Below are 72,089 nucleotides of genomic sequence, written 5' to 3' on the forward strand. Positions count from 1 at the left end.
TATTCCCATGATATTTTTTTAAAGTATATAACTATTTGTTAACATTAGATAAATATAAATTTCTGGTAACTGAATAACTAATTAATGTAAGCTATAAATTGAAGCAACATATAAAGAGATATAAACTGTATGGTCTTTCTTTAAAAAAAAACTAGAAAACAATTTTATTTTATTTTGAGATTATAATCAGAACATTTCTCCTTTTCTTTTCATCTTTCCAAACCCTCCCATATACCACTTCAAACTCCCCCTCAAATTCATGGCATTTTTTCACTCATTATTATTGCATGCATATATGTGCATGTATTTACATAAAAATTCTTTTTTTTGAATTTTTCCTTTTATTTAAAATGGACTTTTTCTCACATAATATATCCTGATTATGGTTTCCTTTTCCTCTATTCCTCATTGCTCCTTCCCACCTTCCCTCCCATCCAGATCCACTTCCTCTCTGTCTCTCATTAGAAAACAAACAGGCTTCTAAGAGATAATAATAAAACAATATAAAACAAAATTAACACATCAGTATTGGACAGGACAAACAAACAGAAGGAAAAGAGCCCACGAGAAGGCACAAGAAACAGAGACCCAGTCATTCTTTTTTTTTTTTTTTATGGGATTTATAAGGTTTATTTACATAATATGCTCTGGGTAGTAAACAGTGGCTGGCTGCTCCACACCCAAACCCCAAGAATCAGTAGTTCCTAGGTAGTTCCAATCTGGCACTGAAGGCTAGAGATCCCTAGAGAGCTGCTGGTTTTCATTCTGTGTTGGGAGTCAGATGAACCTGGTTCCAATATCGGTAGTGGAGTGGATGAACTTGCCAGCAGGGTGAACGTAAGCAAGCAAAAAGCAGTTTTCTTCTTCCATATATTTTTTACCACATTCGGCATGTCTTCCCACATCAAATAATTGAATCAAAAAGTCACTCACGGGGGGGGTGCGGGGGTGAGACCCAGTCATTCTTATACTTGGTAATTCCATGAAAACACTGAACTGGAAGCCATGTATATTCCCGAGGACCTGGTGCAGGCCGGTGCTAGCTGCTTCAGTCTCTGTGAGCTGATATGTACTTTGATCATACTGACTTAGAGGGGCTTGCTGTCTTGGTGTCTCCCATGCCTCTGGCTCTTGTGTTCTTTCTGCCTCTTGTTCCACTGGATTACTTGAGCACTGAGGGGAGGGAAGAGTTTTCGGAAGTCTCTCACTCTCTGCATAAAATCTGGCTGTGAGTCTCTGTATTTGTTTGCGTCTGCTGAAGAGGGAATTTCTTTGATGATGGCTGATCAAGGCACTGATCCAAGTAGAGCAGAATGTCATTAGGAGTCATCTTATTGCTACACTTTTGTTGTTTTTATTATTGTTTTAAGAACATTAGTATTTAGTTCTATCCTAGGTCCTTGAACTATCTAGTCCCAGGTTCTTGGTTACTCAAGCATGGAGGGGGGGAGCTTAAATCAAATCAGATATTGGGAGATATCTCCCACAAGCTAATGTGAGTGATAGTGTGTGGCTTGGGCAGTCTGTGGGGCCTGGCAGTGGGACCAGGATTTATTCCTAGTGCTTGAACCAGTTTTCTGGAGCCAATTCTCTTTGGAGGGATACCTTGCTCAGTCTAGATATATGTGGATGGGCCTTGGTCCTGTCTCAAACAATTTGCTAGGCTTTGTTGATTCCCCAAGCCATATTCTCTTTCAGGAGTGGATGGAAACTGGAGTGTGGAAAAGGTGGGGAGAGCAGTAGGAGGGGGTAGGAGAGGGAACTGGGATTGGTATGTATAATGAGAAAAGATTGTTTTAAATAAAAAAAAAAGATTTAAGAAAAAATAGCTCTGGATGTCCTAGAACTTGCTTTGTAGACCAAGCTGGCCAAAAAGCTCACAGAGATCAGCCTGCCTCTGTCTCCCAAGTGGGGAGATTAAATGTATGCACAACCACAGTCTGGCAAGCTCCAGTGTATCTTGAAGGCAGTACATTACTGTAGATGAAATCATTTGTGGCTGTCTTACTGTTTATGCTTCTCTTTTGGTGGCATGAAGAGAACCTTCCTGTACCAAAGATGCTAGCACATAGGGGTAAAAGCTCTCTGTAGTTTCCAGCTTGACTTCTCCATGTTTAATGAGTTGTGTGGGTGTTGTCTTTAACAATGGGGCCTTGTCATCAGTTTGGAGAAAGTGATCTATGTATATAGCAACAACCTGCTTCATGTTTCTGTGATCTTCATGCCCTTATAGCACCAGTGGTCATGACCTACCAGGTCAATTGTTATTGGGCTCAAATCATATTCAGCAGGGTAAGACAGATGATGAATTTTCTCTGGTAGCATTTATAGCATCTTCGAGCACTATGAAACCTAGCCAGTGGGTGGGAAACTTCCACATCAATGCCAGCAAGCACTGTGTTCTGTGAGCCAGAAATAGGAGACCCTGAAAGATAAAAGTCACACTTTTTCTCTCAACCATGGATGTTAGCTTCATATCTTTGGATATATTTCATTTGAAATAATCATGGAGATCAGAAAATTGATAAAGTATCAGAGGTCTTGGACTTTCAAGAAAAGGAGATAGAAAGCAGTGGTATAAAGGCTTAAAGAAGGATTAATGGAACAGAAGAGGTTAAATTGGGATGAGGAATGGGAAGGTAAAGTAGAGGAAGGAATACAGTGAGGGATAATAACTTTAAAGACTTTATGAAAAGTCATATGGAAACCTGTTGACTACAGTAGGAGCTTACACACAGGCGCGCGCACACACGCGCACACACACACACACACACACACACACAGAGAGAGAGAGAGAGAGAGAGAGAGAGAGAGAGAGAGAGAGAGAATGTTAAAATGTAGTTACCTAACAATGGAACAACAATGTCCCTCCTAGACACCCCAGACTAAAAAATAAATGTCTGAGTGATAGCAATGTGTTTTCTTTTATGGATGTGTTGGCTAATGAATATTCAAACAACCTCAAACATTACAGGCAATTGTGTTCTCTCCCGAACTTGGTGGAAATGTCATTCTTATTTTCTAATACAGATACTTAGTACTATTGATTTCCCCCTAAGTCCTGGTTTGACTGCAACACATTTTGAAGTATGTATTCATTTCTAGTTGTTTCAGAGAAATTTCTAATTTTCTTTAAGCCACAATTTATTTTGAATTGTGCTTTAGTTTCTAAATTCTTCAGTTTTCATGGATTTTTGTTGGGCTTTTTCTTGGGCTTTTCATCATTATTACATTTATTTCTTGTTAAGTTTGTGTACACATGTGTGCATGTGAAAGTCAGAGGATAACTTGCAGGAATCGTTCTCTTATATGAACCCTGGGGATTGACCTCTGGTCATCAAACTTGATATCAAGTGTCTTTGCTTAAAGAGCCATCTCACTGCCCCCTCCCCAGTTTATGTTTGTTTGTTTGTTGAGAAAGGGTTTTGATGTTTTTCCTAATCTGGCCTTGAATTTACTATAATCCTCCTGCCCCAGTCTAAAACGTGCTAGAAAAATAAGTATGTGTCCACTATGTAGCTTCATTTCATTGTGATCAGAGGATATACTTCATGGGATTTAAATTACTTTACTGAGGTTTATTCTATGGCTCAAAATGAGCATACCTAATAACTTTCCATGTTCACTTGTAAAGAATTGCATTCTGATATCGCCGAAGGAATTATTCCATAAGTACTGATTAAAGCACGCTGGCTGACAGTGTTCTTTAAGACGACTATATCCTTACCAATGTTCTGATTGTTTTTTATTAAACATTACTCATTTATAATCTCTGACTGTAACTATTTCTTCTTTCAGTTTCTGTCAGTTCATATGATACTTAGAATTGTACTGTCCTATTGATAGATTGATCCTGTCTGGGCTTGGCCAAGAAATTGGACTAGGATTTAAGGTTGGGGCCATCATAATACTTCATTTACCTTCCTTATTATTCAAACAGTGAAAACTATTGTGGAATTTTCCATTCTTTTGGGATACTTGTTGTCAAAAGTTAAGAGCTAATCTAATAATCCATGTTACTCCACCTTTCCAGAAATCCTGAAGGCAGTGATTGAGCAGAGACAGAAAGGAGAAGAAAGAATAATATCCAAAAATGGCATATCAGAGACAGGCAACTGAGAAAAGAAAGCCCCTGGCTCACAAGGAGGCTAAGGTGGATAGAGCAAAGATAATAGCAAAAATAGCAAGAGATGAAAGCAGGGATATTTAGTCCCTGTTAGACCTGTGGCTTATTTTGAAAAGGACAGTGGACACTAACAATGGCATTAAATAGAGGAGTGACATGCCCACACTCCTGTTTTAGTGTGGATGGAGATGGGGGCCAGAACTGCCAGCACTTAGGTTTGTTAGCGTAAAAGCAACAGAATCTATATCCCCAAAGGGCTCTCCCTTCACTATCATCTCAGAATAGAGAACCCAGCCTGACAAGTAGTTAACCCCAGGTTCCAGAATGCTGAGTTATGGAAGTCAAAGGTAAGTGAACCAGACTTACAGAAGGCATGTTCTGAACCCAGCTGGTATGTACCTGAACCAACTTGCCTTTGGCTTCCGAGACCCCAAAGGGTTAGACTTTGCTTCAAATGAACTCCAGCTGACATCCTTGAGTAGCTTGCAGGAGAAATAAGAGTGAAGCTTGATAAGTCAATTTGTATTTAGATAGAACAATATTTAAAGGTTGCAAAATATTAAATCATACCAGACCATAGTAAGGAAACATCTCCCTGTCATTTCGACTAATCTGACCCACTTAACACTGTTCATCTGACTGAACCCTATGAGGTGGGGAAACAGGGGAAGGAAGTAGACATCCAGAAATCTACGGTCCATTAGAGACTACTGAATATCTGGCTATTATTTGAAGAGAAAAAGTATCATATTTCTATGTAGAAAGCCACAGAAGAATCTCTGATGTAAAAATTTGATGGGTAAGCTTTCATGGAGAGGATGAGGTGGTAATAATCACAACCAGCCATGAAGGAGCTTTCATGGGGCAGAGTTAAAACATATGAAATATTAGGGAAGCAGGGTAAGTTACCCCATATACGCCTGCCCCAGTGAATCAGTATAGACCAAGTGAAGGAGAAAGATAAAGTCTTTGTATCCTAAATTCAAGGATATGCTCCAAGCTGGGACCCACAAATAAGTGCTTCTGGTCTGAGGATTCTCTGCTTTTGGGAGAGAGTTTTCATCATTATCATAACCATTACAAGTGGCATAAAAATCACTGGCATAATAGGCATCTTTAATCATGGATTCATTAGCTAAAAGAGCCAGAAGTATAATCTACTTTGAAGCAAAACAACAATAAGCCAGGCTTTGTTTTGTTTTGTTTTTTTAAAATAATAATTGATGTCCTAAAATGAAGAATAATCCCAAGTGCACTGTCTATCTTATGGCTTTCTAGCTCTCAAAACAAAACTGATAACAGTACTTTTCATGATAATGATATTATTGCTAAAATAGAGGAAATACAAATACTTAATAAAACAAAGTAGCACTTTTAAATTTTTACTTAAAATTGCAATTTCTGTATTACTTAACTATATTTTTGTTTTAGACACTTTAAAATTTTAGGCTTAAGACAATACTGAAGAAAATGTCAGACATTCACAAACACAATTCTATATAGCTAATAAAAGGGCAAGGCAGGTTTTCAAAATCTGTCAGATTTCACTTAATCACTTAATCACTGTGCACGGAATTAATTTTGATTCTTTAGACAAAACCCAAAAATCAGTAAGACTCCTATAACACATCTGTAGTCAAGTCTTTCAGTTGGAGCAGATTCAGGAAGCAGATGTGTGCATGGTTCTGGTGGACATCTAGGTTGAAAAACTACTCCTACTGGAGGAAAGGCCCACCATTTCCCTCCATGTGGATCCCTCCCTTTCAAGGCAGGTCCACCCCAGACATGAGCAAATGTCATATTTATCATCTTACAAGTATCAGTCTCCCTACGCCAGGGCTTCTGCAGCTACAAGTGTCACTTGAACAAAACTGGGGATGTAAGGTGGGGCAGTTGGATTAGGGAGCACAAGGAATCCCTGAGACATTAGTCACCCTATCATAGTTACATAAAATAATTACTCTGAGTCTTGCAATTATCTTTCTAAATTCATGACCTAGTGATCCTCTTCTAAGACATGATTCACAAAGGAAGAAATTCTCATTGAGGCAAAAATAAGACAGTGAAGACGAGCTTTGCACGCATCCCACTTTATCATACTTCTTAGAGTCTATGTATTCAGAGGTGACTTAAACTGAACAGTCAGAGCAGGTTCCAGCACTTAGCTTAGTTAGTGCCAGAGAGAAGGCATGAGCAAGTGGGTGGATTACTTTATTTATACTAGATTAAAAAAACATAATTAATTTCTTAAAGGGAACATTGTCATACCTGACAGTAATAACCAATATTAATATGATTGTTTTTACATACAAACCCAGTACCAAATGCTTACAAATTGTTCCAAAATCACATTCATTATTAAAAGGCCATGTGACATTTTTAAAAATGCAATGTTTGGAATGCTCCAACATTTCAGCACATATGATTTCCAATGACTTCACATTAACTGTAGTGGTTCTGGGTGGTTTAAACAAACAACAAAAGTCAACAGCTTTACTTAATAGCAATTCCTTTCAACATGGCAAAATAAAGCTCCTAGCTCACCTAGTGAATTCTAGAGTGTCAGCACTAATTTGAGTCTTTTTCCTTCAATCAGGTTTGACTTTCAGTAAGTTTCCAAATCTGTCTTGAAGCAATTTATCTCCATGCTGCTTCCACAGGTTAACAGTTTTGTTGCTTCAAGGACCTTCAGAACTTCTGAGACCTAGCCTGGAGATGTGCAGCTCTGTCAGCTTCTGTGAGCACCTGAAGGTTCCAGATGGGACATATGAGTTACATCTATCTGAACTAAGCAAGTTATGGAGCCCATGAGGTGTTCCTGAAGTCTAGGTGTGTTGGTGGGCTTCTCCACTAGCTTCTATTGCTACATAGAACTCCAGACATCTGTCATCATGTGGATAAGTAAAAGAAGGATGTAGGAGTAAAAGGAATTCTCAGATAACATATCCAAAGTCTAAATGCTGATGACTGATTTTACCTAGAGAGACCAGAAGAAGAGAATAAAGTTAAGAATCATCTCTAGGAACTATCAACTCTACTCATTTGTAAGATTAAACTTGACAGGAAGAAGAAAAAATATACTGAATTCCTGTTTTTTGGTAAGCATGATCTGAGTGCCAAATCAAGTTCTCAAAATTGGATAATTATCCCCACTTCCCAAGTGTGTAAACAAACTCAGATTTGGAAATATTCCCAAATTTTACTGGTTGTATATGTGGAGATCCAATACAAAAGTGATCTGTGTGTCTTCATGTAAAAATCAATGATATCCCCCACAAGTCTATCATTCTAAGCTGCAAGAACAGATCTTTAAACTGCTCCTAGAGAAGAGACAATTAAACCATGCTAATAGATCTGGAAGAAGTCTTAGGGGCAGCTCTCAGCTGAATTCATTAAGTATTCCAGGAATAAAAACTCATGAGAATCACAGCCAGTGGAAATGTTTGGTTCTCATGATAAAGTACTTCTCACGTGGGTCATATTGCAGGATATTAATTTGAATATGACAACATAACAGAAAAAATTACTTTAATTTTAATAAGGCCACCTATAAGGTAGGATTATATTTGAGAACAAATGAATCAGACATTCAATAGAACTAAAAGTTGGGATTCCCACACATGAAGTTAAACTTTGTTTTAATAATATAAGGTGTGCATGCAGTGGCCAATAGCACATGAGCATGACCAAATGGCCCATGACAATGCAGACCAGGGTGGATGTGGTTGGGTAAACAGAGGGTAATGAGAGAACCTGAAGGAAGGAGGCCCATGTACAGGGGAATAGCATACCAGAGAGTGCCCTGCTTGGTGCCCCAGGCTTCTGCTCCCTCAGACTATAACCTTTTGAAGTTAGGTAGGTAGAAATCTCTGTAGATATCATCATGGCAACCTTTACGTCCTAAAATACCAAAAATTTTGTTCCTTGTTGAAGAACTTAGGTCCCTCTTAGGTAGGGACAATACTTGTTCCAGATTGCTGCTCTAAACTCTTGACATATCTACTTGTGCTCACATAATAATAACATTTGGTGGTTATCAAAAAAGGAAACCGAAGCAATGGGAAGTTCATGGAGACTTCCCAAGGGTACTGACTCTGTAGGAGCCATTATTTATTTCACAGCCTAGCACAACTATGACCCACTAAGTTGTATATTTTTGAAGTCCAATTTTTATGGTATATGGAATATATCTAAATAGATATATTATTTTTTTAAAAGTTGCAAATTACCTTCTGGACAATGCTTTTGACAAAGGCATAGTATTTCTGACTTTTGGGGGCCTATTATTGACCTCTACTTTGGATGGCATGAAACGCTTAACACAAATTAACTTGTTAGCCAGGTCACGTGTCTCCTCCATCAGTGAGCAAGTGCTTTGATTCTGATTCTTTAAATTGGGAAGCAGAAGTCAAGAGAAGTTAGTTATTCAAGGAACACAACTAGTGAGAGGCAGATATAAAAGTTAAACTCAATTCTTTCTGACTACAAGGATTATATTTTTATCCATTATGCTAAGCAAGTAAAAAAAACAAAGAAACAAAACAAAACAAAAAGACTGAGCACCAAGAGTACCAAAAATAAATAAATAAATAAATAAATAAATAAAATGAATTGGCAAAATTCTGAGATTCAGCAGGCTGTAGAAGTTTCCAAGTTCCAAATGAATGTTGGAATTTAGTGCAAGGCTAGCTTTATACATGGTATGGGTCTGAGGCCTTCACATCTTCCTGAAATTTCCACTTTCACAAAAAGAAACACAATTTCAAAAGAGTCATACAACTGAAAAGGACTATAACAGCCATCGGAAAAACTTTTCTGCAGTTGTATTAGTTCAGGAGTCCCTTTGCCAAAACCATTAGCATGTCTATGAACAGATATTCATTCTACATGATTGCCAAGCTCTTGGGACTGTCTGAATGACAGCTGACCCCAAAGCAGTAACCAGACAGGAGATGACAGTCCCGAGATGTGTGGTGAATCTGCAATAGGCCAGACTTCAGCATCCAGTAGAATGAGTTACTTTTAATCACATTTACAATTTTTCTTTATACTTTCATTTCATGATTTGTAAGGGAGGAGGCAATATGTATTGACCTTATAAGTTTACCTGAGAAATAAAAAAGAGTAGTTAAAACTGAAGACAGTAATTGCTACTGTTATTGCCTGGTAGTGAGTACAGAAGAGGTAAAGAGGTAATTTATGATGCCTAATTCAGTTTTCTGATTATTTTGCTATCCTTAAACACACATGAGATACATTATGTACATGGACTTTCCCAAGAGACTAGGCCTAACCTAAAATGACAGATTACCAGTGAATAGTAGAACACTGGAAGAAAGTCCTACTCTGAATTCATCTTCAACACTTCTGAAAACATTACTTTTATTCATGGACCCTATACTTGGATAGCCAAAGAGCTTACCCAGGATCAGAAAATATTTATTCTTTTCATAGCTTGCAGCATCCCATACATTAGTCTTTTATATTATTTATGTTTTAGTAGACCTGGAACCCTTAAAATGGTGTATATATGGTATAAGTCTCAGATTCATTTTTGCATAATGGTTATATATAAGAATAAACTAACATATATAGTAAGGGTAAGCAACAGCACTACAATAAGAGTCATATGTTCAAATCTTGGTTCTTCCATCATATAGCTATGACTTTGAATGCTTTTCAAACTATGTCTTCATTTGTAATGTTGGAAAAACATACACATACAAATGTTATGAGACATAATAAGAGAGACATATTCAACACAGTATCTGAATACAGTAATTTCTCAAAAAATGGCAGCATAGTATTGTTGTAAAAGCAATGAATTGGATAAGCTTAGTGGCTGGATTCATTTGCAATTTAAAAAACTTCACTGTACATTTGCCAAGTATCTTATACTCTGCTATTTTCTTTGAATACTATATAAAGAAAACCAATTGCACAAACAAATCCTCTCCAACAAAGTCTCTGCCTTTCACTGTGTATGACCCCACAGGAGAGTGTCCCAGAGCTTGTCTCTATTGTGGAAGGTTGGGCCATTACCACCCTTTCTGCAATCATCTTATAGGCGAGAATGTGAAGAAGGAAGATAAACATGCTAGGGGTGGAGTTAAATTTGATTAGAAATGAATCAGCCCATCCTACAGAAAACAGCGCCCAAGTGAGAAGCTTATATAAGGATCACTGTCACAATCTATCAACACCCTGCAAGCTGCATCAGGCCTTATCCTACTTGTTCCTTTGGTGAACCAGGTGAGAGAAATTTAAATCTATGGTATTTGATGCTCTTGTGCCAGATACTGTGAGCTGAGTCTGAGCTAGAGCATAAAGAATACCATATTTTGCTACTTTTCCTTTTGTTGTTGTTTCTTTTAGTTTGGGTTTGCTATTTGGTTTGGTTAATTTAGTTTATTCTTGAGTCTTTAGAAATCAATATGCTTTTAATAAGGAGAATAAATCCAGTAGAATTCTGTCTTCATCTAGAACACAGATTCTCAATCTGTGGGTCTCCACCACTTCGTGTGTTGAACAACTTTTACACAGGGTCTCATATCAGATATCCTGCATATCAGATATTTACATTATGATCCACAATAGTAGCAAAATTACAGTTATGGAGTAGCAATGAAAATAATTTTATGGTGCAGTTACCATAATATGAGGAACTATATTAAAGGGTCACAGCATTATGAATATTGAGAACCACTGTTCTAGGTCATCTCATATTCTCCCTAGTTTTTTCCACATGCCATCTTTCCTAGGCATGTGAAAGAGACAAGTAGTATAGTGTAGTTTCTTTGTGGTTCTGTGATAGTTTGGAGAGCTTTGAGATTTAATTCTCCATTTTCAAGGGTTTGTCTGAATTGCTAACATTTAGAAGGAATGGTGTTTAATCAAGGGTTGATAATGTGACAGGTTCTGAACTAGGATAAGTGCTATCCTACCTCTAGGTTTATAGTACCAAGGTATTATTGACACACTTACCCACTTTTTATTTTCCATAGTGTTTTTGGGAATAGTTTGATTTCTGATGAACAATAAAGATTTAGATGTTAAGGTATCTGTCACTTTTGTCTCAGCTGGGAATGGTGGAGCATTCATCTAATCCTGCCATTGGGGAGGTAGAAGCAAGAGAGATTAGGAGTCACTTGCCAAACTTAGCTCCAAAGCAACTTTTTGAGGCTAACCTGAGCTATGTGAGATCCTGTCTGAAAAATAAAAAGAAAAGAAAAAACAGAAGGAAGGGAAAAGAAAAGAGAAAAGAGCCTGAGCAAACAACTTAATAGGTAAAATGACTGCCATACAAGCATAAGGACCTGAGTTCAGTTGCATAGCACCCATGTAAAAGCTGGGTGTGGTAGCATGTGTTTGTAACCCAGTGTTGAGTTAGGGACAGAAATAGGTGACTCTTTAGAGCCCATTAGCTAGCCAATCTAGCCAAATCCATGAGTGTCATGTTCATTGAGAGATCTTGTCTCAAATATAATGTGGAAGGCTAGGGAAATAGCTCAGTGTCTAATGAACTTACAATACAAGTGTAGGTACCCAAGTTTAAATGCCTAGAACCCACATAAAGCTGGCCATAGTAGTACACATCTGAAATCCCCATGCTCCTATAGTTTGTCTGACAACACAGTGATGAACAACACACATAAAGGAACCATGACTCAAATAATGTGGACAATGTCAAGCAACACCCGAGGTTGTCCTCTGATCTCTACACATGCACTGTGGCACACATGTGCCTGTTCTCATGAACAAATACAAACAGACACACACCCCCTCACATATCACACACTCACACACACATATGTGCACGCGCGCACACATAATTCACTCACATATAAAGGCAATGTGAAAAATGATTTGGTTTCCACACACATTCCTGTATATAGGCATCTGTTCCCAAACACAAACATGCATACACACCCACACAAACAGATACATATGTCACACTCATGCAAGGAAAGAAACAAAAAGGAAAGAGAGGAAAAGAAAATAATAGGCAAGGAGAGGCATAGAGAGGAAGAGAAAAGGATAGGAGAGAACAGGAGAAATGACATAGACTAGGGCCATGGAATCTAGGTAGTACTGGAAACTTTAGAAACACAGAGTAACACCCAGGATACCAAAATACTCAAAGAGATAGTATATAAAGAATACATTCATCTAACAAATAATATGGAGACTTGATATCATCCCAGTTAGTTCAGGAACATGCCCAAGTTTTCCATTGTGTTGACTCATCAACAAAAATTCTGCACCATAATTATATGTTGACATTGATGAGGTCTTAGAAGTTATTTTATCAGCAGTTCTCAACTTATAGGTTAATACTCCTTTGAGAGGGGTCTAAAAACCCTTGCATAGGGGTCACAGATCAATTATCCTACATATATTCACATTATGATTCATAACTAGCAAAATTACAGTTATGAAGTAGCAATGAAAATAATTATATTTGAGGGTTACCACAACATGAAGAACTATATTAAAGGGTGTCAGCATTAGGAAGGGTGAGAACCACTGGATTATATTAAAATAAGACCTGTTGGTAAGTTAAAAGAAAAGAAAATGAGTCCTCTTTGTGTCTCTTTCTTTCTCTATCTCTGTTTCTTTCTCTTTCTAGGTTCATTTAATCTTGGGGGTAAAGATGACAGACCTCTTAAGAAGTGTTGTCACCGTCATTGATATATTTTACAAATACACCAAGCAAGATGGAGAATGTGGCACACTGAGCAAGGATGAGCTAAAGGAACTTCTGGAGAAAGAGTTTCGTCCAATTCTGAAGGTATGTGTCAAGTCTGGAGGCTGTTGGGGGTTTGTACATGTTCTAAGACCAAGATTAGTGGAAAGTGCACAGTCCCATCCAATTTTGAGAAAACCCAAGTAATAGTCTTTTGAGCTAGTGACTCATAAATCTATTAAATCAGCACATATTTTAAACACATGTTTCTTCCATACATTCCTGTGCCCTTCTACCTTGTAAACTACAACTTTCTCATTCACTCAAGCTTCCCATTCCAAGTAAATCAATATGTTCTAAGAAATTAACAGATTGATTGATTGATTGATTATTTTAACAAATGGGGAACAATATTGTGGAGGTTCTTCTTCCACAGATCACAACAGTCTTTATTTTCTATTAACCTTTCATATATGGTAGGTTCTATTAATCTAAAGTAATACTCAAATAAATTAAAATCACATAACACAATATAAACTAGGTGCTTCTAGATTATTTTACTTGAGAATGAGGCTGGGCTGACCAAGTCTTCCTTGGTGTGTCTCTCATATACAGAATCCAGATGATCCAGACACAGTAGATGTCATCATGCATATGCTGGATCGAGATCATGATCGAAGACTAGACTTTACTGAGTTTCTTCTGATGGTATTCAAACTGGCTATGGCCTGCAACAAGGTTCTTGGAAAAGAATACTGTAAAGCTTCAGGGTCAAAGAAGCGTAGGCATGGTCATCATCATCAAAAGGAAGAAAGTGAAACAGAAGAAGAGACACCAAGACAGAAATTAGGTTTCAGACATTCAAGTTGGAGTGAGGGAGAGGAACATGGACATAGTTCTGGGAGCTCATTGGGAACTGCAAAACATAGACATAGGTCCAACTCTAGGAGATTAGAAAGGCAAGGTGAATTATCCAGCTCAGAGGGACCTAAGAAAAGACACCATGGCTCTAGCTCTGTTCACTCTTGGAGCAGTAATGAAGAGAGACGTGGTTCCAGCTCTGAAGAGCTAGAAGAAAAAAGAAACAAGCTACATGCTAGGGACTCTAGAGAATCTGGGGAAGAAAGTGAATCTGGATCTAGGTTAGATAGTCAGGGAAGGAAAAGTCATAGTGGATCATCACATGGACTGGAGAAGAACAAACATGAATCAAATTCTACTCAGTCAAGAAAGAGCGGAGAACAAAAGCTTGGACCTAGCTCTGAAAGTTCAGGAAACAGTAAGATACAAAGTCATGCATGTGGTCACAGCAATTCTAGTGAATGTTGCAGACCACAAAATGCTTCAAGTTCTTGTCAGGCAAGTAGATCTGGGAGGCAAGGAAATCAATCTTGTTGTACCCAGTCAAGATGTCAATCAGGAACTAGTGGAGGACAAGGTTATGGGTGTGTTTCAGGAGGTCAGTCTTCTAGATGTTTTCAACCTGAACCTAGATCCTGTAGCCAGTCTTGTAGTCAAAGGGGGTATGGATCTCAAAAATGTAGTCAGCCACAGAACTGTGGGAGACAGCAGAAAATGGGTTCAAATCATTCACCATGCTGTGGATCTGGAGCAACTCAATCTTCTGGTAACAGTCAACATGGAACCAGTTCCTGTGGACAATCTTCAAGCTCTCATCAAATGGGGTGTAGTTCGAATGAATTTTCCAAATGTGGTCAGCATGGGTCTGGCTTAGGACAGCCATCCTGCTGTGAACAACATGGAACAAACTCAAGACAGTCCTCTGGCTTACAACAACATGGACATGGATCAGGTCAGTCTTGCTGTGGTCAACATGGTACTGCATCAGGTCAATCCTCTGGTTGTGGTAAACATGGGTCAAACAGAGGTCAGTCTGGGCTTGGGCAGCATGAGTCTGGATCTGGTCAGTCATCTGGGTTTGGGCAGCATGGGACTAGTTCAGGTCAGTCATCTGGGTTTGGGCAACATGGGTCTCACTCCGGACAGGCATCTGGGTTTGGGCAGCATGAGTCTGGATCTGGTCAGTCATCAGGATTTGGGCAGCATGGGACTGGTTCAGGTCAGTCATCTGGGTTTGGGCAGCATGGGTCTCACTCAGGACAGGCATCTGGGTTTGGGCAACATGAGTCTGGATCTGGTCAGACATCTGGGTATGGGCAGCATGGGACTAGTTCAGGTCAGTCATCTGGGTTTGGGCAACATGGGTCTCACTCCGGACAGGCATCTGGGTTTGGGCAGCATGAGTCTGGATCTGGTCAGTCATCAGGATTTGGGCAGCATGGGACTGGTTCAGGTCAGTCATCTGGGTTTGGGCAGCATGAGTCTGGATCTGGTCAGTCATCTGGGTTTGGGCAGCATGGGACTAGTTCAGGTCAGTCATCTGGGTTTGGGCAACATGGGTCTCACTCCGGACAAGCATCTGGGTTTGGGCAGCATGAGTCTGGATATAGTCAGCCATCTGGATTTGGGCAGAGTGGAACTGGTTTAGGTCAGTCATCTAGCTCTGGAAAGCATGAGTCTCAAACAGGACACTCATCTGGGTTTGGAAAGCATGGGTCTAGATCTGGTCACTCATTTAGCTCAGGGAAAGGGAAGTCTGAAAAGAAGGAATATCACCATGGAGAGTCAGAAACCAAAGGTCATAGCAGACAGGGAAGTTCGAAGAGGCAATCCAGGGACAGCAGTAGACAGCTACATGGTGGACTTGAGCATTCTCCACAGTCAGGTTCAGAAAGAAGTCCCAGAGGGAGCCCCGTTCACCCAGAGTCTAGTGAGAGTGAACATCACTCGGTAGTGTCTCCCAGACACTCTCAATCGTCTCAGGGACTTGGTGGATCTCAACATGGAGAGTCAGAGTCACATGATCATGGCAGACAGGGAAGACCTCAGAGGCAATCCAGGGACAGCAGTACACAGCCTCAGGCCAGACATGGTCAGTCCCCACAGTCAGGGTCTGGGAGAAGTCCCCGAGGAAGCCCCATTCACCCTGAGTCCAGTGAGGGAGAGCAACACTCAGGATTATCTCACAGACACTCTCAATCCTCTCATGGTGGATCTCAACATGGAGAGTCAGGGTTATCAGGTCATGGAAGACAGGGAAGATCTCAGAGGCAATCCAGGGACAGCAGTAGACAGCCTCAGGCTGGACATGGTCAGTCCCCACAGTCAGGGTCTGGGAGAAGTCCTAGAGGGAGCCCTGTTCGCCCTGAGTCTAGTGAGGGAGAGGAACACTCAGTAGTATCTCATAGACACTCTGAATCCTCTCATGGTGGATCTCAACATGGAGAATCTGGATCATTAAGTCATGGCAGACAGGGAAGACCTCAGAGGCAATCCAGGGACAGCAGTAGACAGCCTCAGGCCAGACATGGTCAGTCCCCACAGTCAGGGTCTGGGAGAAGTCCTAGTGGGAGCCCTGTTCACCCTGAGTCCAGTGAGGGAGAGCAACACTTAGGATTATCTCATAGACACTCTGAATCCTCTCATGGTGGATCTCAACATGGAGAATCTGGATCATTAAGTCATGGCAGACAGGGAAGACCTCAGAGGCAATCCAGGGATAGCAGTAGACAGCCTCAGGCTGGGCATGGTCAGTCCCCACAGTCAGGGTCTAGGAGAAGTCCGCAAGGGAGCCCCGTTCACCCCGAGTCTAGTGAGGGAGAGGAACACTCAGTAGTATCTCATAGACACTCTGAATCCTCTCATGGTGGATCTCAACATGGAGAATCTGGGTCATTAAGTCATGGCAGACAGGGAAGACCTCAGAGGCAATCCAGGGACAGCAGTAGACAGCCTCAGGCTGGGCATGGGCAGTCCCCACAGTCAGGGTCTGGCAGAAGTCCCAGAGGGAGCCCCGTTCACCCTGAGTCCAGTGAGGGAGAGGAACACTCAGTAGTATCTCATAGACACTCTGAATCCTCTCATGGTGGATCTCAACATGGAGAATCTGGATCATTAAGTCATGGCAGACAGGGAAGACCTCAGAGGCAATCCAGGGACAGCAGTACACAGCCTCAGGCTGGGCATGGGCAGTCCCAACAGTCAGGGTCTGGGAGAAGTCCCCGAGGGAGCCCCGTTCACCCCGAGTCTAGTGAGGGAGAGGAACACTCAGTAGTATCTCATAGACACTCTGAATCCACTCATGGTGGATCTCAACATGGAGAATCTGGTTCCACAGGTCCTGGAAGACAGGGAAGACCTCAGAGGCAATCCAGGGACAGCAGTAGACAGCCTCAAGCTGGACAGGGGTCGTCCCCACAGTCAGGGTCTGGGAGAAGTCCTAGTGGGAGCCCTGTTCGCCCTGAATCTAGTGAGGGAGAAGAACACTCAGTAGTATCTCACAGACACTCTGAATCCTCTCATGGTGGATCTCAACATGGAGAATCTGGATCATTAAGTCATGGCAGACAGGGAAGACCTCAGAGGCAATCCAGGGACAGCAGTAGACAGCCTCAGGCTGGGCATGGTCAGTCCCCACAGTCAGGGTCTGGGAGAAGTCCCCGAGGGAGCCCTGTTCACCCTGAGTCCAGTGAGGGAGAGCAACACTCAGGATTATCTCATAGACACTCTCAACCCTCTCATGGTGGATCTCAACATGGAGAATCTGGATCATTAAGTCATGGCAGACAGGGAAGACCTCAGAGGCAATCCAGGGACAGCAGTAGACAGCCTCAGGCTGGACATGGTCAGTCTCCACAATCAGGGTCTGGGAGAAGTCCTAGTGGGAGCCCTGTTCACCCTGAGTCCAGTGAGGGAGAGGAACACTCAGTAGTATCTCATAGACACTCTGAATCCTCTCATGGTGGATCTCAACATGGAGAATCTGGATCATTAAGTCATGGCAGACAGGGAAGACCTCAGAGGCAATCCAGGGACAGCAGTAGACAGCCTCAGGCTGGGCATGGGCAGTCCCCACAGTCAGGGTCTGGGAGAAGTCCCCGAGGGAGCCCTGTTCACCCTGAGTCCAGTGAGGGAGAACAACACTCAGTAGTATCTCATAGACACTCTGAATCCTCTCATGGTGGATCTCAACATGGAGAATCTGGATCATTAAGTCATGGCAGACAGGGAAGACCTCAGAGGCAATCCAGGGACAGCAGTAGACAGCCTCAGGCTGGACATGGTCAGTCTCCACAATCAGGGTCTTCGAGAAGTCCTAGTGGGAGCCCTGTTCACCCTGAGTCCAGTGAGGGAGAGGAACACTCAGGATTATCTCACAGACACTCTCAGTCCTCTCAGGGTCATGGTGGAGTTCAGCATGCAGAGTCTGGGTCAGCAGTGAAGGGCAGACAGGGAAGACCTCAGAGGCAATCCAGGGACAGCAGTAGACAGCCTCAGGCTGGGCGTGGGCAGTCCCCACAGTCTAGGTCTGGCAGAAGTCCCAGTGAGGGAGAGGAACACTCAGTAGTATCTCATAGACACTCTGAATCCTCTCATGGTGGATCTCAACATGGAGAATCTGGGTCATTAAGTCATGGCAGACAGGGAAGACCTCAGAGGCAATCCAGGGATAGCAGTAGACAACCTCAGGCTGGGCATGGGCAGTCCCAACAGTCAGGGTCTGGGAGAAGTCCTAGAGGGAGCCCTGTTCACCCCGAGTCTAGTGAGGGAGAGCAACACTCAGGATTATCTCATAGACACTCTCAAACCTCTCGTGGTGGATCTCAACATGGAGAGTCAGGGTTATCAGGTCATGGAAGACAGGGAAGACCTCAGAGGCAATCCAGGGACAGCAGTAGACAGCCTCAGGCTGGGCGTGGGCAGTCCCCGCAGTCTGGGTCTGGCAGAAGTCCCAGAGGGAGCCCTGTTCACCCTGAGTCCAGTGAGGGAGAACAACACTCAGTAGTATCTCATAGACACTCTGAATCCTCTCATGGTGGATCTCAACATGGAGAATCTGGATCATTAAGTCATGGCAGACAGGGAAGACCTCAGAGGCAATCCAGGGACAGCAGTAGACAACCTCAGGCTGGGCATGGGCAGTCCCAACAGTCAGGGTCTGGGAGAAGTCCTAGTGGGAGCCCTGTTCACCCCGAGTCTAGTGAGGGAGAAGAACACTCAGTAGTATCTCATAGACACTCTGAATCCTCTCATGGTGGATCTCAACATGGAGAATCTGGATCATTAAGTCATGGCAGACAGGGAAGACCTCAGAGGCAATCCAGGGACAGCAGTAGACAACCTCAGGCTGGGCATGGGCAGTCCCAACAGTCAGGGTCTGGGAGAAGTCCTAGTGGGAGCCCTGTTCACCCCGAGTCTAGTGAGGGAGAGCAACACTCAGGATTATCTCATAGACACTCTCAAACCTCTCGTGGTGGATCTCAACATGGAGAGTCAGGGTTATCAGGTCATGGCAGACAGGGAAGACCTCAGAGGCAATCCAGGGACAGCAGTAGACAGCCTCAGGCTGGGCATGGGCAGTCCCCGCAGTCTGGGTCTGGCAGAAGTCCCAGAGGGAGCCCCGTTCACCCTGAGTCCAGTGAGGGAGAGGAACACTCAGTAGTATCTCACAGACACTCTCAGTCCTCTCAGGGTCATGGTGGAGTTCAGCATGCAGAGTCTGGGTCAGGAGTGAAGGGCAGACAGGGAAGACCTCAGAGGCAATCCAGGGATAGCAGTAGACAGCCTCAGGCTGGGCATGGTCAGTCCCCACAGTCAGGGTCTGGGAGAAGTCCGCGAGGGAGCCCCGTTCACCCCGAGTCTAGTGAGGGAGAGGAACACTCCGTAGTATCTCATAGACACTCTCAACCCTCTCATGGTGGATCTCAACATGGAGAATCTGGTTCATTAAGTCATGGCAGACAGGGAAGACCTCAGAGGCAATCCAGGGACAGCAGTAGACAGCCTCAGGCTGGGCATGGGGAGTCCCCACAGTCAGGGTCTGGGAGAAGTCCCCGAGGGAGCCCTGTTCACCCTGAGTCCAGTGAGGGTGAGCAACACTCAGTTGTTTCAAGGAGAAACTCTGATTCCACAAGAGGACATAGAGCATCATCACAAGAAGTTTCTCATTCTCGAGTTCAAGGAACCGAGGCATCTTCTTATGGGCATTATGGAGACTCTTCCCAGCATACCCAAGGTTCTCATGAGCTTTCTCCCCAGTCTGGGTCTTTGACAAATTCTGGGACACCTAGTTCTTATGATTACAGTGATAGTCATTCTGAAGAAGATTTTGGGGGTTCTCATAGATTGTCTGGATCACATCATGGAGATTCAGGTTATAGTTATACTGCATCTCATAATACTCACAGGCAGTCAAGTGACAGTCTCAGAAAACAATCTAGAACAACACATGGCCAGTCTGTAAGAAAACACTTTCAGTCACCAAGTACTAGAAACCACTATGTTTCTAGTCAGCATTGGAGACATGGAAGCTATGGCCGTGCAGACTATGACTATGGACAATCAGGATATGGGCCCTCTGGAGGCAGCAGGACTAGCAGCCGCAATTCTAGTCCTTTGAGGTCAGCACACCAATCTCTGAACACACATGGGTCAAGATATGGGCAGTCTCTCTCTCTTTCTCAGAATGTCGGATCCACAGAAAATGAAGGGATGGGAGGGTTGCTGTTAAAATATGGAGAGTCAGACCTAGATCATGGGCAGCCTGTTGATTACTACAATCTTACTGAATCCTGTACAACTGGAAAGTTAGTGTCTAGTCATGGACATTCTGTAGTAACTTCTGAACAAGTAAGTGACTGTGATGCTAATTATGGATACAGTGTAAAGGCAAAACCAGAAACTACCCAAAGCCAGTCAACTGACCAATCTGTTTTTGGCCATACTCAATATATATCATTTCAGGAACACTCAGAATCCAATTCAATTGGAAATCAATCTGAATTCAGCACTTATAATAGGCAAGCATGTAGCCATGGACAACCAAGTGATAACCAACTGTCAAGTGACAGCAGAAATAGGAATCAAAAATCTTTTCCCAGTAACTCTCTTCAGAGCCTATACTGTATGGGAACCGAAGAGTGTAAATATTTGCCAAGTACAACCACACTGGGTGCAGGAAGACAAGGTCAGGGGCCAGGATCTCACACATCAGGGATCATCAGAAAAATCAGCCAGTATGTAGATGACAAGAAAACAAGAGACTCTGAATCCAGAGGTTATCATGAAAGCAAGGAAATATACTCAGGTTCTGCCTATGTAGATAGCAACACTCCACTATACACATATGTCCAAGAACAAAGACACCATTATTTTGATTGAAAAGCCAGTATAAAACATGATAAACCAAGATAAAAACTAAACCAAAGAAGAAAATAGCATAGTAAGACAACAAACATTAACATGATTCCTTATTTTTGGCAGTAGGTAGTATATTCTTTCATATTAACTGTATTACTACTTTAATGCTGTTTGGTGCAAGATCTTTTTGTAGACTCCATAGACTCTGAGCTTCTTAGACAAGAAAGTAAATTAAGTAAAAAGTATTGGAAACTATATTCAGAAGTACAAAAATAAAACATATAATTTGGGTGTTTAAAATTAAAATGAGCATTTAAAACTTCTGTGAGATAAGCATTTTATTTTCCACATGCCATTTTACTTGTTGATTAAAAACTTATCCAAGAAGCAGAGAACACAGTTTAGGAGTCACAATTTTCCTAGTAATATTTTAACCCATCCATATACTGAAAAAAGAATTTGCTTGTTTCTTGGGTGGACATTCATATTTTCATCTTTTGTGTCATCATTGGTATCTGTATTACTATTGAATTTATTGTCATGATCTCCTACATAAAATAATCAGAAAATTGTATTGCATTAAAATTTGACAATAAATTTTAATCTGAATATGGTTTCTCTTTTTTAATCTCTACAAACATAACTCCCTGTCAAGGGATCAGATGTACAATTTTCTTCTACCTCTGGACAACCAGTAGCAGTAAATACTAAGATGCTAACAATTCAGAGTCAAAAGAAGGGAAAAAAGTCAGCCACATCTCATTCTTTCCTTCCTTCAATTACTGTCAAAGTCATTTGCAGAAAGACTTCATACTGAATTGACTAGAAATGACTGTATTAATCATCACCAACAAAGAAAGGAACAAATCTAATTCTAAATGGCCATTCCCGAATAGAGTCCAAGCTCTGGAAATAAGACATGGCTATAGACTTTATTTATTAAATTTATGAATAGAAATATTCCCCAGAGCTCAGGTGAAGTGGGGGAAGACAGTGAATGGAGAGAGAAGTAGGAGAAAATGAGGGGGAGGAAAGGAAAACCTGTGTGACCAGGTTGATTGAGCCTGGTTAGTAATAGAAGATAAGAAAGAGAGAGAGAGAGAGACAGAGACAGAGAGAGAGAACATAAAAGAGGGAGCCAATATTGGTTTGAAGATAAAATTGAACTCAAAGAAAGGTCGAGAGAACTACAAGACTGCTCCCAACTAACAATCTCAGCTTCCGTGGAAAGGCTATCATAAATGCCCTTCCCGGAGAGTGAGATCAACAACTAACTTCTCCATGGAGCCCTCAACTAATGCCTGTTGAAAATAGGAGCAAACACCCATACATAAACACTGAGTTGAACTAGAACCCAGAAGCAGATGGAGAGGACAAGACCATGCGGCAGAAACACATAGAGACAGCTTACCTGAACAAGGAGGAGCTAACGGGCCCCGAGACTGATAGCTGGGAATCCAGCATGGGACTGACTCAGGCCCCCCTGAATATGGGTCTCAGCCAGAAGGACTGAGCAGTCTAAGAGACCTCAGACAATGGAGCCAGGATGTATCCCTGGTGCACAAAAGGACTTTGCGAACACATCCCCCATGGAGGGATAACTGCCTTAATCTAGAGACAGGAGAGAAGCCCTAGTCCCTACTTCACAGGACCTGTCAGATCTACATGACCCCAACTGGATGGCATTCCCCTACACATGGAATTGGGTTGGGGGGATGGGAGGGGAGGGTGTTTAGAGTGCATATGAGGGGGCAGAGAGGGTAAAAGGGAGGGAAGGAGGGAGGGAGGGTTGGGGGGAGGGAGGGAGGGAGAGGTAACTGGGATCGACATGTAAAACAATAAATTAAATTAAAAAAATGCTTTGACTCCAAAATTTAAGTTGAAGGACAAGTTACTGGGGAAAAGGATTTCTATTTATTTCCACAGAAAATGAAAAGATGTGGATTCCTTCCAGACCAATGAGGTTTGATTACGCCAGACTGCCTGAAACAGAGTACAAGCTAATCCTACATTCAAAACAGCTGGACAAAACAGCTCTACAGACTACAGCCAGGATATCTGAATCTTCTTCGAATCCCCCAAGACAGAGCCCCTTACCAGCAGGAAGTAGCTTGGAAAGAACGACGCCCAAATTCCCAAATATTGTGTATAAATGTTTGTTTTCATTTAATTGGACTTTGTTATATAAAATTAAATAAAATAAAATAAAATAAAATAAATATTCATGCCAGTAAAGGTTATGGGACCCCTACATTACCTATAGAAAAAAGCAATTAATATGTTCGTGAATAGAAGGAGAAAACTCATGAATTTGTTATGAATAGTTAAGAAAGTAACAGAAAAATACATAAAAGATATTAACTTCAGCAGAAAGTTTACTACTACTATTGTACCAATAATATTTTCCAAAATGTCAAAACTAGTTAAGAGCTCTAAACTGTTTTCTCAAGTTTGTGGTTTCAAAGTAAAGGCCAAACAAAACATATTTTATAAGAGTAACAATTTTTTTCATTTTGATTTTTTTTATTCTATATAACCAAGTCCATTTAAATGAAAACAAACATTTATAGACAACATTTGGGAATTTGGGCATTGTTCTTTCCAAACTACTTCCTGCTGGTAAGGGGCACTGTCATGGAGGATTCAATTTTTTAAACAGAATTTTATGTTCTACTCCTCTTTGTCCCTAATTCAAACTGTGTTGGTTAACCTTCCTTGTGGAATTCAAACTAAGATAAATCCCTGGGTGAGTATATAAAACCACTAACCCTGACATTTCAAAATGCTGGAAGGTACTGCGCCATCACCTCTTCTGTAAGGAGGAACCTTAACAACAGATGTAACTATATTCTGAGATGAGAGGCCATGGGAGAACACCAGTACTAGGAAGAGTGGACCAATGTAAGAATCATAGACCTGAGACAGAAATATAGTGAGAAGCTAAAGATTCTGGCATCTACCACTCACAGCTCCACAACTCCAGGGTAGGGGTATTCTTCAGTTACATGTAGGTTGTGGCCTTTTCAGGGTAATGAGAGCCTTACCAAACTCTACCACCACAGATGAAGAAAATCCTACATACTAGAATATTTCACAACACTTAAAAGTTTTACTTAGATAATAAGCTAAAACTCACACAACCTAAATTATAACACAACAAACAGATAAAATTAAAGATAAAAAAAATATCCAATCATTTCAATGGATGAAGAAAAAAACATTAAAAAAATTCAAAACTCTTCCTGACAAAAATCCATGAACAAATTAGCTATGGAATTATTACAATTCAACATGCAAACACTGTATTTAATAAACCCACAATGAAGCTGGGCATTGATGGTGTCCACCTTTAATCCCAGTACTCGGGAGGCAGAGGCAGGTGGATCTCTGTGAGTTCGAGGCCTACAAAGTGAGTTCCATGACATGTTCCAAAACAATACAGAGACACCCTGTCTCGAACAACCAAAGAAAGAAAGAAAAGAAGGAAGAAAGGAAAGAAGGAAGGAAGGAAGAAGGAAAGGAAGGAAGAAAGAACCCAGAATGAGCATATTGGCCCATTGAAACCGCAAAACATCACAGCTATTGCCAAGGCTATTGTTTTCACACTACAATCTGATAGTAAGGTCCTATTGCTGAAGACAGCACTTACATATCTCATTGAACATGAAAAATTTGATTGAGCATAGAAAAGTTGAGCTGGTGCCTAACTAGAAACATCACTCCTACTGCTAGTGTTCATGGTCCTGATAGTTACCCTATACACTATCAGAAGAGAAAGGGAATCATCAATATCATCAATATTAAACTGTGACCTGCAACTCAAATACCTACAAGACAAGCTGATGTAATTGTGACACAACCACTTATTGATTAAATTTAAGGACAGTCAATGCATTGGAACCCATACCTGACTCTGGTAAAGTATTAAGATAAATAGAACGAAACTAGATAGGTCCATAAACTATGGAAAAACCAAGTACTATTATTCTGCTAAAAAGAACATAGCAATAAAATTTCCCCTAATGACATAATGCTATGTAGATCAGTACTATGAGGTTAAACCCACATCAAAGAAGCATCTTGCACTATATGGTTGTTCATACAGAGACCCACAACTGGACAATGTGCAGAGAGTGAGAGTCTGTGGAACCCTCTGTCTTAAATGGAATCAAACCCCTCCCCTCAACACTCAGTGATCTGTGTAGAAAAGGAAGCAGAAATAGTATAATAGTGCTAAATGACTCCAAAGAAATAGTGTCTTCCATATATAAACTCACAGAGACTGAAGCAGCACAGATCAAGCCAGACGGAGTCCCACCCCTAAACGAAGACACTTTCTGTAACTGATACCCACTGATAAAGGAAAAATCAGATTTCTCCTATGTGAATATCAATCAGATTTCAGGGCATGTCTTGAACCCAGGAGTGGTTGGCCAGGAGGAAATGAACTCAGTGGTATTTTTGTGGACTGTTTTATTTAGTTTTTTTCTTATTTGTCTTTTGCCTATATTCTTTTATTTGTTATTTTTCTGGTTTTTATTCTTGTTTTATTTTCATTTTTGTTTCTTTTTCAAAAGAGAGAGAGGATACTGAGTTGGGTGGGTAGGGAGGTGGAGAATCTGGGAAGAATTAGAAGAGGGGGAAATATGATCAAACTATATTGCATAAAAATTGTAAAAATACAAAAGATATTAGAAGAGAAGGATTATGTATGACCAAATGAAATAAATAAAAATGAATTCATGCAGAAGAAGAAAAGTGAGGTAAATATTTTTTTAAAGGTAAACAAAAGAGATATGAAGAGGAAGACAGTCCATGATCACTGTTTGCAGGTAATAAGAGTCTATGTACTGAAGAAACCTATACTTCCCCCCCCCCAAAAAAAACCTATTAGAATTGATTAATTCAGTAAATTTGCATTTGCAAGTTTAAGATACAAAGATAATTAGGTTTTCTACACACTGGTAAGTTTTTCTAAGAAACCCAAAACACACCTATGAATAAAATTAACATAAAAAACAAAAGGCCTCTAAATGAACATTGCAAACAGTTTAATAGTCCTGTATTGTATTATGCATATACTATACATAACAATAATAGTTGAAGAATTAAAGAACATGAATTTGACTGGGAGATTTAGGGGGAAACATGAGAAGAGGAAAGGAGGGGTAATATCAAAATGTGTTACACTTATGTAAGATATTCTCAAAAAAAATTAAAGTTAATGATATCCTCATACCTACATGTCAATAAGTAATCTTCTCTTTTCAACAGCAGAGACCAACAGAGAAAACTACAACTGATTAATATTCAGTTGTGATCTGATATTACAAAACACTCCCACACCTAAAGGTTACAGGATACTATAGAAAAGTAGGCAGGAAGATTGGCAGAGTCAGAGAGAGGATCGCGAACATTGCTATAAGATTGTGTCTCCTAGCAACATCAAACTATAACAACTATACCAAATTCTAACCAATATACTGTCTGGATATGAGTTGACAAGGAGGATACAACAAATATGCCAAACTGAGTGGGGGAAAGCCCAAGAGGTCTCAGCCCTATACAAAGAACTACAGGCAACTGAGTATGGCTGGAGTGGAAGAGGTGGCCCTCCCAGGGAATAGCACTCCAATTGTTTGTCTAGTGCTAAATGGTTAACCCAGAAAACATACATAAAAGTAACATGATATGGCCTTAACAGATTATATTTATATAATATATGTATATAAAATATATATGCATGCAATAGCAATTTATATTAAGAGAGAGAGAGAGAGAGAGAGAGACCATGAATTTGAAGGAGAGTGGAGAGGGTGATATGGAAGGGTTTGGTGGGAAGAAAGGGAAGGGAAATACAGTCTCTAAACAAGAAAAATTTTTAAATGTAAAAGAAAATTATAAAAATAAAAATGTGGTAGACTGATTCCCATTTTCCTCAGTCTACCACAGGACCCGGCAATCCCCCTCTTAGGCATATACCCAAATGATCCATGCAACAAAGACATCTGTTCAACTACGTTCATAGCAGCATTATTTTTTTTTACCATGTACCTAAAATATTTTATTAAAATAAAAACAGTAGCATTCTGTTACATTTTGATTTGTAAAAATAAACTTGCCAGGTTTTCACCTCTTTGAAAAGCATGGAATGATCATTGTGCATTTTTAATTTAGTGTATAGATAGTAATAATTGCATATCATATTATATATTCATAGATGAATTTTCACCTGAAAGTTGGTTTTCCCTAATATTTGCCAACATTCACCATTGGCCATTTACTCTTTGTTAAGTAATTACATTCACAACACTAATTTGGTACTGCTTACAGAAGGCTTTGCTCCTGACTGTAAGTCTTCAGGATACAAGGCCCTGCACAACCTGATGTCAATTTGCAGCTGGTAGGCATCTCTAAGTCAGTATCTACAAGGCTCTGTTCTTTGTCTTTTCTCAAATACATAAACTCTCCACTACTTCACACTGGAAATAGCACCATGGATGAAATCATGAGTTCAACACTTCTCCATCATCAATTATTCAACATCCATAACTCTAAAGCCCAGAAGCTGAAACAACTATATAATTAGCAAAAGAAAAATGTGGAGTTCATTCTACTAAATAAGATCCATGTGCATGAGGGTCCTTCTACAGCTGCCAAGATCACATGCACGAGCAGCATTATTTTTAATAACAAGAACCTGGAAGCAACCTAGATGGCCCTCAACTGAAGAATGGATAAAGACGATGTGGCATTTTTACACAATGGAATACTACTCAGCATTAAAAACAATGGAATCCTGAAATTGGCAGACAAATGGATGATGGAACTTGAAGAAATCATCCTGAGTGAATTAACCCAATCACAAAAAGAGGAACATGGTATGTACTCACTCATATATGGATTTTAGACATAGAGCAAAGGATTGCCAGCCTATAATTTAATCCAGCAGAGAAACTAAGATACAAGGTGGCACCTAAGAGATTCATATAAGGTCCCTCACAGAAGGGGAAAGGAACAAGAGCTCCTCAGCATATTGGGAGTTGGGGGGGAGCAGTGAGTGGAGAGGGAGTTAGGAGAAAAGGGGGAGGAGAGAACATGTGGGACCAGGAAGACTGAGTAGGGGGACAAATAGATGAAAGCAGAAAAAAAGAGATCATAATAAAGGGAGACATTGTAGGTTTGAAGAGAAAACTGACTCTAATGAAATGTCCAAAAGCCTACAAGGATGACCCCAACTAACAATCTGAGCAACAGTGGAGAGGCTACCTTAAATGCCCTTCCCTGATAATGAAATTGATAACTAACTTATATGCCCTCATAGAGCCCTCATCTAGTAGCTGATGGGAATGGAAGCAGACACCCACAGCTAAACACTGAGCCAAATTCCTGGAATCCAGTTACAAAGAGGCTACAGAAACCCACAGAGACAGCTGACCTGAACAAGGGGGAGCTTATGGCCCCCCAGACTGATGGCTGGGAAACCAGCATTATACCGACTCAGACCCCCCTGAAGGTGGGTCTCAGTTAGAAGGCCTGGACAGTATAAGGGACCTCTGACAATGGAACCAGGATATATTCCCAATGCATGAAAGGTCTTTGGGAGCACATTCCCCATGGAGGGATACTTCCTTTTCCTACAGGAAGTGGGGAGGGCCTAGACCCTACTCCAAATGAGTTGACAGATTTTGATGATCCCTCCTGGAAGTCATCACCCTCTCTGCTGTGGGGGGAGATGTGAGGGGTGTCAGGGGACATGGGAGGAAGGGGAAGAGCGAACTGGAATCAATATGTAAAATAAGAAAAAATAATATTAAAAAAATAAAAATTCACAATAAACCAAAACAATAAATAAAAAGACATCTAATATACATGAATTAGAAAAATTAAGATTATTTAACTATTAATATTATTTAATATAATATACAGACTCAATGCTATCCCCATACAAATGCCAATGATATTCTTCATAGACTAGAAAAAAAATTTCCAAATTATTGTGGAAGTGCAGGATACCTGAAGAAGTAGAAATTCAAAGAAAGGAAGGAAGAGATGGAGCGAGTGAGAGGGAGAGAGGATACTCAGAAAAAACAACTGTCACCACACAGATGTTTAGTCTAAGCAAACAGGAGACCTGGATTCTGCATTGCATATTGGCACCAGGACAGCTTCTTTCTTCCCAGCTTATTATGTGGAAAAGTGTTCAGGAGCCATCTTCACAAGATATCAGCAAAACCTACTGCTATGGAAATCCAAAGCACCCACCTACATTTTCCTGTCTCTAGAAAGGTCAGCATGCACTAATGTTGGAAAGCTACCATTACAATGAAGGAAAGACATTGGATCAAAACTGAAGTCATGTTCTAGAAGCACCTTATTTATGTTTTGTACAATCAGAAGAGTCAGGGCAACAAATGACAGACATTATCCAAAAGAGAGAAAGAGGAGGGTGTTAGGAATGACAAATGAAGTTACAAGACAGCTTGAAAGCACAGGAAACAGAGAGGTTATCCAGAGGGAAGTAGAAAACAGCTCAAAGTTGCTTGGTGGGAAGATACAGCCAAAGCCATGACTACAATGGAATCTAAGTGTCCATGTTGAAAGCAGATTGTCATTGACATCCTCAGATAATCCCAGACTTCTCCTAAGCCTTATGTCCAGTGGTGAGATTTGATATGACAATGACTTCTCCTGTGTGGAATGAGAGAATCAAAGAAGAAATCCATTTTGTCATTCCCCACATCTCAGAGTCCTTACCTCATTATTGTGTCTGGGTAGGAGATGAGATGCTTACTGATGACACAGAAAAATCTACTCAATGAAACTGTAACAGATCAAAATCCTGTGTTCTTCCCTCAAGGTGAGGGTGAATGGCAGGGGATAACCTTCTGTTTCCAAAACACTCCAATATCTCTCTGCCTTCACCAACTGTTTATATGATAAAATCTTTAAGGGATGGCTGAAATCAGGCCCTAATAACACAAACATAAGTGTTAGTAGAGGCAGCTTCCCAGACTGGGGCAAACATTCAATATTTGTGTCATTTATTCCACTATTGATGAAAAACAAACCAAAAATTATGTTCAAAGACTATTCATTATTTCAGGCACAATCTCTAAAACAACCTTATATGTCAAATATTGTGTATATTCTACAGGCAAAACTGACAACCATAAAGACTAAATTTTAATTCACATAAGCACAAAGTAGAAATATAAAACCACATACCCTAGTCATTCAGAAGCCCAGAAACCTTCGACATCATCACATTACTTAACACAGGGCTTTAACACCCAGAGAGCATACATCAAATATTGGGTTTCCCGACCTTCTTTACCTGAGGTATGAGTTTACATTCTTCCCTTTAGAATACATAGGTATAAGTGAGCAAGTGTGTAGATAAATAGATAGACAGACAAACAAACAGATATGTAAATAGATAGATGATATAGATAAATGAGTGGTAAGATAGATATGTAGATAGATGAATAGGTAGGTAGGTAAGTAGATAGATAGGCAGACAGACAGACAGACAGATACCTGGTAGAATTTTATACCTTTAAATGTTAAAATATTCTCCATACCTCATATATCAGTATCAGTCTTTCCTTTTGTCAAAAGAGAGTAGTTCAACCCTTCTTTCTCAAATTCTCAAGATGAGGTTTTTCTCAGCTCTATTCTTGTCTGCTACATGGCTAACATTGCATGGATATGTTAAGAGCCAATCAACCAACAAACAAAATCACATATCATTCTAACTAATTTACTCCAAGTAGCATTTAAGAATGTATGACAACATTAAATTACTTCTAAATGCTGTAATTTCGGAGGCTGGACAAGGGTTATGTACCACACAAATTCTAGATTTGAATATTTGAGGATTAGAGGGATAATCAATAATCTTGATTTCCAACAGCTTTACTGTTAGCTTCCTTCTAAATCCTTGCTTCATCCTTGCTAAAACCTTCCTGACAAGTTTTGTCAGGCTTAGCTAGCCAAGCCTGAAAGAACAGGTGGTTGAGCTCCACCTATGTGTGACAAAGTACTCATTTCTACAGCTCCTTCAACTAGAAACCCAAGAATGTAGGCTAGGCTGGTCAGCAATCCCTCTCTGATTACTTTGATGACAGAATCCAGATGCTCTAGATAATATGGGTGTGGTCAATGTGACATTAGGGTCATTCATTCACATCTATTCATTGGGAAGAAGCTAATAACAACTTAATTGACAGGCATTAACCTTTGTGTTGAAGTTACAAATATGAGAAAGATACTGTCTCTGTTGTTTCATAGTTAGTGTATATCCTGGAGACCAAAATGCAATTAAAAAGACAGATATGAATACTTTGTGAGCACCATAATAACTATACTAAAGGAATAGAGTTTGGTGTAAGGTGATTGGAGCTATTCCTGACTAAAGTGAAAATATGAGATTTTAAAACTCTCAAGGAAGAGAGAGAGAAAGAGAGAGAGAGAGAGAGAGAGAGAGAGAGAGAACATAAAAGAGGGAACCATTATTGATTTGAAGAGAAAACTGAACCTAAAGAAAGGTCTAGAGACCTACAAGGCGGCCGCCAACTAACAATTTGAGCATCCATGGAAAGGCTACCATAAATGCCCTTCCCGGATAGTGAAATCAATAACTCATTTATCCACCATCATGGAGCCCTCATCTAGTACCTGTTGGAAACAGAAGCAAATACCCATAACTAAACACTGAGTTGAACTAGAATCCAGATGCAGAGGGAGAGAACAAGACCAGGTTGCAGAAACACATAGAGACATATGACCTGAAGGAGGAGCTAATGGGGCCCCAGACTGATAGCTGGGAATCCAGCATGGGACTGACTCAGTCCCTCCTGAATATGGGTCTCAGCCAGAAGGACTGAGCAGTCTAAGGGACCTCAGACAGTGGAACCAGGATGTATTCCTGGTACACAAAAGGACCTTGCGAACACATCTCCTTTGGAGGGATACTGCCTTAACCTAGAGACAGGAGAGAAGTCCTAGTCCCTACTTCAAATGACTTCACAGATTTACATGACCCCACCTGGATGGCATTGCCCTACATGTAGAATTGGGGTTGGGGGATGGAAGGGGAGGGTGGTCAGGGTGCATGTGAGGGGGCAGAGAGGGTAAGAGGGAGAGAGGGAGGGAGGAGGAGGGAACTGGGATAGACATGTAAATAAAGACATTCTAAAAAATTAAACAAAAAAATCTCAAGGGAAAAAGTAGCATTTATTCTCTAAAAATGACTAGTTCAAGCTGGATGGTGGTGTTGCATGCCTGTAATCCCAGCACTCAGGAGGCAGAGGCAGGAGAAGAAGGAGAAAGAGGAAGAGGGGGAGGAGGAGAAGAAGGGAAGGAAGAGGGAAGAAGAGAAAAAAGAAAACAAAAAAGAAATTGCCAGTCCAGACTGACATGTCTTGAAACTCTAAGAACTTCTTAAAGTGCATATAACTTCCCAAAGTAAGAAAGTTCAGTGACAGAAAGGAACATGAAAATAATTCTTCATAGCAATGATATAAGTTACATGGCAGCAAGGCAAGAGATGTCAGAGCACTAGGCCAGGGTTGGATCACATTGAGCTTTACAGATAAGCCTAGCTAAGAACTTAATCTGTTATGAACAATGAACAATTGTCAAATGGATTTTGGATGTCACATGATCATATTTTCACTTTGAAAAAAAATACGGCAGAAAAACAAGAGCAGATTTGTGAAGACAGTTCATAAACTGCTACCTACGCTGGATGAAAAATTACAGGGGTTACATGAAATGGAAGGGAGACAGGATGTTGGACATATATTTTTTAAAAAGATTTGAGATTACATGGTATACAGTAATGGAATGAAAAGAAGGTATTTAGGATGATCAGCTAGGTTTCTGGCTTGAATGAACTTAACCCCATATAATATGAATTCCTATAAGAATAATCAATGTATTAATGAAATCACTTGGCTGAATTAACTTAAATGAATCATGTAACAAAGTTTAGAAATAGATATACACACATGCTGGGCCAGATGAGGCAGTTGCAGTCACACCTGAATGTCTTCCCACAACACCAAAGCTATGCTCACTCAATCAGTGGAAAACATGTGTTATCTACAAATAACCTCTTTTCCAAATCCTCAACTTCCACCTGCAGTCTCCTAATGTGTTCCTAAGAACACATGATATACTTAAAACTGACCTTCTTTATCCTAAATAACAGAAAACCATGTCCATTATTCATTCTAAATCTAAGGAGGTAAATTAATCAAAATTATAAAATCCTTATGGACTAAATAAAAGACTGTTGAAACATTGATTTTACAAGTTTCTTCTTTAATTATTGGTTGACTGATTGATTTATTGATTCCTCAATCAATAAATTTTTGTTTTGTGCATATTTTCCTTTTATTATGGAAAAAATTGATACGTAAGGAAATTTCAAATAATTTGAATAAGAAACATGTTATGAATTATGAAAGGGAAAAACAAAGATATGATAAAATGAAGAAGCAAAAATACTTGACTGGCCTGTAGTTACTTATTTATCTTTGAAAGAACCCTTGTTGGAAATCACCTAATCACATAATCGTAGGCTACTTGACTCCTTACGATTAGCTGAGGTCACATTTCTGTTTAATAGAGACAATTACCAGAATTAGCCCACACTAGGTTTTGTGTATATTTGTGGTTATGGCACACGTTAAGTATCACTGGTGTTTTCAATTTACTACATTAGAGCTAATTTTAAGGCTTGGTTGATTTTACCAGCTCAAAAGTTTCTCAGTTTCCATCTCAAGTTTGTCTTAACATGGTTAATAATAAACTGTAACATTAAAATAGGAGTACATGGGCTTGCATTAGACTATTTCAGTTTACATGCAATTTAGCACACAATGGGATATTTGGTTATAATTTTTTGTTTCATTCTTCGACAATGGTCTGGGAAAATAGTCCTCAGAAAACAAAGCAAGTTGAGCATCAGCATAATATACTAAAATCAGCAACTGCCTCTCTCTGGAAATATCTAATATCTTATTACTCACTCCTAAAGTTTATTATTTTTTGAAAAGAAAAATAAACTGAATAACTAAAACAATGTAAATTACTGATAATAATTTTAAATTTAATTAGAATGTACTTCACAGTACTAACCAGGCAACATGCATATGGATCAAAATAAATTCACAACTGGAAAAGATATAGTCAAATGGCTGGATTTTAAATGCAGAATATTAAAAAAATGTTTTTAGTTCTAAAAAAGAAACCTATAACAAAATTAAGACAGTATAATGAATGGGGATCTAAGTGATGCAGAAAGAAAAAAGCATAAGCCTTATATTTTCAACAGTAACTATAGAGTCAATTGATTGGGCCTAAAATTGGATTATCTACTCCAGAGGTTGAAGTGGGTCTGGAGTTCAATGCTAGTCTGAATTCCATGACAAGATGATATCTCACATAAACAAATGCATTGCATGTTAGCACAGTTTATTTTTTTTATTTAACTTATTATTGTACATGTCGACCCCAGTTCCCTCTTCCTTCCTCCTTCCCTGCGTCCCTCCCTCCCTTTTACCCTCTCTGCCCTCTCACATGCACCCTGACCACCTCCCCTCCCATCCCCCCACCCCAATTCCTCATGTAGGGCAATGCCATCCAGGTAGGGTCATGTAGATCTGACAGGTCATTTGAAGTAGGGACTATGGCTTCTCTCCTGTCTCTAGATTAAGGCAGTTATCCCTCCATAGGGGATGTGTTCAAAAGGTCATTTTGTGCACCAGGAATACATCCTGGCTCCACTGTCTGAGGTCCCTTAGACTGCTCAGTCCTTCTGGCTGAGACCCATATTCAGGGGGGCCTGAGTCAGTCCCATGCTGGATTCCCAGCTATCAGTCTGGTGGCCTGTTAGCTCCTCCTTGTTCAGGTAAGCTGTCTCTATGTGTTTCTGCAGCCTGGTCTTGTCCTCTCCATCTGCATCTGGATTCTAGTTCGAATCAGTGTTTTAGGTATGGGTGTTTGCTTCTGTTTCCAACAAGTATTAGATGAGGGCTCCATGGATAAGTTAGTTGCTGATCTCACTATCTGGGAAGGGCATTTATGGTAGCCTTTTCATGGATGCTCAAATTGTTAGTTGGTGGCAGCCTTGTAGGTCTCTAGACCTTTCTTTGGGTTCAATTTTCTCTTCAAACCAATATTGGCTCCATCTTTTATGTCCTCTCTCTCTCTCTCTCTCTCTCTCTCTCTCTCTCTCTCTCTCTCTCTCTCTCTCTCTCCTATCTTCAATTCCTACCTGGACTCAATCTTCCTGGTCGCACGTGTTTTCCTTTCCTCCCCCTCGTTTTCTCCACTTTTCTCTCCATTCACTGACCCCCCCCCACTTCCCCTGTGCTCTGGGGAACTTGTCCCTTCCTGGTTCTGTGAGGGACTTTATATGAATCTCTTAGAATACACCTTCTATCCTAGTTCCTCTGGTGGTGTGAATTATAGGCTGGTGATCCTTTGATCTAGGTCTAAAATCCATATATGAGTGAGTACATACAATGTTCCTCTTTTTGTGACTGGGTTACCTTATTCAGGACGGTTTCTTCAAGTGCCATCCACTTGCCTGCGAATTTCAAGATACCATTATATTTTTCTGCAGAGTAGTATTCCATTGTGTAGATGTGCCACAACTTCATTATCCATTCTTCAATTGAGGGGCATCTAGGTTGCTTCCAGGTTCTTGCTATTACAAATAGTGCTGCTATGAACATAGTTGAACAGTTGTCTTTGTTGCATGGAAGCACAGCTTATTTTTATTTTAAAAAATAGATGTTTTCTAAAAGCTAGAGAGAAGAGTAGCAATATTTCACTTCTTTTTCAATTTGGTCCTGGATTAGTAGGAAAAAAACCAAAAACCTCTAATATCTACTTCTGCATCACATCCCTTGTGATAACTGAACTGAAGTTGTAAAAGAGTCTGCATGAAAAAAAAAAAGGTTGAAATAGTATGTTACTACTATGGGGGAAGAAGTTTTGTCTCTACTTGGGCCACAGGAACATGTTTCAAGAAACATGACCATGCACAGTTTCCAGTAAGCACTTTAAAGTGGGTGCTTTATTCTTTGTCATTTTACTAGGTTTTTACTTGGCCTTCTAGGCCTGGACCCACTTCTTGGTGAGGCAGGGAGAAGAAACATGAGAAACACGAGGACAGATTTTCAGGAAACTAATGTTGCATACCTATCATTGTCCTGGTTTTGGACAGAGTGAATTCACTGATTTTTTTTTCAGAACTCAAAGAGCTTTGCAACCCTAATTATTAACTATTTCAAAATTAATCACAGTTTTCCAAAATGTTGAAAACTATAGGACTTTCTTCCTCTACTAGAGACTCCAGTCACTGTTTTAAATATTATCTGCTATAATGTATCAGAAAGGTACAGAGGACTGTACTTTGGAAATTAGTTATTCTACAAAGTATGAGAGTTATTAGCAAACTTTGGTTTTGTGGTTCTTTTAGATATTTGAAAAGAGGAAAAACAATATAAAACTTTCAGTGATTGATACACACACACACACACCTCAAGGATTGCTCCCCCGTCCCTTCAATGATTGCTTTGAATAGAAATTCTCAACTGAAAGTAACTAAGATCATGGGACTGACTCAGACCCCCTGAACATGGATGGGTCTCAGCTAGAAGGCCTGAGCAGTCGAAGGGACCTTGGACAGTGGAACCAGGATGTATTCCTGGTACACAAAAGGACTTTGGGAGCACATCCCCCATGGAGGGATACTGCCTTAACCTAGAGACAGGAGAGAAGGCCTAGTCCTATTCCAAATGACTTGACAGATTTAGATGACCCCTCCTGGAGGGCATCACCCTACATGTGGAGTAGGGGGGATGGGAGGGGAGGGTAGTCGGGGGGGTATGAGAGGGAGGGACAGAGGGAGGAAGGAAGAGAGGAAGGCAGTGAGGAAGGGAGGGAGGGAAGGAGGGAGAGGGAACTGGGATAGATATGTAAAATAAAAAATAATAAATTATAAAAAAAAAGGATCATTGAGTGGACAGCCCAGGCCTTCTTTCTGCCAGTGCCTTATTATTCCACCACAGTGTGACCACCACTCACAAAGGAGGGGGACACACATAAACATGTATGCCTAGCAAAACGAGCCAGTTTCTTGCTGTAAATAAATTGATACCAAATTATCCTGCTTGTATTAAACAAATGAATACCAATTACAATACACATCATTATTAATTCATGTAATAGATTATTTCATCAAATATATGCCAAGCAAATAAAAATTGCTTTTGAATTAGTTTTGAAATAATGAAAGAATATATCCTTCCTTTTTAATTAAAATATTCATGGATAAAGTTACAGCCTCCTCTGATTTCATCTCAAATATTACTAAGCCTGTCTCTTCCTTCCTGTGGTATAATTACTGCAAAGCCAAGATTGGTTCTTCTTTTGTCTTTTAAGACAAGGTTTCTCTGTATAGCTCTGGCTGTCCTAGAACTCATTCTGCAGACCAGAATTGCCTCAAACTCAGAGATCCTGCTACCTCTGCCTCCTGAGTGCTGGGGTTAAAGGCATACACCACCATCACCCGTCAAAGCTTGGTTCTTTCCAGGTGCCTACAAGATATTTTTATGTGCAAATATAAGCACAAAGACAAATATTTAACATTTTGTATGCATTTCTCTCTAAAAGGTGGTCTTGCTGAACTTCTTCTGCATTATATAGTTTTTGCTGGATAAAGTTAACTCGTTCATTTCATTTGAGTATAGAATTCTATGATAGAGTTATGCCAAATTTTATATAGTGACTTACCCCCTAGTGGGCATTCAGGTTTATTTTCAGAATTACAAACTATGGTGTGTACTAATATTGTTCTCATTTCTCCTTGTTCACACATGTGTTTGTCATGGGTGTATCTAGAAATTAAATCATTGGCAATAGGGTTATGCAATTTAAATCTTAATAGATATTGCCAAACTGTCGTCTAATTAACATTGATTGACACTCCCATAGAGGTGTATGAAAGTAGCCTTTCCCCAGCAGAGCCCAAATTAGATCAACTTTAGAAGTTCTGCTAACCTTGGGCATCAACAATACCATCCATTTTTTATCATTTATATTTTTTGAAGTATTTTCTCAGTCTTATTACCCTTATTACCTTATTTTAAAAAAATATTTAATTTTTATGTTTGCATCTTCTACTACTTGACTATTATCAGGTGAGTTCTTTTTGTACTTGAAATGTCAATCTCTTCTTTGTTGAATATATTGCTAATATTTCCTCCCAATCCAATTTTATTGTAATAGTGCTTTTGTCCATAGAACTTCTGGAGTTGTAAAAAAACAAATTTATGTATGGAATCCAGATGTAGAGAGGGAAGAGTGATGAGCAAAGAGGCAAAGATCATGATGGGGAAACCCACAGAAACAGCTAACCATGGGAGCAGCTCATGGATCCCAGACTGACAGCTGGGGAATAAGCATAAGATCGAACCAGGCACCCTGAATGTGGGTGTCATTTGGGGGGCCAGAGCAGTCTATGGGGCCTCTCTGGCTGTGAAACCAGCATTTACCTCTAGTGCATGAATAGGCTTTGGGAGTCCATTCCCTATTGAGAGATACTTTCTCAGCCTAGATACATGGGGGAGGATCTAGGTCCCACCAAAAATAATGTGTCCAACTTTGATGATTGAAGGAGGGATGGGATGGGGGATGGTGTAGGCATGGGAGGATGGGAGGAAGAGGGAACTGATATTGGTATGTAAAATAGAATTTTTTAATTTAAATAAAAATTAATTTAATAAAAAACAAATTCATGTACCTTTTCCTTCATAAACATGGCTTCTGGGAGCACTTGCATTAAAACTATTTCTCTCTTTCCTCTCTTCTATTCCTAATCAGGCTCAATCTTCCTGGTCTCACGTGTTTTCCTTTCCTCCTCCTCATTTTCTCCTACTTCTCTCTCCATTCGCTGCCCTCCCACACTTCCTCTGAGCTCTGGGGGACTTGTCCCTTCCCAGTTCTGTGAGAAAATTTATATGAATCTCTTAGAACACATCTTGTATCCTAGTTCCTCTGGTGGTGTGAATTATAGGCTGGTGATCCTTTACTCTATGTCTAAAATCCATATATGAGTGAGTACATACTGTGTTCCTCTTTTTGTGACTGGGTTACCTCATTCAGGATGATTTCTTCAAGTGCCATCCACTTGCCTGCGAATTTCAAGATACCATTATTTTTTTCTGCAGAGTAGTATTCCATTGTGTAGATGTGCCACATCTTCATTATCCATTCTTCAATTGAGGGGCATCTAGGTTGCTTCCAGGTTCTTGCTATTACAAATAGTGCTGCTATGAACATAGTTGAACAAATGTCTTTGTTGCATGTATGTGGATCATTTGGGTATATGCCTAAGAGGGGGATTGCCGGGTCCTGTCATAAACTAATTCACATTTTCCTGAGGAACAGCCATACTGATCTCCAAAATGGCTGTATGAGTTTGCACTCCCACCAGCAGTGGAGGAGTGTTCCCATTTCTCCACATCCTCAGGAGAGAGAGAGAGAGACAGGCAGAGAGAAAGAGAGAGAGAGAGAGAGAGAGAGAGAGAGAGAGAACATAAAAGAGGGAGCCAATATTTGTTTGAAGATAAAATTGAACACAAAGAAATGTCTAGAGAACTACAAGACTGCTGACAACTAACAATCTCAGCTTCCATGGAAAGGCTACCATAAATGCCCTTCCCGGGTAGTGAGATCAACAACTAACTTATCCATGGAGCCCTCAACTAATTTCTGTTGGAAACAGGCCCAAACATGCATACAAAAACACTGAGTCGAAGTAGAACCCAGATGCAGATGGAGAGGACAAGACCAGGCTGCAGAAACACATAGAGACAGCTTACCTGAACAAGGAGGAGCTAACAGGCCACCAGACTGATAGCTGGGAATCCAGCATGGGACTGACTCAGGCCCCCCTGAATATGGGTCTCAGCCAGAAGGACTGAGCAGTCTAAGGGACCTCAGACAGTAGAACCAGGATGTATTCCTGGTGCACAAAATGACCTTTTGAACACATCCCCTATGGAGGGATAACTGCCTTAATCTAGAGACAGGAGAGAAGCCATAGTCCCTACTTCAAATGACCTGTCAGATCTACATGACCCCACCTGGATGGCATTGCCCTACATGAGGAATTGGGGTGGGGGGATGGGAGGGGAGGGTGTTTAGAGTGCAGGTGAGAGGGCAGAGAGGGTAAAAGAGAGGGAAGGAGGGAGGGCTGGGGGGAGGGAGGGAGAGGGAACTGGGATCGACATGTAAAATAATCAATATAATAAAAAAAAATGCATTGACTCCAAAATTTAAGTTCAAGGACAAGTTACTGAGGAAAAGGATTTCTATTTTTCTATTTTTGTTTCCACAGAAAATGAAAAGCTGTGGATTCTTTCCAGACTAATGTGGTTTGATCAAGCCAGACCCCCTGAAACAGGGTACCAGGTGATTCTACATTCAAAACAGCTGGACAAAGCAGCCTGACAGACTACAGCCAGGATTTCTGCATCTTCTTCGAATCCCCCATGACAGTGCCCCTTACCAGCAGGAAATAGTTTGGAAAGAAGGACGCCCAAATTCCCAAATATTGTCCATAAATGTTTGTTTTCATTTAAATGGACTTGGTTATATAAAATAAATATATAAAAAAGCAATTTCAATAAAAAATGATATTTTAATCAGTGAATATGAATTTCTTCAGTTAAATAGCTGGCAAAGAATGCTTGCTCCTGTTGTGCATAATATCTCTTCATTCTGCCAGTGATGTTCCCTTTGATGTTCAGAAGCTTTTGAGCTTTATAAAAAGCCCATCTGCCAATCCTTGCTGTTATTTTCTGATCTATTTCCCTACTTGAGAAAACATCTAGATACATCTTCAAGTGTTTTCTCCATGATTTCCTCTACTGCTGTCAAAGTTTGGGCTCACATTAAAAGCTAGATTAATTTAAACTTGTTGCTTTTGTATGTAATGCAAGAGACAGGGATCTAGTTTCAGTCTTCAATATGTGGATATCCATTTTTCATTACACAATTTAGTAAAGAAGTTGTGTAGCCTTCAATATGTTTTGGGTGCCTTACTTGAAAAACAGATAGCTGTGCTTGTTTCTACACCCTTTATTCCATTGATCTACAAATATATTTTGTTATGATACTATGCTCTTTTTGTTTCCATGACTCATACGTGGAAATCTAAATTACCCCATCCACTAACAACTATCAGTAGGAAACCCTCCAAAACATAAAAGAAACCTAGGACATCATCCTGCTATCCCACTCTTGGAATAGGACAGCATGTAACAGAAACGCTTGTACATCCATGTTTATTGAGACACTATTTACAACAGTTCCCACCAATGAATGCATGAATAAACAAACTGTGGTATACAGATATTGGAGAATTATAAGCCCATAAGTAAGAATAAAATGATATCATTTTCAGAAAAATGCAACTAGAGATCATCATACCTAATAAATTAAACCAGATTCTAAAATACCATAATCCCTATGTTTTCTCATATGCAGAATCTATACTTTTTTACATTTTGTGTGAGTGTGTGTGTGTGTGTGTGTGTGTGTTTACACATATGAGCTCATGTGTGATGGTCTGAGAACAACTTATGGAGTCTGTTAGTCTGTTATCACCTTTCATCAAGTGGGCTCAGCCAGTCAATGAGGTCATTAGACTTCATAGCAGTTGCCTTTACACTCTAAGCCATCTTACTTGCCCCCTGGGGTGGTTTTTATTATTGTTGTTGGCTGTTTTTGCTTTTTATGACCTTTGCACAGTAAACCAAACCTCCAGTGTTAACAGGTGTGAGATGCCTCAGAATCCTATGGCTGGGGAATTCATATGCCCTACAAGGGAATTACTACTGCTTTTGCTCAACTGACATGGTATCAAGGAGCTTGCTAAATATTTATGTTTGTAGCTGTAGATGAATGCAATTTTCAGCCTTAACTAGAACTTCTCTATCCACTGAACAGTGGTGGAAGCAGAGATCTATGACTCACAGATACTCAAGGTGTCAAGAATAAATGACAGTTCTCAGCCCTAGATAGGACATTTATACCACCCCCTCTACAGTCAAGGATTATCACAGAGAATATGGTAGGGGAGAAAGCAGAAGATAAGAAGAAGGCTGTGGAATGTGATCTTCAGGGTATGGTACAGGTGTTGTAAACACAGTCTTAAAACTGCGGTAGTTGCCTGCACAAAACTGGGTAGATTGGAAAAGGGATCATAGGACCCTTCACCCTTTTGAACTGTTGGCTACTGATGGATGCTAGGGTGAGAACAGGCATTGTCTTCAGTTGTGTACATAAAGGTTCCAATGGATAGTTCAAAACCCATTGCCACATAGATGACTGATTAAGATCAATGGACCACAAAACAAAACAAACAATAGGAATGTGACAAAATGACCTGTAGGAAGGAGGGTGGAGTGACATTGGTGGGAGGGAGCTAAAGAGTGTAGGGGTAAGAATAACCAGAATGCATTGTTTATGTATATTGGATTTTTATCAGAGAACACGTTTAATTGAAAATAATTTTTAAAATCATGAAAGCATAAGAAGAGGAGGGGGATCACTAAGAGGGAGAGGGAAAAGGGTGGTAGAAGTATAAATACGATCAAAGTACATTATATTCATGTATGAAACGTCTCAATGAAACCCATTATTTGCATAAATATATATGCTAATAAAATAGCTTTCATCCTTGTACATCTTCTTCAAATAATTTACCTTAAGTGCTTTTGGTTTTGTCCTGGTTTGGCCTTAAGTTGTTCACATATCCATCTGAATTTACATCTATGTGAGCTAACTGGATTTGCTACAATGCATCTACTTCTTAGACATTAACATGCTGACAAAAAATTATTGTGTGCAATCTTGAATAGCAAGGTTGAAATGTGACTTCTGTTCAAAGTACTACTTCTGTCGCATTCTGAAGCCCACTGTCACATGTACAAAACGTTGTTTGGGACTTTTTCTTGCATTCATCCTTTGTCTTTCCACAACACCATGCTTAGCCATCAAGGTTTTTTTTTTTTTTTTTTTTGTTTTTATTTTCTAGTTGTTCACCTTTATGCGAGCCCATTCTTCTCTACTTTGTTTTCTATTCCAAAGATAGGCAGGCTTTGATTGTATTTCTATATTTTCATTGAGAATAATTTTTGCTAGACTCTGGAAAGTTCAAGGATTTAAGAAGAAATCCTATTAAATTTTTTGTACTAATTTGGAGGCCGAGGGCCATCTTTTTCTAGAGTATATTTATTTAAAAGAACATATCTTGAGCCAGCAAGATGGCCTAGTGGGTAAATGCTCTTGACACACAAAACTGACAACATGAATTCAATTCCCAGAATCAGTTGTAGAAGGAGAAAAACAACTACTGAAAATTTCCTCTGACCTCCACATGTACACACACACACACCACCACCACCACCACCACCACCACCACCACCAAATAAAACAATTATTAAGAACATAGGTACATCTTTGGACTACAGTGTGATGATCTAATAGTAAGGTTCCAATGTACTTATCCTTGGAGTCTGTGATGGTCCATATTGGTTATTAATGTTATAGAATTTGAATTACCCGAGGAACAATCTTCTAGAAATAACTGTGAGAAAGTTTCTACCTTCATTTTAGTAGGAACACACAACCTTAATGTGAGCAGCAGCATTTCACAGTCTGGAGTCCTGGAATGAAGACAAGCTGAGTGCCTGCATTCGTTCATCCTTCCCTGCTTTCTGCTTGTGGGAACAATGTGACCAGCTGCCCATGTTCCTACCTCTGTTAATTTAATTTCCCACAACCATAAACTGTAGACTAGTACAGTCACACTTCCTTAAGCTGCTTTTGCCACAGCAATAAAATAACTGACACAGTGTTGTTGCTTATCAAAATTGAATTGTCAGCACACCATAGTAGCATATGCATGTAATCCCTGTACTTTTAGAAACTAAACCAAGTGGTTATGTTTGAGGATAGCTTAGGATAACATAGTAAGGTCCCATCTTTAAAAGTAAGCCAATAGGGATTTTAAAATAATAAGAGAAATATTCATTGTGAAAACTCAACCTATCAAGATGGTTTATCAGCTCCTTGAATCTGTTTGGACTCATGTTTGATGCTCTAACTAGCAAGAGCCCACTTATGTAACACTGATCATCTTTAGAGTGACTGACCAACCTCATTTATTCAACAAGCAGAGACCAGTTGGAACCTGATTAAATCCAAATGAACTTGCTTCTCTTTCATGAGCGTCTCAGCAATACTATAAATAGCACAAAATCTTTAAGAGCAACATCTAGACTTTAAGTCCCATCAAATTCTGCTACAGATTAGCTTCCTGAAACTATCCAGGCCTCATTCCCCCCCCCCAACTTTCCCAACTAGCTTCTTCCCCCTTAACCACTGTTCAGCTTCTTATATGACCAAGGAAAGACACAGAAGTCATAACTCATTTTAGGCTTTGACTTACATATTTTAAGAGTCCAACACACTTCTTTTGAATTTTATTTTAAAATAACTCATCCACATTACAACTCTAATATCCTGACAATAAAGTTCTTGAGAGATTAAATAAATGCCTTTTATTCTTTTACATTTGTTTCATCTTTTCTAGAAGTAATCTATATTTCCCTAAGCTTCCTACAATTTATTTTTAATTGACATTTATGAAGAATAATATGAAGTTCAGGTATATATATACATTGCAGCTAATCAAACATGTTAACATATCTATTGCCTCATTTTGTGGTGGGAATGTTTTAAATCTATTGGAGTTTTGAATGCATCATGATCACACTGAGTACAATAGATCACTTCTTTTTTTTTCTAGATATGGCTTGGTTTTTGCAGGTTTTATTTTCTTTTTTACACCTAGTTAGTCATCATTCACATTGACTTTGGTAGATTTTGTTATTGTTGTTGTTTTGAGACAGGATCTCACTATGTAGTCCTGGTTGACCTGGTCCCCTTTTTATAGACCAAGCTGTCTTTGGATCCACAGAGATCTACCTGTCTCTGCTTCTGCCTTCCAAGTGCTAGGTCTTTTTTTTTTTTTTTAGGTTTATTTATTGGATTTTAGACCTAGATCAAAGGATCACCAGCCTATAATTCACATCACCAGAAGAACTAGGATACAAGGTGTATCCTAAGAGATTCATAAAAAGTCCCTCACAGAACTGGGAAGGTACAAGTCCCCCAGAACTCAGGTGAAGTGGGGAAGGACAGCGAATGGAGAGAGAAGTAGGAGAAAATGAGGGGGAGGAGAGGAAGGCATGTGTGACCAGGAGGATTGAGCCTGGTTAGGAATGGAAGATAGGAAAGAGAGAGAGAGAGAGACAGAGACAGAGAGAGAGAACATAAAAGAGGGAGCCAATATTGGTTGGAAGATAAAATTGAACACAAAGAAAGGTCGAGAGAACTACAAGACTGCTGACAACTAACAATCTCAGCTTCCGTGGAAAGGCTATCATAAATGCCCTTCCCGGAGAGTGAGATCAACAACTAACTTCTCCATGGAGCCCTCAACTAATGCCTGTTGAAAATAGGAGCAAACACCCATACATAAACACTGAGTCGAACTAGAACCCAGAAGCAGATGGAGAGGACAAGACCATGTGGCAGAAACACATAGAGACAGCTTACCTGAACAAGGAGGAGCTAACAGGCCACCAGATTGATAGCTTGGAATCCAGCATGGGACTGACTCAGGCCCCCCTGAATACGGGTCTCAGCCAGAAGGACTGAGCAGTCTAAGGGACCTCAGACAGTGGAGCCAGGATGTATCCCTGGTGCACAAAAGGACTTTGCAAACATATCCCCCATGGAGGGATAACTGCCTTAATCTAGAGACAGGAGAGAAGCCCTAGTCCCTACTTCACAGGACCTGTCAGATCTACATGACCCCAACTGGATGGCATTCCCCTACATATGGAATTGGGGTGGGGGGATGGGAGGGGAGGGTGGTTAGAGTGCATGTGAGAGGGCAGAGAGGGTAAAAGGGAGGGAGGGAGAGAGGGAGGGGGAGGGAACTGGGATTGACATGTAAAATAATAAATTTAAAAAAAAATGCTTTGACTCCAAAATTTAAGTTCAAGGACAAGTTACTGGGGGAAAGGATTTCTATTTTTGTTTCCACAAAAAATGAAAAGATGTGGATTCCTTCCAAACTAATGTGGTTTGATCACGCCAGACCGCCTGAAACAGAGTACAAGCTGATCCTACATTCAAAACAGCTGAACAAAACAGCCCTATAGACTACAGCTAGGATATCTGAATCTTCTTCGAATCCCCCAAGACAGCGCCCCTTACCAGCAGTAAGTAGTTTGGAAAGAACAACGCCCAAATTCCCAAATATTGTGTATAAATGTTTGTTTTCATTTAATTGGACTTTGTTATATAAAATTAAATAAAAAAATTAGATCATTTCTGATCTGAAAGTCTGTGTCCCTTAAAAGTGGTGAGAACTAAACCCAGGGTATTTATTCCTCATTCCAGGCAAACACTCCAACAGAGCCAGATCTCCAGTCTCCATTTTGGACACTTCAGGCACCATCATCCTTCTGTCCACCGCCACACCACTGCTCTCAGAATCTCCTCACTGTTTTCTCCTGTTACTATGCATTTGATTTTTATACATTCCATATGTGCATAAGATTGTACAGCATTTGGCTCCCTGTATCCACTTTACTACTTTTTCCGTAATGCCCTCCAGTTCCAGCTATACTGTTTCAAATCACAGGCTTTCCTTTTTAAAAGATTGGATAGTATATACTGTGTACATACTCCATATGTTCTTCTGTTCAATCAAAACATTTCATTACTTCTGTATCTTGGCTGCTTTTAGCAGCACTAAAATGGATGTGGGAAGTCTCCTCAGTGCCTTCAGATGCATGCCAAGCATTGCATGCTGAATCATATGGTAATTTTAGTTTTAATTGTGGGGAAATGCCCAAGAGATTTTCTAAACGGGCTCCAGTAGCTTTATCTCCCCACTATGAAAACCAGCCACCTTAAAATACAGAATTTCTTGACCTACTTAGATTTTCTTTCATGATCGTCTACAAATTTTGACCACATTTTGTTTTTTCCATTAATAAAATATATGTTTGAGTTTGTCTACCTTTTTTCTATTGTGAATAATTCTTCAATGAACATGAATATACAAATATCCCTTCAAATCTTTTCTATACAAAATTAAAACTGAAATGTTATTTTTTTTTTATTGGCTAGGACTACACAATTAGTAGTAATTACTCACATCTTTGTTTTGTGTCTGACATCAGTATTATATTTGTAATGTCTCAACAAGTAAAGCATCTTGCTATAGGATTTTGTTACATAAGTACTATCACATTAAGGAAGAACTCTTTTGTTCATAATGAGATGTTTACACAGAGTTTTAAATTTTACTCACATTGCCTTTGCCATTTTATTAGAAATGTCAGCAATTTCCCCACTGTTCTACTCATTTAATTACCTGCATTAATTTTCAAAGACTGAACAGCTCTTGCAATTTCTGAGATGCTTTAGTGGGGAAATGCATTTGGCATTTCCTGGAGATAGTATGATAATATACTGTTAGAACACTTGCATGTCTGTATTGAAAAGTAAAAATGACTTCCAGTTTCATTTTCTTGGGCTTTCAACTATCTTGTTTTTATATCAAGATAATACTGACCTGATTGAGTTTGCCTGGGAAGCTTTAATTCTTTTCTATATTCTTGGGGTGATTCGTATAAACTGGATTTCTTGAACCTTTAGCAGATCCAATTGATGGGAAAAATAGATCTCCTACCTCTGGCAAGTTTAAACTAGTGGTTGATGAGCTTAAATGAAAATAACCATAAATAGATTTCTTAGTGATTCAAATTGCCTTACAAAAAAGAATCCATTTTCCGTTATTTTCATTATTCATGGAATTTAGCTGTTAATATATTTTATATTTAATGCAGGTTTATTGAGTTATAATCAACAATAACATTACATTTTAATCATTACTTTATTTGTTATTTATGCTACTTTTATTACAGTTGTTGAAAGTAATTCTTGTGCTTTCTATTTGCATTGATATCATTTTAAGGAATTATTTATACTTTGTCAAAGAAATACAAATTTTCTGTTTTTCATAGACATACTTTGCCATTCTTTTCCATGGGAACCTTAGTTTGTATCGTTACATTTTCACTTTGTGGTCCATAACTATAATTTTGATGATTACATGTGCGATGAATTTTCCTGATTACCTATATCTCCTAGAGATTAATAAGCATTATACATATTTTTATCTTTATTTAGCTTCTTCTGTGTCTATCCACACAGCATTATGTTGTTTTCTCTATGTGTGATTTTAACATTTCCCAATATGTGATCTAAGTTTAATTTTATTCTTTTCATCCTAAATCATTTATTTCTACTTTTTTCGTTGTAGTTATTTACTGTGATAACTTTGACATTCTAGGTTTATATTTTATTTACACTCCCTTTATAACCTCATATGTGGTTAATTTTTATTAATGCTATGAAAAGAATGTATATTCTCCATTAAAATTGTAGAGTTAATGTCAACTGACATTAACTCATGGGAGCTCATAAACTCTAGACCTACAGCTAGGGAGCCTGAATGGCACCAATACAGTTGTGTAGCCTTGTCTCTTTGTGGGACCCGGGGAAGTGGGACCAGGATCTATCCCTGATGCATGAGCTGGTTTTATAGAGCCCATTCCATATGGTGAGATGCTTTGATCAACCTTGATATATGAGTCAACTGAATGTACCATGATTTGTTGATTCATCATGTGAGGCCTTACCTTTTTTGAGGATTGGTTGTGGACTAGGTGGGGAGATAGCAGAAGGAGAGGAGGGAGGGGTAACTGTGGTTGGTATGTAAAATATAAAAAAATATTTTATAAAATGTAGAATATAAAAACTTTTAAAAATAAAATATAAAAAATTAAAGTTGATGCATATTCATTAATTTATACATACACAATAGAAATTGCTTTGTTTTTCTTTTATACTTTTGTTACTTGATTTTGATTTTTAACATATTTGTGAGCTGTCCTTGTATATTTGTGGGCAATTTCCTTTTTTCTTTTAGTCCTTCATTTATACACCTCAAAATAAAGTATTAGATGTTAGAAGTTCTTCACAGGTAATTCTTTGTGAATTTTTCCATCACTGATATTACATTTTTAATTACCAGTGTTTCACCTTTGTGCTGACTCAATTTTGTCAACTTGACACAAACCAGAGTCACCTGAGAAGAGGGAATCTCAACTGAAGAACTATAAACCAGATGAGCTTGTCAGCACAAGGGGGGGTGTGGGGGGATGAAATTTCTTGTTTAATGATTGAAATGTGAGGGCTTAACACACTATAAGCAATGCACTTGGCCAGTGGTCCTGGGTTCTATAAGAAAGAAGGCTGAGCAGTCCATGAGGAGCAAGCCAGTAAGCATCACTTCCCCACAATTTCTGATTCAGTTCCTGCCTTCAAAACCTGGCCTTATGTTCCTGTCTAGGCTTTCTTCAATGATGAAATATAACCTGTAAAGCAAACAAACACTTTCTTACTTAAAGTTTTGTTTTATCATAGCAACAGAATGCAAACTAGAACAACATCCAAGTCTATGTTCTAATATTAATTAAAACTTGCACAATGTAGGTTTTCCATACCTCTTTTTTATCTTTTCTTTGCAACTTTATTGTAGAAATGTCTTTTTCTAAGTTGATTCTGCCGATCTGATAAAACACCATAACCAAAGCCAACGTGAGAGGAAGGGTTTGTTTCAGTGTCAACTTTCACATCACAATTCACTCAAGGCAGGAACCTGGGAGTAGGAACTGAAGCAGAAACCATGGAGGAGTACGGTTATGTTTGCCTCTTCAGCATGCTTTCTTATACACACTGGGACCCACCTGCCTATTGTGGGCTGTGCCCTCTGTATTGATAATTAATAAAGAAAATATCCCACAGGTTTACCCATAGGCCAATCCAGTTGTAGCATTTTTTTAAATTGAGATTCCCTCTTCCCAAATGAACACAGCCACTGTCAAGCTGACAAAAAACAAAAACAAAAAAACAAAAACAAAACAAAACCAGGCCAGTCTCTAAAAAACAATTTAGAGATGAATGTTGATTTTTTTAAATTTATTTATACAATCTGAGTTTGTATTTTATAATAGAAAAGATTACCTACTCAAATAACCTAGAAAAAAAAGGTAACAGCTTAGGGAAACTGCAGCAAAGGGTAAGGATGAACTAGGACAGGAGAAATAAGTTTTAATAACATAATTTCAACAAAGCAAATGAGCCAATCAAAGAAATGGAAGAGACTTTTAGATCTGATAACAGCAACAAGAAGATTAAAGAACTCGGTCTCTTCAAAGGACACAGAAGAAATGAAAGTGAAAAAAGTAAATCAGGCAAATATGAATCAAAATAAAACTGGAATATAGTTCTTAATGCTCAAAGATGTCTCTGGGTGATGTGTGTGTTGCTCATTTTTTTTCACTTCCATGCCTCTGTCTGATCATATTGCTCTCAACAACAGTAAGACTGCATTGCTGTCCATGTAACTGCAAGGTCCTAGTTAGCCTGGGTATTGAGGGGTGGAAAAGAACTCTGTACTCACAACAGTTAAAATGCATAAAGGGAACTGAGATGTGTGACAGAGCATCCAGTCACCACTTGCAAGTGCCAGCTTAACATAGTTGTTTACATTGACTGGTGTCTAATTTTATCTTTTGTATCTTTGCATTGCCTGACAAAAATACAGATTTCTGAGAGGGAAAAACTACTGTGAACTAAATACTGTTTATATTGTGATAGTCACATAGGAATTCAAAACACATGGGAATTTTGTTTGTTTGGGTTTTTTAATTAAATAAAGCTTATTGAGTATTCCATATCCAGTTTTAATCCAGATACAGATTTAATTCACATACTCTGTGTCTTCACATGTCTTGTTATACCAATAATGGGCAGATAGGTATCATGCAACAAACTATTTCAGATAATGATGCTAATGAAAATGTCTGTGAAGAAAAGGAAGGAAAAAGAAACATTGAGAAACTGGGAAAACTGGGAATGACAATGGAATGATACCCTACAAGAGAGAAAACATACCACATGAGACACAAAATTTGTTATTTCCTATAAAAGATATGAGTTACTAAAACTGGTTCAAGAAGAAACAGATAAACTCAACAGATCAACAAGTATTTAAGTATAAACATGATATTCAAAGATTTACTTTTCTGTCTCAAAAACAAAAATCAATCACATCTGGATCATTAAGGAGTTCTACCAAACTCTAATAGATAGTTGCTGGAGCAGGAAAGATGGTTTGGTGATTAAGAGAACCTGCTATTCTTGCAGAGAACCAGAGTTTGGTTCCCAGAACCCAAATCAGTGGCTCACAAATATCTCTCTCTCTCTCTCTCTTTTGTGGTCTGACTCATTTTATTTATAGACACACATATGATATAATGGTTGTATTATTTTAAATGGCATTATATTATAGCACAAATAATTTTTTAATTTATTATTTTACATGTCAATCCCAGTTCCCTCTCCCTCCTTCTCTCCCTCCCTCCCTTTTACCCTCTCTGCCCCCTCACATGTACCCTGACCACCCTCCCCTCCCATCCCCCCACCCCAATTCCTCATGTAGGGCAATGCCATCCAGGTGGGGTCATGTAGATCTGACAGGTCATGTGAAGCAGGGACTAGGGCTTCTCTCCTATCTCTAGGTTAAGGCAGTTATCCCTCCATGGGAGATGTGTTCGCAAGGTCCTTGCGATACATCCTGGCTCCATTGTCTGAGGTCCCTTAGACTGCTCAGTCCTTCTGGCTGAGACCCATATTCAGGGGGGCCTGAGTCAGTCCCATGCTGGATTCCCAGCTATCAGTCTGGGGGCCCGTTGGCTCCTCCTTGTTCAGGTCAGCTGTCTCTATTTGTTTCTGCAACCTGGTCTTGTCCTCTCCATCTGCATCTGGATTCTAGTTCCACTCAGTGTTTAGGGATGGGTGTTTTCTTCTGTTTCCAACAGGTATTAGATGAGGGCTCCATTGATAAGTTAGTTGTTGATCTCTCTATCTGGGAAGGGCATTTATGGTAGCCGTTGCATGGTTGCTCAAATTGTTAGTTGGTGGCAGTCTTGTAGGTCTCTAGACCTTTCTTTAGTTTCAGTTTTCTCTTCAAACCAATAATGGTTATAGCGGTTTAATAAGAATCAGGATAAACAATTAGGCCGAACAATGTTTATTCAGGGAGAAACAACTCACAACATAGACAGGTGAACACCAGCAGTTTCTTGCTTCCAAGAATTCCTCCAGAAGTCTCCTGCAGCTTGCAAGAGAGCACTCTTCTGGGCCTCCTCAGACTTAGTTCCCCAGGTCACTTCTGGCCCTGGCTCCACCCCCCAAAGGGTGTTTTCAGTGCCACAGAAGGAGACAAATTGAATATCCCACTACAAATGGCTCCCTCTTTTATGTTCTCTCTCTCTCTCTCTCTCTCTCTCTCTCTCTCTCTCTCTCTCTCTCTCTCCTGTCTTCTATTCCTACCCTGACTCAATGAATGGAGAGAGAAGTAGGAGAAAGAGAGGAGGAGGAGAGTAAAGCACACAATCATCTCTTACAAGACATATACAAACATGAAAAAATATCAAGATAAAAAGTGTCTCTTGTAGTGTTTACCAATTCAGTAAGATGCCATAGTTATGTAGTACTAACAATTGCCATTTACTGTCTGTTACAATGTCAGGCAAAGAGCCATGAAATTGATATATAATTTCTTTAATACTTGCAAGAACCATATAAAGCAGAGTCCTCCTTTGAATGTGAGGAAACAGACCAGGAGAGGTTAAGACATCTGCTCAGTCACACAGCTGGTAACTGGAGGAGCCAGTACTCCAATGCAAGGCTGGAATTTCTATGAGACTGCTGTTACCACCACAGTGTGGACTTTTGTAACATTAGCACTAACTAGGAGACTAATATTGTAAGCATAGTGGCACATAGAAGAAGTATATACAGTTCACAGTTCATAGAAGTACATTTCATGTACTTCATCAAAATAGTTCTTATAATTAGGAACTTCATTCTAACTTGAGGACTATTAAATCCAAACTGTTAAAATAAAAGTGATTTTCTTTTGGTTTTTTTTTTTTTTGGTTTGCTTATTTACTTGTTTTTTGAGTTTCACTATGTTTCAGATAGTCTGGAGCTCCCTTACTAGACCAGGCCTTGAACTCACAGAGATGCACCTGGCCTGCCTCTACCTCCAGATGCTCTGGGATTAAGGGCATGGAATACTGTAGCAGGCGATTTTGTTTTTTTTGTTTTTGTTTTTGTTGTTGTTGTTGTTTTGTTTTGTTTTGTTTTTTTGTTTTTTGGTTTTTTTGTTTTGTTTTGTTTTGTTTTGTTTTGTTTTGTTTTGTTTTGTTTTGTTGAGGGTCACTAACCACCTCCAGAATCATGAACATGGAGACTTATTACTAGCTTAGGCTCATTTCTTGCTAACTCATATAACTTAATTTAACCTGCTTCTTTTCATCTGTGCTTTGCCTCAGGGCTTTTTACCTTTTTTCATTCTCTATGTACTACTTCTGCTGCTTCTTTTATGTCTGTCTGGTGGCTGCCTGGCTGGCTAACCCCTGTCATCTTCCTTCTTCTCTCATCCCCTCAAGCCTAGATTACCCCTTCTTATTCTCTCTGCTCACCAACCCTGCCTATCTGTCTACTGCCTAGCTATTGGCTATTCAGTTTCTTACTAGACCAATCAAGTACCTTAGGCAGGCAAAGCAACGCGCGCTTGCGTGCGTGCGTGCGTGCGTGCGTGCGTGCGTGCGTGTGTGTGTGTGTGTGTGTGTATTAGAAACAAGCTTGTGTTACATATCAATCTCAGTTCCCACACTCTCCCATCCTCCCCTGTTCCCCCTACTAACCCCTTCCAATCCCCACCCTGTTCCCCAGGGAAGGTGAGGCCTTCCATGAGGAGTCTTCAAAGTCTGTCATATCATTTGGAGCAGGGCCAAGGCTCTCCCCCATGTGTCTAGGCTGAGGGAATATCAATGTGGAATGGGCTTCCAAAGTCCATTCCTATTCTAGGGATAAATACTGATCCACTACTAGAAGCCCCATAGACTGCCCAGACCTCACAAACTAACACCACATTCAGGGAATCTGGGTCAGTCCTATGCTGTTTTCTAGCTATCAGACTGGACCCCATGAGCTCCCCCTTGCTCAGGTCAGCAGTTACTATGCATTTCTCCAGCCTGGTCTTGACCCCTTTGCTCATCACTCCTCCCTGTCTACAACTGGATTCCAAGAGTTTGGCTCAGTGTTTAGCTATGGGTGTCTGCTTCTGCTTCCATCTGCTATTATATGAAGGCTCTAAGATAGCATATAAGGTAGTCATCAATCTCATTATCAGGGAAGGATATTTAAGGTAGCCTCTCCACTATTTCTTAGATTGATAGTTGGGGTCATCCTTATAGATCTCTGGACATTTCCCAAGTGCCAGATTTCTCTTAAAACCTATAATGGCTCCCTCTATTATGATATCTCTTTTCTTGTTCTCCTCTATTCTTTCCCTGGCTCAATCTTCCTGCTCCATCAAGCCCACCTCTGCCCTCCCTAATTCCCTTTCTTCTTCCCCCAATTTGCTTGAGAGATCTTGTCCTTTTCTCCTTCTCCAGGAGACCATGCATGTATCTCTTAGGGTCCTCCTTATTTCCTAGTTTTTCTGGCGGTATGGATTGTATGCTGGTGATCCTTTGCTCTATGTCTAAAAGCCATATATGAGTGAGTACATACCGGGTTTGTCCTTTTGTTACTGGGTTACCTCACTCAGATTGGTTTCTTCTAGTTCCATCCATTTGCCTGCAAATTTCAAGATTCCATTGCCCCGCCCCCACTGAGTAGTACTCCATTGTGTAAATGTACCTCATTTTCTCTATCCATTCTTTAGTTGAGGGGCATTTATGTTGCTTCCAGGTTCTGGCTATTACAAATAATGCTAAAGCAACACATTTTTACATTGTTAAACAATTGCAACATGAACAAACGTAACACATCCTTACATAGTTAAAAATAATATTTCACAACCTGGTGTAGTTTTCTATGAATTATTTTAAACATAAGTATCACATAAAACATTGCCAGATTATACTTGTAATTAAACTGATGGCCTTGTTAGAGAAATGCTGAAATGTGGTAAAAAAAAAAAAAAAAAAAAAACAAATAAATAAAAAAATAATAAAAAAGGACATTCTAGAAAATTTGAGTTTAAAGATTAAACAAATGTTTAAAAAAATCCTTACCCTGGCTCAACCTCTCAAGTACTGCTTGCCACAGGACAGGAGAAAAAAAAATATCCCCCAAAAATCCCAAGACAAAAGACATGAGTTCTAAATGAACACAATGATTTTATCATCCAAGCTATGAGTTGATGCCAAAATTTATTTGACCGAGCCCTGTTAGACTTTGTTTCAAGGTGTCTGGATATCCTAAAAACAAGACAAATTACTTGGAAGGAAGGAAGGAAAAGAGGGAGAGGGGGAGGGAGGAAGCCAGGGAAGTAACACTTAAAGGGAATGCTGCTAAAAAGCAGAATGTTGGTGTGATATGTCCACCTGCACAACAACATGGTTACTATTAATGTCAGAATCTATGGCCTCAACAAAAACAAATCATCAGCTTCACAAAGTCAAACTCCACAGCCTGGATTCTTGGGTCTCAGTGACTTTTCTATGTACATGGTAGTTTTAGAGTTGTATTTTTTTGTTGTTATTGTTGTTTTGTTTTTGTTGTTCTTGTTTGTAGTTGTTGTTGTTGTTTTGTTTTTACTTTTGCTATAAGCACAAATTACACTTAATATACCTGATAACTCCAGAGTTATTCTGATGTTCACCCCTTGAATCCATCAAGTTCCCAGACTATTAGACTACACAACCCTTTTGGACAACAGCTAAGCCATATTCTGGTCCCTGCTCTGACTACATCTGGTTGAGAGGGGTGTGGTGTAACCAAAGGCTGAAGCTGGCTACACCAATAATCATGGAGATTATCAATCAAACATCTGCCTATTCTACAACATGTAGGTGGTGAAATGTAATGTATGAGCAATTGGGAGACAAGCAAAGGGAAAATAAAGTCCATGTTGACAGAAAGTAAGTGCTGAGTAGATACACTGTTCAGGTACTAGAACTTCAGTGAGGCACCTGTCACTCAGAATAAGTAGTAATCTTCTGTAGGAGGAATTTTATCAGGAGCAAGCATCAGGTCACCTGTGCTGCTATTCTGCCCTTGATCCCTTGCCCTCATGAAAACACTGTCTGATTCCTTGTCCTTATGCCTTATGATAGGAACTCTTATTTGTTCTTCAAAAGCCTATATCCAAGATGAAAATCCTGATGTGAAAGATGAGCCCTAATGCCCCTCTATCAATTGATGGAATGTTAATTGATATCAAGTTTAAAATACCTGCTTATCTAAACACCTTATTCTACCGCTGAATTCTGAAAGACACTATTGGGCTGTCCTCACTAAGTTGCCCAACACCAGCTGTTTGGCAGGGTTTTAACTAACCTATTGCCTCTTGTTCTTCACTGTGCCTCGCCCTTCACATCCTGTGCATCAGTAAGAACTGCTTCTAGAAATATCTCTTCCCTCAGTACCACTGCCAAGGCCTTAATTTAAGAATTTATTACCTATTCTCTTTTATTTAAATGGTTCATTCCAACTTAATCTTCAATCCATATGCCTAAAAGTCATTTTTTTTCTTTTTTACTGAAAATATCTGATCTTGTCACTGTTCTATTTTGGAAAACCTTCCATTGCTACCCAATATAAATAAGCTAATACATTGGATAACATCCATATAACTTCAAGTTAAAACCCTGGTCTTTTCCATTATACTTTATTCATTTTATTTTATTTTTATGGATGTGGATTCTTTGCCTGCTTGCACGTCTGTGTATCACATATGTGCCTAATGCTTGCTGTGGCCAGAAAAGAGTGTCAAATCCCCTGAAATTGGAGTTATCGATGACTGTGAAGTGCCATTTGAGTGCTGAGGCTAGAACCTGGGTCCTCTAGAAAATCTGCTGATGCTCTTAACCACTCAGACAGCTCTCCAGCTTTCCATAAACTGCTCCTTTTAACCTCAGGTCCCACATCACTTCCTCTTACCCTCTAAACAGTGAGTTGTCTTCTTGCCTCTTGACATCTTACAGATGCCTTTATTATGTCACACTGCTTACATGTCTGCTTCCCTCATTCAACTATGAACTCTTTCAGGACAGATCATGTTTTCCTCAATTATAGTCCTGTGACAAGCATGGTGATGGATGAGTTGTCAGCTAGCAACACATGTTTGTTGAATGAGTGAATTATTCTTGAATATTATGACTTATTTATATCTGACTTTCCCTCAGTACCCTGAAGGAACATCCCCTCGAAAATATATCCTTACATATCTATCTACTTCTATTTTGCCTACTTTCTATCTATACTATTAGAACATGTTCAAGGGAAAAGGCAAGAGGAGAGTGGGAGCATATTTTCAAATTCTACTGCCTTGATCTTCCACATTCCCCTCTGATTACTGAAATATGCTAGACCCTATCTGAACGGAAACTATCATTAAAGCCTTGAAAATAGCTTTACTATCTCAATATTGGCTGAAATCTTTTGCTCACTTTTCTGAGGCTTCACCATCTCTAATCCTCACTGTTTGCTTCTGTGAGACATGGAATGCCTAGTGGTCTGCTCTTCATTGATGAAGATGCTCAGTGCATTTGGTGGTTAAGGCCACCCAAAGACCTCAAAATCTTATGATTCCAGAATTAAGTTATGAATGTCTCTCCTTAACTGCACAACATAGGATAGTCATTCTCTTTCTCTTATTTTGTCATTGTTACAAGAAAACTGCTCATTTAATACAGGAAATAGAAAGAGATGAAAGGACAGAAGAGGGGGAGAACAGAGAGCAACTTGAAAATCTTGCCAGAGATCAATATTACTTTCTTCTACCAGTGTCCTGGGAAATTCAAACATCAAATAGAGATGTATTCAGTTACTTTTCTGCTCTACACTGAATTGCAAAGCAGGAAAATCAGCTTCTACTATGCCAAGGAACCCAAGAGAATATTGACCTGGAAAAACTCTAACCCCAAAAGAGCACCTCCCAGGAGATGACTACAGCTCCAGTAGGAAATCTTTTAACCACAAATTCCAACTCCCCTTCACTCCTACAGCCTCAGTCACACATCTCAAAGGGCTGATCCCTTGAATCGTGACAACCTGACCCACATCAGCAGCCCAGAGGCCATATGGCAACATATGTCTTTCCAGTCTATTGGATAGAGAAAGGGAGGGACAACCAATTGAATGATTGTGGTTGAAATCCTATAATTTATGATTTGTCAATAGCACTTGCCTTTTGGGGAGTTCTTGTCACCTTTTAATAAATCCTAGCAGCTATAATATGTAACTATAGATAGTTAAGACACCTCTGAAACCATTCATTGTGATGAAGAATATGAACTCTCTGGAGACAAAGAATCCTCTATATCAGATCTCATGACTCTTCATTAAAGACTTCAAGGAAAAGAATATTCTGGACTCTAAAGTTAAAAAGCTAATACACAAATGGGATCAGTTATGCTGGAATGAACTGGGATAGAAGTTGGAATTCAAATAACTTTTTGTCCACACCACAAAGTGACATTACTAGATGAGTTGCCCCTGCAATAACTAAACCACACTGACCAAATAGCATATGAGTTTTGATAAAGTAAGTCAGAGAAAGCCATTTTCTTGAAACACAGAACAAATAGCTCTTAGGGTGAAAGTGAGTTTTATCAAACATGTACCCTAATTCCTGCACTTGACACCCTCAAAAACATCCCTGTCTTGGACTCATTTCCTAGCAAGTGATGCATCCTGGCTCAGTGTAAAGAGGAGGTAGGATGAAAGTCCTGAGTTACAGATCAGGATCCATACTCTTGTATTTAGCATTCACCCACAGTGTGAAAGAGATAGATTACTTCATGGCCAAGAAAGGCTTCATCAAGTTAAAGTCACCCAAGTCATAAGGAACTACCATCTCCAAAACTAATTGCTGTAACATTTGAACAATTTTGATGACAAAAAAAAAATATTTTTTTCCTTAGACCAAGTTCTTTCTTACATACCTGAGTTCTACCTACCCTAGCACTATGCAGCTTGAGCAAAACTTTTGTTCTTACAGCCACACACGTAACTGAAAACAGATACTGTGTTATTCATTCATGGCCCATCAATCCATCTAAGCCTATTCTCTTTACTACTTACCAACCTAATCATGGCATTTGTTTCCTTTAGAATACCTATCAGGTTATCCATAGCCTTATTGAAATGTGGTCACCAGAAGTAAACAAAATACTGCAGGAAAAAATGTGGTAAGTACCAAATAAAGAGGACCACCACAGATTTTGTTCTGGTTAATCAGCTTCTTTTAATGTCACAATAAAACTTCTTTACTTGTGAATCTGCAATGCCCTTATGAAATTTATTTAGAACCAAAGCAATATTTTTATTTTTGTTTCTATAAAGTTCATTTTATACCATTTCAACCACTGGTACTTCTTGCCAAAAAATCTTCTTTAAAATACATCTGCCATCTTTTATATATTCATCCAAGTTATTGATGAGATACACTAATTATAACACAGTTTTAAAAGTCATTCCAGGCACATACCACCAGAAATTCCCCACCATAGTGATATGAATCTACAAGATTCAGGTCTTCTGGCTACAAAATGCCACATCTTTGGGGGCCTGTTCTTGTCACTTTTTGTATTTACCTTCTTTGCTTTCTCATCCACAATGATGTCTTTCAGTTGCTTTTGGAATGATTTCCATAGATAAGTTGTTCAGAAGTTGGGGGACTTATTGAAAAAACTGAGAACTATAAATAAGGCTGGGGAAAGAGGAGAAAAAATTCCAAGCAGCATGAGAGGTTGGAAATAGGAGCCTGGATGTCCTGGGATCAAGTCCTCCTTGCTTGCCTTATCACTATCAGTTCCCTCATCTCTGAAATAGGAATAATGATAATGACCTCACAGGGTTGCTGTGAGGCAGAGAAGTAATGCATTGAAAATCTTAGCACATTTTTTTATCACATAGCTAGTACACAATGGAGATTAGTCTTATGATTAGCATTGTTACACCATGTTAAGACACAAAGACACAATAGCTATTGGCACACAAAGACAATTGTTACACCCTAAATTTAAAAAAAGACAAAGACCTGCATTCTATGAATGTTAACTGATGTTCAAAATGAAAGAGCCAGGAGTCTACTGAAATTAAGAATGAGGACATTAAAATAATTATACTTTGTAACCTAAACAATCTTGGCAGCCCCCTTGTTTGCTCTTCTTTGTTCATGTTTCAGACATTGCTAAAAGGCACAAGGAAACAAATGAGGATTCGAAAACAGACAATGTCAAAGTGAAAAGAAACAGAAAATTGAGAATAGAGCACAGACACATAAATAAATAACTAAAATAAAATACACATTTTATAAGTATGTGCAAGAAATAGCAACTTATCTGGAAATGGCAAATAAGGTTCTATGCACAAAGTTCTGATTCAGGAGGATCCTGGGGGTGACTGAAGTTAAGGCGAGGGACTCTCACATAGTGAAGATAGCATGCATGGATTTACAGAAGGACTGATTTCTCTAATGTGACTTGCCACAATGCTTGAGGAGTAAGAAAGGAGCTTGAAGGATATGAATGCATGCCTAATTGTGAAGGGGCTTTTATGTCAAGTAAAGGAATTTAGAATTCTTTGGGCAAAGAGCCAGCACACACAATGACATTACAAGGTGAAAGATGAATAAAAGAAATGGATCAGTATGATATTCATTACAAATACCCAACTGACAGATGTTATAGTCCAGAACCAAAACTATCATGTTGTAGATATAGATAAGCCTTTGTAAAGAATATAAATCTAAAGAGAATACACATCATGTGGCATAAGAATGGGAGATTGGAAAAAGGAAAAAATAACCAGTGTGAAGACTTCTGGAAGAGAGGGCACGTTGGTAGGGAATACAATAAAGAGTCTGATTTTAAACAATATGGACTGAGGTGGAGAGGGGACATCCAAATGGAAATACAGCTGGTTTAACACACTAACGAAGACATCAAAAGAAAGATACATGAGAATAGTCTCCTGTATGTTTTCAGGAATAATAGTTCACCCCGTCTTCCACACATACCCATCCAAACCTGTTACCAAGCTTCACTTGTGAGTTACACGGGAGGGTGCCTCAGTGCAATAGCCTTAAAAACTTGGCAGACTAATGGATTTTGACCAATAACCTTGTATTCCTAGTGATTGCAACTTCTAACTTTAACACTCACATTCTTGCCCATTTTGAAAAATCAAAATTAATGTCATTATCTTCTCTCCAATTATTATAGATCAATATTCATCTCATAGCAAGTTCTCTTATTAGCCAGAGATGACATTCGTGGTTAAAAGGGCCATGAAGGTATATGCATCCATATATTATATAAAACTTTTCTAGAATCAAGGAAGGATCAATTGACACTTACCAGGTCAAACTGGGAGCTACAAAATATAGGTATGGGCCTGAATACATGAGCCTTTAGTAAAGACCCTTTTAGAAAAATCACCAATACCATAGGACTTATGTAAATCTAAATTTGGGGCTTACTAAAACAAGTACACACGAGTACGTGAGGAAGTTGGGAAGTAAACATATGTCATTGGAGAAATAGAGGTGGAGATATGGGTGGGTCTGGGTTTGGGTAAGAATGAATCAGACCATCCCACAGAGGGTGGCTCCTCCCTGGATGGACTTACTGTATAAAAAGGCCATTCACTCAGACTCCAGTACCCAGCAAGCTCCTTCAGCTGCATTCTATTCACTCTTCTTCTAAACAAGGTAAGGGGGAATACATTTAGCTTTGCCAGATTAATGTTACGACAACTGGACACCTGTATAAATATGCATCTTTAGGCAAACTCTACATAGAGTTTTTCATTTACTTCTATTGTCACTATCATTAAAGATATATATATATATGTCTGTGTGTGTATATATATATGATTCTTATCTTCATATATATATACATATATATATATTAATGGATTTTATTTTCATAAGACTACTTAATGCTCTCTTTGCACTATTAGTTTGTCCATGTTTTCATTCATTCGACACAAATATTAAGGCCCTTCTCGGCTCATTGCTGCTGCCATTGTCACTGATCTTACAACAGAGAACTATATAAGCTTCATACTTCAAAATTTACATTTAGTTGTGAAAGCTATTGAGTAAACAATAAATGAGTATGTCTACTAATGACAAGAATTATGAAGAAAATGGAGAGTCACATGGCAGCATAATGGGAGGGCAAGTGTATTGTAGAGTGGATGGCCAGGGGACACCTCTCTAGCAAATTATCTTTCCTTTGTTCTTTTCTTCTTTCTTTTCTTTCTGATCATTGAATAAAATTTTCCATTGACATAGAATTGTACATAAAGGGATATAAAGTGTATATACATCTTTATGTTATATAATCAGAAAATCAGGAAAACTATCATACCTATATCTCAAACATGTACAATGCTTAAAATTTATGAGAGATGAGAATGATAAAAACCTCTGCTTGAAGTCAAAACATACTCAATTCATAATCATTCTATGATTCTACAATGATAATATATAATAATGATCATTATTATAGAATCAATGTTATATTATCATATTCCATGATTCTTATCTTCAGACCATACTGACTCAACACTATGCCTAGTAAATGTTGCATACATTTCATTTCAAATCTATTTGCCTTTGTCTCTCAGTCTACCATGATCATTCAGACTCAGTGTATGCTTGGGTACTACCTCTGATTATTATTTTAAAAAATCACATTTGCCCACATTTCTATTGATGAATGCTTAAGTTGTTTCTACTATAAAGATTTTAAATACCGGGGCTATAGCATTTCTGTTGCAGCGATTTTGGCTTTCTCTCTCTCACTCTGTGTGTGTGTCTGTGTGTGTGTGTGTGTGTGTGTGTGTGTGTGTGTGTGTGTTAGGTAATTTTAGATAATACCAAAAAATATCTCAAAGGATGTCTGTCAGTTTAAGCACCCTCTAGCCATATGAAAGACTTCAGTTCTCCATGTCTTTATCAATATTTGGTGTTATTAGGTTTCTTTGACCTTTATATTAGTCACTTGTGCTTATATTACATCTTCACACTATCATTGAAATTTGTCTCTTATTGAATAATTATGATGCATTTGTTAGCAGTTTGATATTTTCTATAATATAAATGCTTCTGGGAGAGACTCATTTTTATGTTGAATTGTCTGCATTTTATAGATATTATTTTTATATTAAGAACAGAGTTTTTAGAGTTTTTATTGGAGATATATATATATATATATATTCATTCTCTCATCTTGGCTTTAATTGTATCAGAAATGAACAGAGAATTTTATCATCAATGCACCAATTATTTAATCTTCTCTATGATTAGAATATTCTGTTTGGAGTGTAGCCTAGGCTAGCCTCAAACTTGTGATTCTCCTGCTTCAACCTCTCAAGGACTATCAGTTATGATTAGCATTTCTGAGTTCAACTTAAGAAGCATTTTCTATCCCTAAGGCTTAAATATATTCTCCAATACATTCTTTCTTATTGTTGGATCTACTGACAAACATCTTTCCCACACTGTAATCTAATAACCCAGAACAATTTACTCAATAGGCTATCTATCTTCAGCTCAGGAGATGGCTCAGTCAGTAAAATGCTTCCCATTCAAGCATGAGGACCCAAGTTCAACCCCAGATATTATGTAAAGCATATCCTGACAGAGAGGTGCATAGTTGTAATCAATGCTGGAGAGGCAAACAAAAGCACATGGATCCTAGGCTCAGTGGTGAGCTAGCCTAGTCTATTTAGCAAGACACCAATTGTTCCACTTTTCTAACTTAACTAATTGGTTTTCTGATGTTAAGTCTAATAAATTTGGGGATAAATCTTGCTGAGATTTGATAGTAGCTTGCATATTCTTATTTGTCCAACACTGGAATCTGTTTATCAATTTTTTCATTCAATTTTTACATGTGTATTTATGAAATAGTCCCAAAAGTTTTGTTTTGTGAGGTTATGCTAGATTCACAAATGTTTTTCTCTTTTCCATTCTTTAAACAAATCTCTGTGATCTTAATATGATTTCTTTCCTAAACCTGTAATAAAATTCACCACGGAAGCCATTTGACTAACAGCTTTTCCCCAATTGGAACCTATATTCAATTAAGATGCAATTCCCTTAATAAGTAGAGGGCTAGTTACACTTTTTGTCTATGACTTGTCCCATTTAGGTAAGAAGTGTATTCGAGAAATCTCTGCTTCACTACTTATTGGAACGCAGGCTTTCACACTGTGCTCCCACTGCATCTCCCTTCCTGACTAACCTTGTGGGGTAACTGGCTTTATTAGATACTTTCAGGGTGGAGCATTATCTCTGTTGCTTCTTTAAGTTTACTGTGTCATTATTATCAGTTACCTTTATTATTTTCCTTATTGTACTATCAGCCTTAATTTATTGCTCTCAAACTTCTTGAGAAGTCTGCTTAAGTTATTTTTATCCTCTCTTTAAAAACCTACATTTAAACTATAAAACCCAGTAGGCATAGAGTTAATAAATCCAATATACCTTGTTAGGTTAAATAACTCAACCTATTATAGAATGCTGGAAGATATTAGTATTACCATTTTAATTACATCAATATACAGTAAAATTTCCTTGTGTATTTATTTTTTTAATTATCCCTCATTCTTTACTGCTTCTCTGTTCCCAAATAGGATTATCCTTTGATTTTTTCCATTATACTATTTGCCTCATGATGAGTTCTTTTCCATTTTGAATATAAACCATCATAAACTATCATAATCTTTATGGTTTTGCAGTAACAACAACCACACACACACACACACACACATACACACACACACACACACCACCTATCACTGTTTGCAAAAGAGGGGTCAATATAAAACAACCAAATAAAACTATTGCGCAAAGTAGCATTTTGGCAAACAATCAATTTGATAATTTTCTGAAAAAAAATCCCTACTCTATCACACTTAGAGTAAACATTTAAAGTAAAATGCAGCAATGTTCACTATTTATAAGATCATTCTACAGGACCCATGTCTATATTTGTCACATTAACTTGCATGAATCATGAATTTTTATTTTCCCCTTCATTTTGAATGCTTCAGAAAGCTTAAGTTCAATTCTTTCAGGGGATAAAAATAAATAAACTTGCTAAACTATATATTCAAATAAATCACATCAAAAATCAGTAAACACATTTTGTTTGTCCAAAACTCCAAGATCCATAATGCTTTAGGTCAGACCATTATAATCATATTTGATAAATTTATGTTTCCTATAGTATTTTTGTTTTGCTGTTATATAAGTCTAAAAGTCATTATTGTAATGCTTTTATATAATATATACTTATTGAGTTTATTGATATACCTACTATTTTATGGACACTGAGGATAAGAACCTGAGTATTTTATTACCCTGCGAGGAAGAATAGCCAGTTCACCTAGAGGGATTATGTTGCATAGAGTACATTGAGATCTAGGAGTTTAAGAAACTACTATTGTGAACAGATTTAAAGCCCCAAAATAGCCAGCGTCAGTTTCAAAAGTTACTCAAAGTTTTACTTTGCAGATGGTAGAGAAAAGTTGTTCATGATCAAGCTTTGTTTTGAAAATTCACTGCTAAAAGAAAACTATGGATTTAAAGCATATATAATCATATAAATAATAAATACAACCAAAAATAAAAGTAAAAAAATGAATTTTGTTTCACATTTATAGGTACATATATACTGTGGAAAGATGTCCACTCTCATGGAAAACATCACTAGCATGATCAACATCTTCCAGCAATACTCAAACAATGATAAAGAAACAGAAACACTGAGCAAAACAGAGCTGAAGGAACTTCTGGAAGTCGAGTTGCGGGCAGTCTTGAAGGTAAGATACAAATAAAAACAGCCAAGGAGAGCAGACTTCCTGCTCCTTGTCAGTATTTTAACCCAAAATTCTATAAAAATTACTTAACTAATTTATTTGTAAATGAAGTATCCATGATTGGGAAGAGATAAAATTTATTTAGCTCACTTTAAATGTGTCCCTCTATGGCATTCAGGAAGAGGCACTATAGGTACAAAATAAATACAAACAATAATTAACTACAAAAACAACGAGAGCAACCTAACTTTTAGAGTACTATTTCCGACATGAAAGATATTACTGAAGTATACTTAGAAGAAGTAAATTACATGGAGAAATGAATAAAATTCAGAATCATGAATTGAGAAAAGAGCAGTTGACCTCAGGAAAAGAAGTCATGGCTTCTAGCTACCATTACACATTAACTCATATGTTACAAACATATGTGTGACAAAAATGGAAAAAAATATACAGATAATACAAATGAAAAGAGTCTAAATAACTTACACAATAGTTTCCTGAAAGACATAAATTTCTATTGTATGTGAATTGCAAAGTAGTAATTAATTGGTATGAAGATCTGTCTGCAATTCTTACAGAACCCAGATGATGAAGATATTGCAGATGTCTTCATGGAAATCCTAGATGTAGACCACAATGAGAAAATAGACTTCACTGAGTATTTACTAATGGTGTTAAAGTTGGCTAATGCATATTATGAGGCATCTAAGAAGAAAAGGACCCAAACTGGATCAAAGAGAAGAAGCAAAACCCATTATAGAGGAGATGGAGAAGAAGAGAAAAGACACACATCCAGTCACGGAAGAACTGATGGAAAAGAAAAGGATGGAAGATCGAGAAGCCCAACAGGAAAAGGGAAGAAAAGACATGGATCAAGCAGTAGCAATCAGGAAACAGACACAAATACACACAGAAGAGGACAAAAGAGTAAGAAACATCACAATTCAAAAAGAAAGCAACGGGGAGGATCTACTTCATCTGAAAGAAAGGAAAGTACACACAGGAGGCAAAGTGGAAAAAAAGACAGAAGAACCTTAGAATATGGAATTGTGAACCAAGAAAATGCAACACTCCAGGAAGAATACATAGAAAACTGCACTATATATTACAATAGAGAAGATCATAGCAAAGGAAAGGAAAGGGCAGAAAGAAGAACTACTACGCAGCCATCTGGCCGCCAACAGTCCCCGGACAGCACCACACAGTCCGGCTCTCGTCCCAGGAGCGAGTCCTCCCAGCGACATGCTGACTCTCCCCGGGGCAGCACAAGAACCGGCCCCAGAGGAAGACAGGAGTCCCCAGCCAGCCAGCAGTCCACCGATGGCCCCAGGCACGCCACATCCAGGAGGGGCAGACACCAGGAGGAGAGCGCCAGCCAGGCCAGTGACAGCGAGGGCCACTCAGAAGTCGAAGCCGGGCACAGGCAGACCTCATCCACCCACGGGAGGACCACACGGTCCAGCTCAGGGGTCCAGAGGGCATCCAGCGGTCACGGCCAGGAAGGTGACAGCGCCAGGCACGCGGGGGCCCGTCAGGGCCAGGCATCCGGCCAGGGGCGAGGACGGTCCGAGTCAGGATCCCGCACCAGGGAAACACAGGGGACGGTCGGTCGTGGACAGTCTGCTGACCACTCCGGGCACTCCGGGGGCTGGCCGCAGGCAAGGCCAAGCCACGTCCACTGACCGGAGGCGTCGGGCGTCCAGCGAGAGTCAGGCCAGCGACAGCGAAGGCCACTCTGAAGTCTCAGAGGGCCATGCAGTGGGAGCCCACGGTCGCTCCGGGGCCAGCCAGGGGCGCGAGCAGCAGACATCCTCTCGAGGCCAGCACGGCTCTGGACCCTACCACATGTACTACTACGAACACGAACACGAACACGAACACGAACACGAACACGCCCAGTCTGGCCACAGAGAGCAGCAGAGGGCCAGTGGCAGGGCTGCTCAGGGGACCCGGCAAGAACAAGGAAGGGACAGCGCCAGGCTCGGGGGGCTCTCACGAGGGACGCAGCTCCTCTGGACACCAGGCCGGGTCCTCCCGAGCTAGAGAGGGCCAGGGGTCACAGAGGGAGCAGGCAAGGGACAGCTCTGAGCACCGCCAGTCCAGAAGGAGCCTGGAAGACCACCACGACAGCTCTAGGCGCCCGGGATCAAGGCAAGGCCAGGTAGGCTCTCACACTGGCACCGACTCCACCCATGGTCAGGCAGGCCACAGAGGCACACCCAGCAGGCAGCCATCTGGCCGCCAACAGTCCCCCGGACAGCACCACACAGTCCGGCTCTCGTCCCAGGAGCGAGTCCTCCCAGCGACATGCTGACTCTCCCCGGGGCAGCACAAGAACCGGCCCCAGAGGAAGACAGGAGTCCCCAGCCGGCCAGCAGTCCACCGATGGCCCCAGGCACGCCACATCCAGGAGGGGCAGACACCAGGAGGACAGCGCCAGCCAGGCCAGTGACAGCGAAGGCCACTCAGAAGTCGAAGCCGGGCACAGGCAGACCTCATCCACCCACGGGAGGACCACACGGTCCAGCTCAGGGGTCCAGAGGGCATCCAGCGGTCACGGCCAGGAAGGTGACAGCGCCAGGCACGCGGGGGCCCGTCAGGGCCAGGCATCTGGCCAGGGGCGAGGACGGTCTGAGTCAGGATCCCGCACCAGGGAAACACAGGGGACGGTCGGTCGTGGACAGTCTGCTGACCACTCCGGGCACTCCGGGGCTGGCCGCAGGCAAGGCCAAGCCACGTCCACTGACCGGAGGCGTCGGGGGGTCCAGCGAGAGTCAGGCCAGCGACAGCGAAGGCCACTCTGAAGTCTCAGAGGGCCATGCAGTGGGAGCCCACGGTCGCTCCGGGGCCAGCCAGGGGCGCGAGCAGCAGACATCCTCTCGAGGCCAGCACGGCTCTGGACCCTACCACATGTACTACTACGAACACGAACACGAACACGAACACGCCCAGTCTGGCCACAGAGAGCAGCAGAGGGCCAGTGGCAGGGCTGCTCAGGGGACCCGGCAAGAACAAGGAAGGGACAGCGCCAGGCTCGGGGGCTCTCACGAGGGACGCAGCTCCTCTGGACACCAGGCCGGGTCCTCCCGAGCTAGAGAGGGCCAGGGGTCACAGAGGGAGCAGGCAAGGGACAGCTCTGAGCACCGCCAGTCCAGAAGGAGCCTGGAAGACCACCACGACAGCTCTAGGCGCCCGGGATCAAGGCAAGGCCAGGTAGGCTCCCACACTGGCACCGACTCCACCCATGGTCAGGCAGGCCACAGAGGCACACCCAGCAGGCAGCCATCTGGCCGCCAACAGTCCCCGGACAGCACCACACAGTCCGGCTCTCGTCCCCAGGAGCGAGTCCTCCCAGCGACATGCTGACTCTCCCCGGGGCAGCACAAGAACCGGCCCCAGAGGAAGACAGGAGTCCCCAGCCGGCCAGCAGTCCACCGATGGCCCCAGGCACGCCACATCCAGGAGGGGCAGACACCAGGAGGACAGCGCCAGCCAGGCCAGTGACAGCGAAGGCCACTCAGAAGTCGAAGCCGGGCACAGGCAGACCTCATCCACCCACGGGAGGACCACACGGTCCAGCTCAGGGGTCCAGAGGGCATCCAGCGGTCACGGCCAGGAAGGTGACAGCGCCAGGCACGCGGGGGCCCGTCAGGGCCAGGCATCCGGCCAGGGGGCGAGGACGGTCCGAGTCAGGATCCCGCACCAGGGAAACACAGGGGACGGTCGGTCGTGGACAGTCTGCTGACCACTCCGGGCACTCCGGGGCTGGCCGCAGGCAAGGCCAAGCCACGTCCACTGACCGGAGGCGTCGGGGCGTCCAGCGAGAGTCAGGCCAGCGACAGCGAAGGCCACTCTGAAGTCTCAGAGGGCCATGCAGTGGGAGCCCACGGTCGCCTCCGGGGCCAGCCAGGGGGCGCGAGCAGCAGACATCCTCTCGAGGCCAGCACGGCTCTGGACCCTACCACATGTACTACTACGAACACGAACACGAACACGAACACGAACACGAACACGCCCAGTCTGGCCACAGAGAGCAGCAGAGGGCCAGTGGCAGGGCTGCTCAGGGGACCCGGCAAGAACAAGGAAGGGACAGCGCCAGGCTCGGGGGCTCTCACGAGGGACGCAGCTCCTCTGGACACCAGGCCGGGTCCTCCCGAGCTAGAGAGGGCCAGGGGTCACAGAGGGAGCAGGCAAGGGACAGCTCTGAGCACCGCCAGTCCAGAAGGAGCCTGGAAGACCACCACGACAGCTCTAGGCGCCCGGGATCAAGGCAAGGCCAGGTAGGCTCTCACACTGGCACCGACTCCACCCATGGTCAGGCAGGCCACAGAGGCACACCCAGCAGGCAGCCATCTGGCCGCCAACAGTCCCCCGGACAGCACCACACAGTCCGGCTCTCGTCCCAGGAGCGAGTCCTCCCAGCGACATGCTGACTCTCCCCGGGGCAGCACAAGAACCGGCCCCAGAGGAAGACAGGAGTCCCCAGCCGGCCAGCAGTCCACCGATGGCCCCAGGCACGCCACATCCAGGAGGGGCAGACACCAGGAGGACAGCGCCAGCCAGGCCAGTGACAGCGAAGGCCACTCAGAAGTCGAAGCCGGGCACAGGCAGACCTCATCCACCCACGGGAGGACCACACGGTCCAGCTCAGGGGTCCAGAGGGCATCCAGCGGTCACGGCCAGGAAGGTGACAGCGCCAGGCACGCGGGGGCCCGTCAGGGCCAGGCATCTGGCCAGGGGCGAGGACGGTCCGAGTCAGGATCCCGCACCAGGGAAACACAGGGGACGGTCGGTCGTGGACAGTCTGCTGACCACTCCGGGCACTCCGGGGCTGGCCGCAGGCAAGGCCAAGCCACGTCCACTGACCGGAGGCGTCGGGGGTCCAGCGAGAGTCAGGCCAGCGACAGCGAAGGCCACTCTGAAGTCTCAGAGGGCCATGCAGTGGGAGCCCACGGTCGCTCCGGGGCCAGCCAGGGGCGCGAGCAGCAGACATCCTCTCGAGGCCAGCACGGCTCTGGACCCTACCACATGTACTACTACGAACACGAACACGAACTCGAACACGCCCAGTCTGGCCACAGAGAGCAGCAGAGGGCCAGTGGCAGGGCTGCTCAGGGGACCCGGCAAGAACAAGGAAGGGACAGCGCCAGGCTCGGGGGCTCTCACGAGGGACGCAGCTCCTCTGGACACCAGGCCGGGTCCTCCCGAGCTAGAGAGGGCCAGGGGTCACAGAGGGAGCAGGCAAGGGACAGCTCTGAGCACCGCCAGTCCAGAAGGAGCCTGGAAGACCACCACGACAGCTCTAGGCGCCCGGGATCAAGGCAAGGCCAGGTAGGCTCCCACACTGGCACCGACTCCACCCATGGTCAGGCAGGCCACAGAGGCACACCCAGCAGGCAGCCATCTGGCCGCCAACAGTCCCCGGACAGCACCACACAGTCCGGCTCTCGTCCCAGGAGCGAGTCCTCCCAGCGACATGCTGACTCTCCCCGGGGCAGCACAAGAACCGGCCCCAGAGGAAGACAGGAGTCCCCAGCCGGCCAGCAGTCCACCGATGACCCCAGGCACGCCACATCCAGGAGGGGCAGACACCAGGAGGACAGCGCCAGCCAGGCCAGTGACAGCGAAGGCCACTCAGAAGTCGAAGCCGGGCACAGGCAGACCTCATCCACCCACGGGAGGACCACACGGTCCAGCTCAGGGGTCCAGAGGGCATCCAGCGGTCACGGCCAGGAAGGTGACAGCGCCAGGCACGCGGGGGCCCGTCAGGGCCAGGCATCTGGCCAGGGGCGAGGACGGTCCGAGTCAGGATCCCGCACCAGGGAAACACAGGGGACGGTCGGTCGTGGACAGTCTGCTGACCACTCCGGGCACTCCGGGGCTGGC

General features: G+C 40.8%; 3 protein-coding genes across 3 annotated transcripts; all 3 read left to right on the forward strand.

Moving 5' to 3' along the window:
- The first annotated feature begins 12,740 nt into the window (after positions 1-12,740).
- On the forward strand, positions 12,741-15,627 carry LOC127232942 (filaggrin-2). The gene is made up of 6 exons (XM_051199261.1): positions 12,741-12,917; positions 13,428-14,700; positions 14,893-14,908; positions 14,987-15,009; positions 15,127-15,321; positions 15,413-15,627. The coding sequence occupies exons 1-6, from the start codon at positions 12,780-12,782 to the stop codon at positions 15,625-15,627; spliced, it is 1,860 nt and encodes a 619-aa protein (XP_051055218.1). The 5' UTR covers positions 12,741-12,779.
- A 3,999-nt stretch (positions 15,628-19,626) lies between these two features.
- On the forward strand, positions 19,627-21,134 carry LOC127232943 (filaggrin-2-like). The gene is made up of 2 exons (XM_051199262.1): positions 19,627-19,761; positions 19,932-21,134. Exons 1-2 carry the CDS (start codon positions 19,627-19,629, stop codon positions 21,051-21,053), a joined length of 1,257 nt encoding a protein of 418 aa, XP_051055219.1. The 3' UTR covers positions 21,054-21,134.
- A 44,914-nt stretch (positions 21,135-66,048) lies between these two features.
- LOC127232944 (filaggrin-like) lies at positions 66,049-68,246 on the forward strand. Its single transcript, XM_051199263.1, is given in 3 exon segments — positions 66,049-66,203; positions 66,782-67,846; positions 67,848-68,246. Coding segments are annotated over 3 exon segments (1,602 nt in total). The 5' UTR covers positions 66,049-66,065.
- Positions 68,247-72,089: the final 3,843 nt, after the last annotated feature.

Source organism: Phodopus roborovskii, unplaced genomic scaffold (assembly GCF_943737965.1).
Source record: "Phodopus roborovskii unplaced genomic scaffold, PHOROB, whole genome shotgun sequence".
Lineage (NCBI taxonomy): Eukaryota > Metazoa > Chordata > Mammalia > Rodentia > Cricetidae > Phodopus > Phodopus roborovskii.

What these genes read in the sequence shown, in the direction of transcription:
- LOC127232942 (XM_051199261.1), top strand. Translation starts at nt 12,780, where the DNA reads ATGACAGACCTCTTAAGAAGTGTTGTCACCGTCATTGATATATTTTAC. An exon ending in GCAGCATGGGACTAGTTCAG is followed by an intron (nt 15,010 to 15,126) that starts GTCAGTCATCTG and finishes GGACTGGTTCAG; the next exon opens with GTCAGTCATCTGGGTTTGGG. An exon ending in GCAGAGTGGAACTGGTTTAG is followed by an intron (nt 15,322 to 15,412) that starts GTCAGTCATCTA and finishes TCACTCATTTAG; the next exon opens with CTCAGGGAAAGGGAAGTCTG.
- LOC127232943 (XM_051199262.1), top strand. Translation starts at nt 19,627, where the DNA reads ATGGCAGACAGGGAAGACCTCAGAGGCAATCCAGGGACAGCAGTAGAC. An exon ending in TCACCCTGAGTCCAGTGAGG is followed by an intron (nt 19,762 to 19,931) that starts GTGAGCAACACT and finishes CTTTCTCCCCAG; the next exon opens with TCTGGGTCTTTGACAAATTC.